The 72,089-nt window shown below is 44.1% G+C and overlaps 1 pseudogene; it reads left to right on the forward strand.

Annotated features, from left to right (window-relative positions):
* The first annotated feature begins 34,677 nt into the window (after positions 1-34,677).
* Positions 34,678-49,108, forward strand: LOC147723930 (G-patch domain and KOW motifs-containing protein-like; annotated as a pseudogene).
* The last annotated feature ends 22,981 nt before the right edge of the window (positions 49,109-72,089 follow it).

A 72,089-nucleotide genomic window follows, 5' to 3' on the forward strand; every position in this document is an offset into this window, starting at 1 on the left:
GCCCCTATCCCTCTCTCTTGTCCTACACAGTTTACTGTGCTTCCACTGCCCCTGCTGCCTTCCCAGCCTGACCAGCTTGCTGCCCCTCTCCATCCCCCCTTGCCTTCTGTTGTTTATATGTGTGCCCTTGCCTCTCACTTCTTTCATCCACGGTCTGCTGTGCTGCCCCTGCTGCCTGCCTTCTCTGGTCAGCTTCCTGCTCCCTTCCCCCTCTGCCCTCCACTGTCTGTGTGCATGCTCCTGTTCCCTGAATTCTGCATTTTGCAGTCTGTTGTGCTACCACTGCCCCTGCCACCAGCTTCTCCTCATTTTAGCCTTCTAGAACACTAACCATATCTGCTCTGACATAAAGAACCTCCTCATTTTGTTCATTACTAAAGGAAATGTTTTAAGTTGTACAGCTTTGATTCCACCTAGAAGGTGTCAGGTGTGTCACATATTTGTGTTCAGTACAAATTTCAGCACTCTGGGGCATATTTACCAGGGAAGTAGCTTAACGTCTCACTCTGCCACTTCAGAAACTCAGGGCTGCTCCATATTTACAAGATTACAGTGCAGCCCTGCGTTTCCCCCTGTGATGGCACTACTCTTAGCAGCCTGCACCAACACATGCACTTTTGCACCATAGTGCAAGGGTGTCTGTGTTTAGGGGAAGATTATGTGCAGGAAGGTCCCCCTTCCTGCACATAAACATTATTTAAATGCCGTTTTTTAACGACTATGTGTGCTGCTTAATGCAGCACACATAGAAGTTTCAAAATGGCATTTAAAAAAAAAATATTGTTTATGTACAGGAAAGGGGACCTTCCTGTACATAAACAATCATTGGCCTTTTGCTGTTTTCCTGTGTGTTGCACAATACAGCACACATGAAAACAGCAAAAACATGGCAAAATAAATCTTTAATCCTCGTTGCGCCAGGGTAAGACCAGGTTTTCCCTGTCTTAATTCTGGCGCTGCCTCCAATTTACGCCTCCCTTGTAAACAGGGGGCAGCAGCGTCAGAATCAATGGGTGCTGCGGGGAACACCCACAGCAACACCCATTGCCCTCCCCTTTCACGTTAAGCATAGCGTGAAAGGAGGCCTTATTTACAAGGCAGTGTTTAGCCACATTAAGTGGCTTAATTCTGCCTTGTAAATAGCGCGAAGCCCCCATCGCCACAGGAATGTCATAAAAAGTGACGTTCCCATAGCGATAGGGGCTTGTACATATGCCTCGCTAATTGTTTATCAGAGTACTGAAGGAAACTGCAGTAGGACAAAGAGGAGTTAAATGACAGACTGCTGTTGGTGTTGAAAGTACGTTTTGGTCTGCATGTCAGATGTATGTCAGATGTATGTAAAAAAAATTGGAGAGCTCATAAAAAAGTGTGATCATTTTAGCTTGCTTTTGCACTAAAATCATAATATCTATGTCAAAATTAATCTCCTCATTTGATTCATTTCTATCGGAAATGTTTTACATTTTACAGCTTTGATTCCATCGAAATGGCTTCAGGTGTGGCACCTTTTGTAATAAATACCCATGTTACTGTACTAATTGTTTATTAGAACACTGTGGGAAGAAGCTGCAATAGCACAGTGGGACGTTAAATGACAGACTGCTGCTGATGTTACAATTACATGTTTTGATTTGCGTGTCATAATGTTTAATTGACATAGATGAGAAATATATTGGCGAACTCACAGGCAATGTGTTCTCATTTTATCTTTCTAGAGCACTCACCATAATATCGATGACAAAACGAAACCCGTAATTTTCTTTATTTGTAAAAGAAATATTTTACATTTAACAGCTTTGAATCCATCAAGATGTTTTCCGGCATATAATATATTTGCCATGGTAAAGAATGTTAGAGCTCTGGATGTTTATTAGAACATGGTGGGAAGATTAGATAAGATTAGATTAGAGTATTTATAAAGCGCATGGCTGCCTCAGCAAAAAGGCGTCCCAGTGCTGAAGTAGAACAGAGTGGAGAACTTAAGCAGGGATTCGATCTGAGAGAAGAGCCAGGTTGTCACATGCCGTCTAAAGGTCATATAATCAGTATTGGCGCGAATGTGGAGAGGAAGGGTATTCCAGAGGGCAGAAGCCAGTTGTCTAAAAGAGCGGCCGCCAGATCTCGCTTTACGTATACGCGGAGTACGTGCAAGACACTGGTTTGCTGAGCGCAGCACGTGTGATGGAGTGTACAGGTTGCACATCATTAAAAAACTCTGCGGCTATTCCAGTCAGTATCTTTTGCGTGGTACAAAGCGTCTTGAAAGTAACCTGCTGCTCAATGGGCAGCCCGTGAAGACGGTAGAGAAGGTTAGAGGCGTGGCTGAATTTTGGCAGGGCAAAGATGGCGCGTGCTGCCGCATTCTGGACCCGTTGCAATCTCTTATTCACAGATTTATTAGATCCGAGAAGAAGTACATTGCAGTAGTCCAGGCGAGCCAGGATAGAAGCTTGAACAATCAACTGGCGTGTTTGGGCATCAAAAAGTCCTAAAATCGGTCTCAGGCCACGGAGTATCCCAAAACATATCCCGGCCACTGTTTTAGCATGTATTTCGAAATTCAGATCTTTATCCAATATAAAGCCCAAGTTTTTTTTCCATGGATTTGGGGTCAGGAGAGTTAGCCAATGCTGAAGGCCACCATTCATTTGACCAGAGATGGGAATCTTTGCCCACCAGGAGGATTTCTGATTTGGTGGAGTTGAATTGCAAACAATTGTTTATCATCCATTCCGCTATGGCGTAGATATCCTCTTTGAATTTTTGTTTATTTTGAGTGGGATTATTAGCTAAGGTGATTTCCAGTTGGGTGTCATCGGCGTATGACACCAGGGACATTCCTCTTGCCTTAGCCATCCTGGCCAGGGGGCTCATATAAATGTTAAAGAGCGTAGGGCTCAGTGTGGAGCCCTAAGGAACCCCACAACGAAGCGGATGGACCTGAGAGGCAAAAAGGGGAGCTGTCACTTGGAACGTCCGCTCAGACAGGAAGGAAGAGAAACAAGCTAGAGCAGTATTTCCAATTCCTATCTCCTCCAGCCGGTGGAGCAGGATTTCATGTCAGACTGTATCAAATGCCGCGCTTAGATCCAGCAGCACCAAAGCTGACATGCTGCCGGCATCTAGTGCAGATTTGAGATGTTCAACCACCACTAACAGGGCCGACCCGGTGCTATAACGAGGTCAGAAACCATTCTGTGAGCTGTCAAGAATGTTATTGATTTCTAAGAATTGCGTAAGCGTGGAGTTCACATGGGCTTCCAGAATATTAGACAGAAACGGGAGCAGTGAAATTGGGCATTAGTTTTCTGATTTGGAGCAATCAAGAGTGGCTTTTTTAAGCAAATGTACTACTTTAGCATGCTTCCATGTCTTGGGCACTGTCGCGGTGGAGAGGGATAGATTAAGTAATTCCAAACATGCGGGTAGGAGATCAGATTGAATTTTCCTGAAAACTTCTGGTTTTAGGGGATCGGCAGGTTATCCAGATTTAATTTTGGCCACTAATCTCTCTAGTTCCTTAAAGGGCATGGGGGGGAGTGATGCAAGAGGGGTTGCTTCTGGGACCGATTCACGTCCCTACTGGAGGCACTGGGAGAAGTGATATGCCCACATTTTAGATAGATGTCTTCGACCTTCTTCAAAAAGGTCGCCAGCTCCTCACAATGAAGATTAGAGGAGATAGTATTGCCAGATTTAGCTGGTGAAGTAGTCAGGTCCTTTAGTAACGAGAATATAATTTGACTGCGATTAGTACTAGTGGGGATCAAACTGGAATAGTGTACTGCTCTGGTTTTACGCACCAGCTTATGGTATGTATTAATAGCTGTTCTGTATAATATTTGAGCCTGGAGCTCATATGATTTTCTCCAGGATCTTTCCAGAGTTTTTAATTTCTTTTTGGCCAGTGTGAGTTCTTCATTAAACACGCATTGGCCCGAGTGCTTTTGGAGTGAGTACGTTTAGTAGGAATGCATGTGTCTAGGGCTTGGATAATCCATTTTTGAAAGAGCGCATCAGCCTCTTCCACATTGTTTGATTGTAGCAGAGTATTTGAGCTTAGGAAATCTTTGGTCCAGAACATAGGGAGCGGAGTTAACACTTCCAATGTCTCTTAATTCAAGAATACTGGATCTAGGAGATGTCCTCCTCTTTGTGTCGCACCAGGGGTCAATTGAGTCAGCTGACAAGCTGCCAAGTCCCCAATGAAGCTGAAAATCTGCAGGAGATCACTGGGGTATCAACTGACAGTCTGTTCTGCTGCTGCTGTTGGAAGCACATGATTTAATCAGAATATTAGACTTTGTTCTCACATGGCTGAGCAAGATAGTGTGAATTTCCTTGAAACAACCACAATTCATGCAATTAGTATGGTACCACCAACAAAATGTTTATATTGTTATTAAAGTCTGTTATCACCCTATATGAGGGGTTTTTCATGACCCTCAAAACACTACAATGCATTTTAATAAGGACCATGCCCATGAGCCCTGCAAAGGCTACCACAACATAATGTAAATGTTGTGGCTAGCCAATCAGGTAGTGTCTCAAAGAGTGTGCTCACCTTGCTACCTTACATGTTTTTTAATCATTTTCAGAACTTAGGCACCATGTCCTTGAGAATTCACTAGTCACATTTAAAGTGATCAAGCAGAGCATATCTGGAAAGCAACAGTCAAGATATATCTCACTTTATAACCCCTTCATGACCACCCAAGCACCTCTTCAAATGCATATTTTTCAAAATCTGTTTTACTGATGTATAACAAGTATCTATCCAACCCACTCTAAATAAAGCCTTTAGTTCTGTAGTTTTAAAACCAAATGAGGTTCAAGAAATGCTAAGACTACACCATTTCTTGTGTTTTTAATAGGGAGCTTATTCGCAAATGGGAATATTTATGAGTGACTTGTAACTTCTTTTACATAGGCCAAGTCCACATTGAACGGTAATTGAATAATGTAAGCCTATTTAAATTGTTGCTGCTGAAAAGAGCTTTGCATTGTCTATGAGATTTTCTTTTAACTGTAGATGCCACACATCTAGTCCATGGATGATACCCATGTCTAGCTAACCATGAAGGAGGAGGGGATGTTAGAGTTGAAAGAAATTGTGTGCATTTCATTCAATAACAAAACTACAATTAAGCCAACTGGCCTATTGTCTTGCTGAATATTTATGTAAAGTAACTTACAAAGATACTTGTGAACCAAGTAGGCTTCCTCCTAAGAAATATCATTCACCTGAGCAATCTGGTTGTCATCAAACTCACAATAACATGATATGACTGATCTACCTGGTCAAAGAGGTGAAAAATAAAACTGTGCTGGCTGTGCTGGTAGGGTCGGATGCCGAGATGGCCTTTGATCAAGTTGATTGGTATTTTCGTCTTTATAAAGCGCTTTAGTAATGGGGGTGGTCTTGGTTAAGGTTTGTCTTCATGGCATTGGCAGGCATCCCAGGCTGGGTCCAGAATGGACTTGAATGCTAGAGCATCGAGCTCCTTCAAGCTTGCTAGGGGAACGAGGCCAGGATGTCCCTTCCCCTATTTATTCACCCTTAGTATTGCAGGCTTTGTGGATGGTATGAGGAATGACCAAAACATTGTGGGTATCTCTTTTGGCCCATATATACAGAAGATATTCATTTTTGTGTGATAATGTTATGTTCATCTTGCTGTCTTCAGAATCTTCTCTTCCCAACTGATGAATAAACCGACAGCATTTGTGAGATTAAAGGGGTTCAAGAGGAATTTAGCTAAATCAGAAATGATCAATTTAACACTATCTAAGGCAAAATGGAAGTGTTAATACTATAAGCTACATTCTGGTGGGCTATGTGGTCCTTTAGATATCTTGGTGTTATCCTTTACAGAGCAGTGGTGGATGTTTACTAAGTAAATGATCGCAACATTTTGTGAAATCTTTACAATGACTTTCTTTCCAGTGTGGGCAGGATCTTTGTAGATAAGAGTAATGCATTGCTCATAGTTCTTTATTTAATCATGGCACTCTCCATAATAATGAATTTGGACTTCTTTGAAGACTAGAAAAACTGTCACTAAACTTTATCTGTTGGAGAGGGTGCCCACATATTGTCCATATAATTCTCTGTCACTCAAGAAACAAAGGAGGGCTTGGCATTCAAGACTTCACATTGTTTCAGGCCTTGGCATTGGCATCCAAGACTTCACATTGTTGAGGCCCATGTATAAATTTGTAATAGGCTGGTCTCTTTGTGCAGTGGATAGGATTTGGGCTCACATCGAGCATGCTCTCACTAGAGGTTCGATCTGAGACTCGGCATGGAAGCTAAGGAAGGAAAGACACAAACATGTGCCTAAGTACCCCAGAAATGCTGTACTCACAATATGTAGACACATAGCATTCACTACTTCATAAATATCAATTAATTTTAATTCCTTCTTTACATCAGCTCTTAACTTCTGTCATTTGACAAGCAGGAGGTTGTAAAATGCATCACCAGAGGGGGAGGTCACCGCGCTGAATCAACGCTATACATTGGCAGAAGGGTATTGAGGGTCAGTTATTCTGTTAATCACTCATTCAAAGTTTACAGTATGCAAAGTTGTAAACATTTTATTGTGTAGCAAGATGGCAAATTATCATGTTTTATTTGTATTGTAACAGTTTACCCTGATGAAGGGCAATTAAAGATGCCCGAAATGCATTGGAAATAAGATTGTTTGCTGCAATTCATGAATTAAATGTCCTGACGCATAGTAGTAAGAGGCCTGGATGGCACAACTATTTTGTGTGAAGCTTATGGATATTTCGGCGACTTTATCATGATTAATTAAGTCAAGTTGGAAAATAAGTGAACATTTCAGAAATAAAACGAACCAAATATTGAAAAGTTTGTAACACATTTCTTAAAGCAGTGTGAATGGGTTGCAGTATATTCATGCTGTATGTTGTTGATTCTAAACTTAATCCTCGCAATGAGGCAAGGCGCAGGCCCAGACTGCACGCAAAAAAGAATTACAATGATAACCAAGAGGAAATTGATTTCCAGGTGTGCAACAGTGTTTTTCATGTACATTTATAATGCATCACCACACCAGATCTATTTGCTGTGAACAATATCAAATGGTTTTAAAGACGTACAACAGCTTTTCACCTTAGATGAAACTGACAGATGTCACTACAACCCTCTCAGCCAATGGGAGATGCATCCAGAAGTGAATGCAGCGGTCATAAAGGATCATATCCTGGAGAAGTGTGGCTCACTGGTTAGAGGAGGCAGACCTGGAAGCAGAGGTCAGCCCGGGACCAGGGTTCAATTCCCGGCTCGGCGGGGTCTTGAGTCCTAAAATGTCCATGGACTCGACAATTCTCGCTCCGGTGCCTACTCGATTCATGGGTTCACACTCTGCGACTCTGGGCAACAGCTTGCTTAATCTCCACAACGGCCCCTCGCGGCGGGATGCCTGGCTTTCACCTTGCAGATACCCTGTCAGGGGTATCTCACAGGGGAATACGAGGACGGGTTGCCTTTGCAAGCGCTTAGAAACTGCTTGGTGATTTGCGCTATATAAATTTCTGTACATTTATCACCGCTGGATCCAGGGGTATGATCTCTAATATCTCTAAAATACTAGTGGATGTATTTTCAAACCCACACACTGGGCATATATGGAAAGATGGGAATGCAGGATAACCAGTGAGCACTACTTTGATGGGGTCTGGAGAAGGGATCATCTAAGATCAAAGGGAAAGTTGCCCACTATCTTCACTTAGTGAAACTACACAAATTATTCATCTTCCAAACCAGTCTGTTGGAGAGGATGTCGAGTGTTGGAGATTATTAACATATATGGTGGGACTGCAGCTTAATGAAACCCTTTTGGGAATAAAACCTTGCATCCATAAGGGAATCCAAGGGTAAAATGACATATTACTTGTACTATTGTAACATCCCCTTGGATAGTACATCAACCTCAAACATCAAAGAAACTAAAGTTGAATTGTCCATTAGCAACGCTATCGCTAACCTCTCAATGGAAAAAAAAGATAATCCCATCACAGAACTGTGGCATATATGCCTTTTGAGCCTTTTGAACTCCATCAATCCTGAAACGCTATCCTAAAGTCCACATACTCTATGCAATGAGATTGAGACTCTGCGGAGTCCATTGTTGTCAAATCTATTGACTGGCTTCCCTGCAATTTTGCGTCCACCAAGACTGAAAGCAACACATTTGTTAGGCGGGTAACTGGACCAAGTGAGGTAGGGAACATTGAGCTTGTAGGACCTTTTTGTATGATCTGTTTCGAGACTTTTTGACAGTTTGTAAGGGGGAGGGAGGCTTGGAGGCATTTAGATGTCATAAGAAATGCGGTATGACTTCCTCTATAATTATGCGGTTCTGTAATTTAGCATGTACTGTTTGCAAAACCACAGGAGCACTCTTCAATTTGCCCAAAAAGAAAATATTTTGTCAAAAGTATTTATTTTTATAAAGTAAGCTTTTTAACTAAAATATTTACCTGTATCTTTAAGTACACAGTGACAGCAGACAACAATAACGCTCTTGCTATGATATTACGTATTTACAATTGTATCTTATTATGTAACGATTATATAATTATTGTGGATAATTTTCAGTAAGCTCAATTCAGAACAAAAAAGTTAACCAAAACCTTCCAGTTCAAAACATATTTACCACTCAGTATCACATTGTTAGTAGTCCCAGTATTCAGAAACAAGAGGTCCAGTTGTTAGGCGACGAACAGCCATAGGTTTATAGATTATCACTGAGTAATCGGTCTTCTAAGGGGTCTCAATGAAAATTGAATACATTTATTTTTAGTAGTATCTACTAAAATGGTAAAAGTCAGTGCCCATATTGGCGGCAGCCATGTCTACACACTTCAGCTCAAAGCTAGGATACCCTTGCTGGTGATAGTGCACACTACAAGTACACATGACATAACATAGCATAACATATTATAACATGACAAAGCCTAAATGGGTCTACAGGCGCACTGCGGCTGAATTTGTTAATCTATCAGGATTGGGTCTGCTGCATTAGTTGTTCTCCACAAATTAATACATTCCTTGAAACAACAGGCCAATCTCAATTCAACTAAAGGGTCACAAAATGAGTCCCTTGTTGTTGACATATGTGCCGCAACCCTCAGCAATGGAAAAACACAATTTTGAATAGAAAGTCTAGAATGCTAGTAGGGTAGTCTTGAATACAGACTGTTCCATGTCCAGAATGATTGCATTTTTCGAATGTTCCTAGAGCAATCTAGTAAATACTAAAGAATGAAATGGGAGTTTATAAAATGAGATACCTTATTGACACGCATGACTGGAATGGCAGGATTTAAGAGGTGAATTCACCCAGGTTGGTAAAAAACCTTGGATCCGATTCACAAAGAAATGCAAGGCCTTGACCTCTGATTATAAGTACAGTGCAATTCGATTCACGCCTGTCGGGTATTCATTTCTCTCAGGTATCCACAAAGGCATACATGACAACTGTAAATAGATGTATTACTTTTTAATGGTATGCAGAAAAGGTGTACAACTATGCTGTACTTAATACCAGGCAAGGAGTGCAGAGAGAACTGATCAGAATCTGGGTTGCCTTGAGAATTAGAGAGTACTTATACCAACTATGTTTATTGGCATTCACAAGCTCCTCCTCAATCCTTTGATAACCACGATAAGGTAGACGATTTAGCACAGAAAACACTGGAATAACTTCCTGTGGAGTGTGGAAAGGAAAACGAAAATCCCCAAACATGTATGGGGTTGTGGAAGAGTTGATTTCAATATGGGGAAAATGTTTTCCCCATGAAGGATTTTTTTTGCATGTGCACAGTGGACTGCCTTTCCTCAATACAGATTTATATTTTGCATACACCTCTAAATTTGAGAATTATTAAGTGTCACATGACACGCCCAGTTAGTATGTCTGGAGAGCCATGACTTAAATAGCAAATCAAATCAAATCAAATCAAAGATGCTTTATTCGAGTTTTTCTCATAAAAGCGCATACAATCACAAATATAAAAACATCATTAAAAAAGCACCACTGGATTTAGAAAACATTAATTCATAATAAAAAAATTGCTGGTAAAATATTCAAGTAAAATAAAATACAGACAAACCTTGAGTACAATAAAAAACAATCAGCTACTTAAAACCCTCTGTCTGATAGTCCATGCCCATCCAAGATATTTGGCGGTTGCTATAACTAGAGGCAAATAAGTGCTAGTACAAATTATTCTTAAAGCTACAGCGCTACTGGTGGTACCTAGGTTTTTGCACACTGGTGTTAACCAAATGCGCCTGGGTTCTACATAGGTTGTACAAGCAAATAAGAAATGACCAATTGTTTACTTATGTGCTCCACAGGCTGGACAGTTGCTATTAGATAACCCCCCCCACCTGCCTGTTAGAGACCTAAGTGGGAGAGCGCCTGCTCTAATTTGAAAAAGGAGCTTCCTGTCCCTAGGGGTGGTTATAGCATCCCGATAGAGTTCTAAACTGGGATACAGTTTAGCTTCTAAAAAACCTCCAGCCATAGAACCAGCATTGGTATCTCTCCAATTCCGAGTAGCCACGTTTTCCCAATAGATTTCCTTTAGAGCTTTTTTACTTAAATTGGTTTCCAAGCATACTACTGGGAATGTATGTGAGTTTGCAAAGCTCATAACAGTGAATACAAGTGTAACAGTACATATACAGGAGTAGATTTGCGACAATTGTGTACCCTGCCCAGAACTCCCCTACTTAATGGTGATTTGTAAGTCACAAATGGTTGAAGAGACAGGCAAATGAACAAAACATAAGATGATATTAACTGTAACTTGGATACATCCTCAAGGCATTTCCGGAGGAATGCATGAATCCAATATTAAAGAGGAAAGACATACACGGAGGGAATGTACATGGGCAATATTAGTGTAAAGAGGCAGGCAGGGTAATGTACAGAGATAATATCAAAGGGGAGAGTCATATATAGAGGAATTGAAGATGCTAATATCAAAGTGGAGAGTCATTAAGAGGAATACAAGAAGACAATATCAAATTGGATAGGAATAGCGAGGAATGATGAAAGCTAATGTATATGTGGAGAGGCATAAAGAGGAGTAAAGCAGCATAACCAGGAATGACAGCAAACAAAATCAAAGCCGAAGGGCATAAAGAGCAAAAAAGGAAAACAAGGGCAAGAAAAAGGGGGTGAACTGAAAGGAAAATAGTATGCGCTAAGTATTACATATTTACATTTGTTTTTAGAATGTGAAATATTGTACAAACAACCTAATAGCAGCTATCCCTTTCTTTTAAATTCAACATGTCTGTCTCAATACCTCTGCATATTTTCAGTTAACTAGCAACAATCAGTGGAATTTTAATTATCAATAGAGTAGGCTATATTTCTTAGAACAACAAGGTGATAATTAAACAGATTAATTCATTTGAAAGCTAATTATGGAGAATGCATTGTTTTAATGGTCAAAGCAAATGAGCCTTAATGGAGTGCAAGATTGAACAGAAAGTTGAGTCTTCCTTGAAACAAAATATAACTCAACTAAAATACGGCTCATGTTTTAGATGGTTCCCTCGTGCCTGTTTACATGTGAACACTACAATTATATCACGATTTTGCAAGAGAAGACGGTGGAGTAGTGTAATTTTGGCTCTACCCTTTTATGTCACAAATATGCCATATACACATGTATGAAGTACTATATGTATATAACTGTGTGATTTAGCATCATTAACGTAAAGTGGTGCAGTTGAGCGAAATACTGAAGGAGCATTCGCTGTAAAATACAGACATTTACATGAGTGTGCATACTAATGTTTTCTTATAGTGAAACCAATTGCAGTTAGCACATATATATGCATTTATATAGTTTGGATAATTTTGTTGACAGCACAGGTATGCAGATGTATCTATATTTTATAGTATCATGCATTATTTTAACTGTATATGTATCCATAACCCTGCATTTAAACGTGCATTGAAATATTTGTTATGTTAAGTTGACCAAAGGCCTTAAGCATTTGGACTTTAATGTTTAACCTTTAACGTGAACGTTTGGTTGGTTAAAATGGTTTTGCAGGTGCATTAATATTATCTCATAGTAAAGGAAAGGCTCAGTATGTATAAGGAAAAGTTGGGCTTGGGAAGACAACTTTTGGCAAATATGAGCGGCGCTAATGAACAGAAGGAGGACCCGATGCATGGAGACCATGGTGTGAGTGGGAACCCAAAGAATCCCTAGCAATTTTCTGGCACCAGCCCCAGTCGCAGCCGGCATGAGGGGTAAAGGTTGCAAACCACGACCCTTACATAGCTGAATCCAAGTTTATCAAGGTCAGCTCGGTCCTCTGGTGTGTCACGAGCAAGAATTCCGGCATGTACAGCAGGGTGGAGGGTCTTCACACGTCCCCCTAACATCTCAGGAAAGCCAGTCAATTCAGATACATCCCTGACGGAAAGGCCAGCATCCCGGAGAGCTTTGGCAGTCCCTCCAGAGGCTACCAACGACAGACCAACAGCACTAAGACGCCTGGCAAACTCCACAAGACCAGTCTTATCAGAGACACTAAATAAAGCCAGCTCAGTAGCTGCCATGGCTCGCGCTATATCACACAACCCGGGACCACAGAAAGAAGACCGGACAAAAAAAGAAGGCCGGCATGACTCGTGAGTTGGGGGGCTGCACGGGTGGGGGTCCCACAGGGAAAGTGGGGGTGTAATTGTAAATGAAAAAACATTAGGTTAACTTACCTTCATCCCACTTTGCGTCGTACTGCGTGTCTCTGCTCCACACAGGAAGCAGCTAGCCCCCTTCCCTCCCCTAAGCTAATCGCAATGCTGCAATGGCAGCATTGTGACTGGCTGGGACTCTGACCTCACAGGCGTCTATGGGGAGGCCATTTTCTCCATGTAGGGTGATTGCAGCCTACATGGAGAAAATGGCAGAGTGCGCATGACTGGTTTGGTCGGCCCCAGAGGGCCGACCAAACAGTCAGGGCCTGCAACATTGGGCTTGGCACTCCTCCCCTGCCCTGTGGCTAGACCGCCCACCCGCCTGCCTCCAACCCAGCCCTTCTGCTTTCTCGCAGTGCGAGTAGCAGAAACATAACATGGTATTTATACCATTTTATGTTCCTGCTTTTCGCACTGCGAGAAAGCAGTGGGGTGACGCCCCTGACCTGCCCACGGGGAAGCACTGCCTGGCCCTGGGAGGCTGGAAGTGCTTGCTTGCTGCTTCTGTTGCTGGGGACGATATTACAGCACCGCTGAAATACTGGCGCACAGTACAAATCTGGGCCTCACTACTGCGAAACCGCTCCCCACCCTTCCAGCCTCCCGGGGAAATGCCTGATGTCCGGTATTGCAGTTTGGCCCTGATGGAGACAGGAGGAATCCAAGGACGTTCTGATGTCCGGACAGAGCAAAGGGACTGTTGGATCAAACAGCCAGGTTTTACTGTGAGAAGTCGGAAAAGTACTGAGACACATGATGTGGGATTCTCAGATGTTCTGTGTGATTTAGTGGTCACATTTTTTACTTTTAGGCAGATTACCTTTAGACTCGGCGGACAGACCTCTTTGCGATATTTCTGTGGCATGGCATTATGCTATGCAATACTCTTAATTTGGAGACTTCTACAGACAGCTCTACAATACTGACACCTTCCTACTTGACTGGATCTTATTTTGGGTTTTCCCAATTATTGCTACTTTAGGTTTAATTTAAGTAATCTAGATTTACTCGTGTATAGGCAAGAAGACCGAAAATCATATACTAAAAATCAAATTATTTTCCTTAAATGTTGCATTGCCGTTACTAAATTCCTTGTATGATTTATGCTACTAAGGTGGAATTTTGTCATACGATTTAGATTGCCAGTAGTAATTTTGTATCTTTACATGTTCTTGAGATTTGTATACATCCGTTTGACTTTGAACTTGTAAGAAACCTGCATTTAATCCCAGTCATTGTTTGGGCCTTGACTGTGTAGCCAAATGGTTTACACTGTATTTTGAACTTTTGGATGATGCTAACTCCTCTTTATTTCACAGGCACATAAAGATGTTCATCACAATCTGGATATTCTGCTCAGTACTCTGGCAAAAGAAAAAAAACTATCAAATTAAAATGAAATTGAACTAACTCCATGAAAGATAGATGGGTAAATCTCTTCAATTACAAGCAAAGCATGCCGTGAAAAAGTAGAAGTATATTCTAATTGTATGAAAGTTAGGGTTGTGCTAATTATACTAGAAAGAGGACTCTGAAATGTACATTTGTTGAAACCATGAAAGTTCAAAAGTTGCGAAGCTCCAACAATTTCAAAAATAAGGGACAGCATCAGCCAAGCAGGGATCTTGTAGAGTTTGGTGTTTTGGAGAAGAATGACTGCCATTTCCATCTTCCACTTGAAGCATGGGAATTAACAGATGAAGATTCCAGATGGCAGGAGAATAATTGAGCAGCAACTGCTGATATCCAAATCAAGCAACAACAACCCAAAGACATTTCCAGCAGATGTGAGACACTCTAAGAGCCCTGTTTAACAAGTAGTTGTAACGCTTTTGCACCATGCAAAATGTTACATGCATGGCACTACCCCTAAATGCGAATTATCAACCTACACCTGGCTTTCTAAATCAGGAGTAACTAAACGCAGCACAAATCACTGCATTGCATTACCCTGACTCAGAGAGTTGTTCCATGGGCTTTGCTTGGGTGTTTCCTTCGCAACTCACATGGATTTTGATGCATTCCCAGATTTGCCATTAGTTGTAGACCTGGGAATGCACGAAAATACTACGCCTTCCCAGGGGAGGGGTAACAAGGAGAAATAGATAGCGGAAAATGTCTCACAGGATTGATAATGTGCAGGAAGGTTCCCCTTCGCATACAAAAACAATCCTGTTTGCGATACTTTACTTTCACCCTTGCACAATGGTACAAGGGTGCAGGCATTGGTGTTAGGCAGCCCATTGTCTGCCAGCACTGAGAAAAGGCAGGAATGCACCATATTGTGACAATTACAGCAAATTGCTGCACTGCATTACATATAGATAAATATGGCCGTAAGTGTTAAAGTATGAATCCTGTTGTACTTTTGAGTACATTTGATCTTGAAGGAAACACAAAACTGCAACAGGAAGCCCTTCCCAGCCACCTTATAGTGATCAGATGGCTCAAAAAGCAAATGCTTGCTATAACTTTCACAATTTGAAACGTGGGCTGGAGCTTTTGTAAAGAAAAGCCTATGCAGGAACATGATTTTCATACTGAAAAGATGTTTGAATGCAATTTATCTACATCAGTGGTTTAAACGTGTCTTGCTGTCACAGAATGTATTCCATTAATTATTTCTGCTTCCAAGACGGCAAAAGATGTGAATATTGAGGGTAATTGCTGACAGAGAGAAACAAGCCTGCCTATCAACTGATGTCGTCATTCACTTTTCATCAACTGTGTACCTCACAACCAGCTCTCTCTTTGAGGCTATGTTTGAACATCACACCCTAACCCAGACACAATTGCAGTCTTATGCTTAGAGCACAACACACTGTTGCCATTACGTCATGTGCCCTGGAGAGCATACCACCACAGTGTCAGGAGAAAGTAATAACCTCTGTGATAGAAACATCACACGGTCACTGGCCTTTTGAAGCAATAGTGGTTGTTCCCACTGATAATCAGCAGCCACCTCTGGTCCCATTTTACTGAACCTCCAACTGCACCTAAGTTAAGTTTTTTGACAAATCTGACCCCACTGCTGCAGGAATCTAGCTACTTGATTACTTACTCATCCATACTTGCAAAGGCTCTGCCCACATCGCACATTACCTGAGTCTGCATCATTCCTTACTGCCATCGTCTTCAGCCCTGCCTGATACATTTGTGCAGGCTAGCCAGCATATACGGCAAAGTTCTAGAAATACAACCTCCTCGGAAAGACAAAGGCTTAGCCAACCTCCCAACTCTAGTCTGGAAATCAGGTGGACCGAATTCTACGAACCTCCCACTCATAACTTGAGGATGATGCATATAGGGCAACCATCAGTCCTGTGAGACTACAGGATTATTTATTTTACTGAGTTATGAAGCCTCTTTTCCCAATAAATAAACTTTTGCAAGGAATCCACACTCAGGGTTATATGTATTATGATTTAGCACAATCTTTAAAAAAATCACTTGAAAGTAGCTGCTGCTCATTCCTTGCGCCAAGGGGACGTTTCATAGGTGGTGCATGGGCGTTCCCATGCAACCACCCAAGGTTTCTGATGCAAAAAACCTAATTACTTTAAAAAGTAGACAGGGTTTTGCACCAGAAAATAGCGCCCAATTCAACCAGGCCCTATTGTGGAGAAATGCTGACATTTTTCCTTTCTTTTCTGACTTTGCATGTGTGCTGCACTGTACAGGACACATAGAAAATGGAAAAGATTTAAAGCTAGCCTAAGCATAGCATTTTGTACTGGAAGGGTATCCTTCCAGTACAAAACCTATGCTAGAGTCATGACCACACCCCTTTACTATAGTGCAAAGGTGTGTGTGTGGCACACTGCAGCATGTCTGTGCCGGCGCTAGGGAGAGGGGATGAGAGTGCAATATTTCTGTAAATATGGCACTCTTCTGTTTTGCCTTCTCACTCAGCACAGTGCAGCATTTGTGGCTGCTGCACTGCACTGCTTGATAAATGTAGTAAATCTGGGCCTCAGTATTTAAAATGCATTAATAAAAATTAATGCCAAAATTTAGTGCAGATTAATTGAATAGAAGCTAATGCAGAGGTCTTCACACTTTTTTGCTCTTAATCCCCACTAAGCAAAATGTTTTGATGTCGAGCCCGCTTTCAAAACTTTATGGCACGGGTCGGGAGCAGGAGAGACATGCCTATGTGCAGGGGGCGGGGCTTCTGAGATGATTTCAGGAGTACTTTTTTCTAGCTCATTAACCACACTAAATATGAGACTTTTTAAAACAGCAAAAGCATCAAACAAAAACATGTATTGTCTCAAAAATACTGCTCCGATATTCTGAGACCCACATACTCTTGGACACCAATGCAACTACACCAGCTGCATTAATGATAACAGCAGTCCTCTTGAACTGTTTTATTGTTCTTCCCTCTTTCTTAATTGTTATTTGACGATTTTTAGGCTTTGATTTTGTATTCTAAGTTGCTGTTTTTCCCTTCCTCCCTCCTCTTTCTTTCTCCACCCCCTCTATGAAAATACCCACAAATGCTTTGTTTATTGGAACAGTATTTTTCCCTCTTTTGGGGTTGGTTTTTCAATTGGTCTTTTTTGTCAGATGCCTTATGTTTCTTCGGTTTCATTTACCTATGTAATGATGTTTTACGTTGTATATTTTCATTCAATAAAGCTTTCTAAACGTAAAAGAAATAACAGCAGTCCTGAGTAGCAGGCTATCTCCTCTGCATATTTCACCTCTTGCCCACCATACCTGACCATCAGGCCGATTTTGAATCAGGCTCCCTTTCCATTTCAGAAAAAAAGGGCTCCCAAATTATATCTCCCTTTTATCTGCAAAGGCGCCCTCAATCCTAATGTTAGAAAGGAAAATAAGCTCCCCTACCCCCATTTTAGAGGTTGACAGTCATAATTGTGATGCAATGGACCCCTCAATCCACTGGGCCCCAAGCCTATGGCATCTTCTTAATTAATGATAACCAGCAGTGGCCACTTACACGCCTGGCAGCAGTACCTGCTGCACAAATGAATAGCCCTTTTTAAAGATAACAAGGGGAAAAATATGCCTCTTATATTACTTCATTTGCTACTAAATCCATCATGTGCTGCATAGTAATGCATATCCAATTCTTCATTGCAGTAAACAAGTACTTACAGACATTTGATTCTGAAGGACAAAATTATGGTATTTTCAATAATTCTGCTTTATTGTGCGGAAAAGGAAGACAAATGTGTCTTGCTGCACACTTATATTTTTAAGTGAACCTAGTTCCATGTATGTTGCTGTTTATTTTGCTGCCAATTCACTTCTTTGGTGGTCTTCTGCCATGTTTTTTAAAAACATTTTGAATGTGGATTTAGCAGCCAGTTAGTCTCTCAAACCTACTTTGGGACAGAATCACCACAGACACTTGTTGCTGTTGTCATAAGGCTATTTGCACTAGGTGTACATAAAACAACCATCTGCTTATTGCTGCACAGACTAACATGTACCTACAGCACTCTAACAAATATTGACCTACCCCTCTGCTGCTAAACAATTCCCACCCCCTTTAACAATTTTCTATTTACCTTCAACGTGATAACTTATTTTAGTTGACAAGCCCTTTTGCCCTTTCTCTTGACTCCAATCTTTCTTTTCACCGAACCGGCCTGTCTGCCCCTGGACCAAGCCTGCCTTCCGTTCATTACCCATTTTCCTCTCACTTTTCATTATTTTTTTCCTTTTCTTCTAAACTTATCCTTAGTGCCCTGTAGAAAATTTGAAATATTGATGTACATAAGCAACGTTCATTTCCCTTTTCCCACTCCTCTCCCTGCGCGCACCATGAATACCGTAAAGCATTGACTGCATCACTCTGCCAGCAAAGGCCTGTACCCATGTGTACATGACAGCCATTTTAGGCACCCTGGCCTTTTGCCCGCCTAAGATTAGAATCACCAGCTTCCCTTCTGCGCGTATTCGAAACCCTCCCCTCTCTCTCACATGCATAAACCATGAAACCCTCTCCCTCTGCGCGACCCTGCCCTGAAAGGCAGCCCTTCTGCTTGACCCACGCAAACCCCCATTTCCTCTTGAAGAAGCATCCTTCGCCTCAGCTGACATAGCCCTCCCCAGCTGCACCTGACTGCCCCCGCTCTCTCATGCATGAGTCATAAGATCTCTCTTACTCTGTGCGACTCTGTCCCTGTGCACACCCTGGCTCCCCCTTCCCCTTCTCCCTCACACGGGCAAGTCATAAACCTTCTTCTTCTGCAAGACCCTGTCCTTGGGAATCACGGCCGCGCCTGACCAGCACCTCCTTTCCTTTCATGAATAACCCCTCTGTTAGTAAACCCTCCCTCCGCGATTGACTGTCCACACATGTCTGAGGTCATCGCCTAAGCCAGGAGATAATGTTTACTACTTATTGTATGGAGTCACTCCTCTTCAAAGGACCCACTATTGATCCTGGCCACCCCACCCCCTGGGCTATGATCAGGCGCACACATCCTAAACAGCTGACGGAACTCTCAGCTGCTTGATTGCCCTCCCCTCTTATCAGCAGGTCAAGGGCCCCTATTGTGAACACATGTGGGGTAGGATTGACACAAGGATTATGGGGATGTCTTTTCCTTGTATCACAATGTCGTAATTGTAATGCCAAGTGTTTTGTAAAGTATAAAAGACGGAGTCTCAGCTCACTTGTTAGAGCACCTCCCGAAAGACACTGTGTTTCGTGTCCGAAATGACAGGCTCTCCTCATGAGAAATAAAACTCTGTTCTTGTGATTCCTGCTCCCAGCGCCCGTCTCTTTATTTGGCAACTATTCAGAATGGGAACTAAGATGCGGCTTGCGCCAGCAGCCTGGGCATCGATACCAATATGGGCTCCTGTTCCACAATTGGCGTCCCAACGCGGGGTCCATCAGTGACATAAGGTTCAGTAAGAGAGATCCAGACGAAGAAGTGAACTTCTAAATGATCGGAGTATACCTGCCTTGAGAGGGCCCTCGTCCGGCTGCCGATCGAAAGAACTTCACCGATTCTGAACGGACCTCTCTCGAGTGACCTATTGTCCTGACTGGAATCCCACAGGAATGCTACACGGAGTAAGAGAACGATCGGGCGCTGGAGGAGGGACACGAAGAACTATCCGCATGGTCCGGTCCGGGTAAGATTAAGTAGGGTGTTTTTACGCCTGATTGGTAGGGTGGTTCTATCCACCTGATTGATTGATTGATTGTATTGGAATCGGTATTTGTATACTGATATTGTTTAGTTATTGGTTCATTTAGCTTTGGATGCTACTTGAAATATTGGTTCTCTTCTCGAGAACGAGACATTCTCTGTTTGCAAACGGCGGTGAATAGGAACGTTCGTCCCTCTTTGCAGATAGAGAAGGGTAGGTAATGCAGACTTTTGTCCCCGTTGTAATCCGTCATGCCTACTTTTCTCCCCACTGATTGTTTGGAATCGATTAATAATCGATTGTTGCTCTTTGAGATCTTCCCTGTCTACAAACAGAGACGAATAGAAATATTCTGTCTTCCTTTATGGATAGCGAAGGGCAGGTAATGCAGACGTTTGTCCCCGTTGTAATCCGTCATGCCTGTTTTTCTCCCCACTGATTGATTGGTTGCCTGGACATTGTTGTTCCAGGAATTGTTTCGTTTGAGGTATTTTCTATTTGCAAACAACGTGGAATAGAAATATTCTATCTAGTCTTTGCAAGTAGTAAAGGGTAGGTTATGCCCCTTTGTGAATTCGTCAGTCCTACCCACTCCCCACTGGTTATTTGGGGGGTAGCTCGCATGGTCCGCCCAGGAGACTACCCTTATGGAGGACATATGCTCCCCGCTCATGGGCCATTTAGTGGAAGTAGACCATCTGGTCCGTCCAGGAGGCTACCCTAGTAAGTGGAAGTACATCGCTTGGTCCGTCCAGGATGATACCCTAATGAAGGAATATATGTTCCCCTTTTGATCGATAATCTCGTTCCACCCCGGACCATTTATTGGAGGGAACTCGTCTGGTCCGTCCAGAAGTACCCCCAGTGAAAAGGACACATAAAAATATGAAGTGATCACCGTTCCCTACTAACAGAAAACTTTAGCTCGAAACACGCTAAGGAAGAGAAGGAAAAATAAAAAGAAATCAGGCTAAGTCAGTAACCCCCTGATGAGCTTTTGACTTCACTAAAAATAAGAAACATAAGAAACAGTTCGTAATAAGAAATATAAAATGGCGAAAATTTGACAGCAAGACAGCCACGAGGTAGCTAGGTTACGCTGCCTACTCCTGCTCCAAACATGTCTGCCTCATTGCCCACCACGCCCAAATAACGGTCACATGAAATAGATACAAATCAATAGGTACCTACCCCCATTCCGGAAGCTCCCGAAGTGCAACAGGTCCGCGGTTACGCCCACCCGGAAGGCGAGGCCTCGATGCATGCAGGGCCCGCCTGGCCGCAGTTGGAAGGGGAGGCTGTTGGGCGGACGGCCCAAAGAATAGTGATGACCTCTCCTTCTCCCCTCTTCTGCTGCCCTGCAGGCCACGGGGGGGCTGTCTTGCCTCAGCCACCGACCACCCCCCCACCCCTCTCTTGCCTGATCTGGCCATCGACGAGGACCGGAGCCAAGGCGAGGTCGGACAACCCTGAGAGTTGCAGATAGTCCCGCCACATGACCACGCCCGAAGATTACAGGTAGTCCCGCCACATGTCAACACCTGAGAGTGACAGGTAGTCCAGCCACACGACAACGCCTGGACAATTGTAGGTAGTCCCGCCACATGTCAGCGCCTGGACAATTGCAAGTAGTCCCGCCACATGTCAGAAGGGGGGGGAATGTCTTGCCTCAGCCACCGACCCCCCCCCCATCTTCAATGGCTGGCACGGCCAATACCGAAGCGCTGGAGCCAAAGAACGGCGCGGGGTCGCTGGAAGGGGGAGGCGGCGCGAACGACCCTCCCCCACCTCCCTCCAGGTGGAGGCTTCCAGCGACACCCCAAAGCTCCTGCTTAAAGAGGGTCCATATGAAAAAGCGGTCCTTTGCCCGGGACGGGCGCACGTCCCATGCCTTCTCTCCTCAACTTTGAAGATTCTATGAGAGCACCCCGATCCCTCCGCATGGGCGCCCCCGTCCCCCTCACTGGGAACCGCGACATCGGCGCACTCCTGCCAGCGCCAGCCTCAGTTTGGAAATGGCTAAAATACAGCCAAAGCACAGACTTGTTCAGTTCCGGAGGAACACCAGAATGACCCGGTAGGAAAAATTGTTACCGCCCTCCCCACTCTTTGACTGATGGTCCATATTGCTAAACTGTTAACCCATTGCGAAAAACTTTTGAAACCACCAACGGAAGGTTCTGGTCCTACTACGAGTCAGTGGAGGCAATCTGACTATGCAGGGACTTGCCTGACCTCGCCCAAAATGGCGCCGACACAAAATGAGACTTTTTAAATAAACCTTGTTGCACCCTGATTGCGCAGCTTTTTGCCCCGAGATATGTATGCAGTTTTTGGATAATGAAAGTAGATATGAAGGATATTGAGTATGTGCTCGGAAAAGAAAGCGATATAAGATGGATATTGATCATGTGTTTGGACAATGAACTGACTTAGGGTGGGTACTGATTATGATTTGGAAAATGAATTGGTGTAATTTAGATAGTGAATGAGCATTGGATAATGAATTTATGAATTAATTAAAACTGAATTATTGACATGCATCATGCTTGCTCTGTAGGGAAGTTTGATACGATTTTATTGCACTGCTGCACTTTATGCAATGAACTGCCACCAACTTCGTTCTTCTTATGTACAGTTCCAATCTGCTCCGTGGCCGGTCCACTGGGTTGTAGGCCTGTATTTATACATCAACACTTTTTATTAAAAGTATTTTGAAAAAGAAAGCATAGTTGTAGCAGTTGCATTAATGAGTTTTGGATGTTCCGCTACGATGAGCGAAGAATAAGTATGATGAAAGCTGAAGGTTAAAAAGGACCAGATATTTAGCAACTGCATTATGTGTCACAGGCAGCTGGAAAAATGTTTTAGACGCACTTAAATCGACACCACAGAAATGCCACCTGACCGCTACCCTTGCACCCAACAAAAGGGGTTGCGACCAAGTAACTCATGTAGATACGCAGATCATAAATGGTTATATATCTGACATTACTGGTACCTCTGGGCTTAAAACGCCGAGATGGTAAAGAAATGCAGTACGTGGAGATAGGTCGAGTATGTGGTAGGTAAAAACATTTTCGGATTTATGCGCGCTGATGTGTTTTGAATGCTGCACCCCCCCCCTTCTTTCTCCTCCCTTCTGCAGGTCACGTCAGAACGTCGGCTAAAGTATGGGAGAACGATGATCGAATAACCGACGAAAAAGGAAGGAGGGAATATGTGCATAGTCCTTAGGACGATAAGTTTTTCTAAAGACGTAGACTTAAACATGACTGTTCCTCCTTAGAACGTAACGACTGGGAGGATGGACTGACATAGAAACTTGACGGGTACTGTAATGACGGAAATTGACTCGACATTAGCACGCTAGATAACGCGATTATGACGTTTAATTAGATAGGGAAAGGACTAGGGAAAGTCCTGAGGTAAGGGTACCCAGGCACCACCCGTCTGGGAAGTTAGAAATGTTGCTGATGTTCAAAATGCACTGCCCCCCTTTCTCACACTCTTATAGATATAACCAAGCTGTCCGACTGTTCTCCCGATCAATGCTTGCCGTTGCCTCAGCCTGAAGAACTTCCCACCGAAGGAAGAAACTGAAAATGGTTTAAGATCCAACCATGGGTAAATAGCGCGACCAGGTTAATTTCTGATCGACTAACCGAGGTGTAAGTATTGGCAATTGAGAACGCTCGCAGAGATAACAAGCGAGAAGGAAAAGGAGGGAAGGGTAGAAAGAGCTAAGCACGTAGATAAATAGGATAGTAAAGATACGTAGGATATAATATGGATTTTGTTGGCCAACTATTGTTTTCTGTTTTGTCATGAATGTCTTATATATATGTAATACGTGTACTGTCTTCCTCTGTCTGAGTTCGTGTGTGTGTGTGCTGTAGGGGTTTATGTTCGCCCTTTGTTTGCGTCTCTCCGTTACCTGACCCCCTGCTGTTCTGTGTTGTGAACGCACTAAATGACCTATTTTTGTACACATCTCTCTGTCTTTCTCTATCTCTATCCCACCATTTTCCTCTCTATACCTCTCTCTCTCTCTCTCTCTCTCTCTATCTCTCTAACTCTCTCTATCTCTCTCTCTCTCTCTCTACATGTCATACGTGTACCAAATGGCTCGTTTAGATTGCGGACGACTCCCACTCTCTGAGAGTCTCCCTATTTCCATCTTCCTTTTTATGGTAAAATCGTGCCTCGCTGGCACTAGTCTGATTGGATACTTATTGAACGCGAAGGTGTTCAGCGAAATTGACCGAAACCAAAATGATTGTATCTCGCCATATTACTACCTCTCCTTTCTGCAAAATGAATGAGCTCGAATTGGCTGAGAAGGAAAGGACAGGTAAGACGACTAAGGTCCCCCAATCTGGCCATTTATAGGGGAACTGTATGTCAATGGCACCTTATTTTTCTGTTCATCAGAGACGAACACCAACGTCTAGATTGACCCCCAATGCCCAGATTGCCTCACCACCCCTTTTTTTGCACCCAAGCGCGAGCGTCCGAAGCATCCCCGCCCCATTTGATAGACCCCAGCTGCTGTCCCGGATATAAACATGATGAAAATGATTAACTGTCGTCCCTCGAGAAAAACCTGTCTTACCTGACTCTTGATGATAGCGCCCCTGCCCTGTTTTGAAAAGGTTAGCCAGCCTTGAAGGGAAATGTTCCGAAATATTGAATTTGATGAAATGCACAGTTGATGGGAATCTTATTTTATCTCCATTTGAGTTATAAATGGGACGACGAATAAACTTGGCATGAACTCAGTAGGAATGCCGACATATGCACTGCTTGGTAATGGACCTCTGACTGTGACCGATGAGCGTATCTCCCAAGTGCGTAGGATTGAGGGAAGAATTCACATGCATAAATGTCTTCCCCTGACCAGTTCTCTAAAGCTTGTTTTGTACCTATTTCAAAGATATACGATCACCGGAGGAGAAGGGTCGGACGTGACACACAGCCTGGCCGCAGATCATGGGACACATGCGAACTCGACCAAAGGTGGAGCCCCAGCACGACAGGAATACGGGACGAGGCAGCACTCTCCAATGTGGTAAACGAAAGGATGAAAGGCTGCCCTGAAGCCCTCTGTCCGCCTACCCACACGTGCCTGAAAGCTTCCGTCCCCCTCTTCAAGCCCGGTTGATGGGCTTGCTTGCTTGTTATCATTTGCTCCCTTGGTCCCTTTGGTGTGTCCCAGGAAAATCTGCCCCCACTCCGCCCTCTCACTCCCATCGACTATCGAAACCACACACCCTCTTTTCCACATGACTTCTTGTCGAAAGGAAGAACAGCATCCAGGTGGAAATAGGGTACGCCGCAAGAATATGGGTGCCGAGCATAAGGCGCCACTAAAAGGATTGGTTAGGGAACAGGACTGTGGTCTAACAGCAGAGGACTGACTGCACCCTGCAACGCGTAAGGATAGACCCGAGCTGGACCTATAGCTCCACCGCCGGTGCTCAACAGCGCCAACGAAAGGACACGGACTAGAGCCTACCAGTGATGGCTCACTGCTAAAAAGACACTGTGACGAAGAGATCTTGTGTATTGAACTGAATTCCGCCCTCAACTACTTGGTCAAAATGTTCATTGGTCACATTTTTAAGTCAGAAACATTTATGCTATGTAGTGCTTTGAAATGATAGGAACTCGACAAATGCAATCTCCTATATGCTGCATTCTGCCAAACGCATCAACTGTCCATGATTATATGCCATATGTTAGTATTGATAAATGCTAATTCTTCGACCGCACCTGTTTATATGTACCTTCATCGATTACAAAAATGAACTTTGCTATGTAAAAAGGGGCGACTGTAGAAAATTAGAAATATTGATGTACATAAGCAACGTTCATTTCCCTTTTCCCACTCCTCTCCCTGCGCGCACCATGAATACCGTAAAGCATTGACTGCATCACTCTGCCAGCAAAGGCCTGTACCCATGTGTACATGACAGCCATTTTAGGCACCCTGGCCTTTTGCCCGCCTAAGATTAGAATCACCAGCTTCCCTTCTGCGCGTATTCGAAACCCTCCCCTCTCTCTCACATGCATAAACCATGAAACCCTCTCCCTCTGCGCGACCCTGCCCTGAAAGGCAGCCCTTCTGCTTGACCCACGCAAACCCCCATTTCCTCTTGAAGAAGCATCCTTCGCCTCAGCTGACATAGCCCTCCCCAGCTGCACCTGACTGCCCCCGCTCTCTCATGCATGAGTCATAAGATCTCTCTTACTCTGTGCGACTCTGTCCCTGTGCACACCCTGGCTCCCCCTTCCCCTTCTCCCTCACACGGGCAAGTCATAAACCTTCTTCTTCTGCAAGACCCTGTCCTTGGGAATCACGGCCGCGCCTGACCAGCACCTCCTTTCCTTTCATGAATAACCCCTCTGTTAGTAAACCCTCCCTCCGCGATTGACTGTCCACACATGTCTGAGGTCATCGCCTAAGCCAGGAGATAATGTTTACTACTTATTGTATGGAGTCACTCCTCTTCAAAGGACCCACTATTGATCCTGGCCACCCCACCCCCTGGGCTATGATCAGGCGCACACATCCTAAACAGCTGACGGAACTCTCAGCTGCTTGATTGCCCTCCCCTCTTATCAGCAGGTCAAGGGCCCCTATTGTGAACACATGTGGGGTAGGATTGACACAAGGATTATGGGGATGTCTTTTCCTTGTATCACAATGTCGTAATTGTAATGCCAAGTGTTTTGTAAAGTATAAAAGACGGAGTCTCAGCTCACTTGTTAGAGCACCTCCCGAAAGACACTGTGTTTCGTGTCCGAAATGACAGGCTCTCCTCATGAGAAATAAAACTCTGTTCTTGTGATTCCTGCTCCCAGCGCCCGTCTCTTTATTTGGCAACTATTCAGAATGGGAACTAAGAGGCGGCTTGCGCCAGCAGCCTGGGCATCGATAGCAATATGGGCTCCTGTTCCACAATTGGCGTCCCAACGCGGGGTCCATCAGTGACATAAGGTTCAGTAAGAGAGATCCAGACGAAGAAGTGAACTTCTAAATGATCGGAGTATACCTGCCTTGAGAGGGCCCTCGTCCGGCTGCCGATCGAAAAAACTTCACCGATTCTGAACGGACCTCTCTCGAGTGACCTATTGTCCTGACTGGAATCCCACAGGAATGCTACACGGAGTAAGAGAACGATCAGGCGCTGGAGGAGGGTCACGAAGAACTATCCGCATGGTCCGGTCCGGGTAAGATTAAGTAGGGTGTTTTTACGCCTGATTGGTAGGGTGGTTCTATCCACCTGATTGATTGATTGATTGTATTGGAATCGGTATTTGTATACTGATATTGTTTAGTTATTGGTTCATTTAGCTTTGGATGCTACTTGAAATATTGGTTCTCTTCTCGAGAACGAGACATTCTCTGTTTGCAAACGGCGGTGAATAGGAACGTTCGTCCCTCTTTGCAGATAGAGAAGGGTAGGTAATGCAGACTTTTGTCCCCGTTGTAATCCGTCATGCCTACTTTTCTCCCCACTGATTGTTTGGAATCGATTAATAATCGATTGTTGCTCTTTGAGATCTTCCCTGTCTACAAACAGAGACAAATAGAAATATTCTGTCTTCCTTTATGGATAGCGAAGGGCAGGTAATGCAGACGTTTGTCCCCGTTGTAATCCGTCATGCCTGTTTTTCTCCCCACTGATTGATTGGTTGCCTGGACATTGTTGTTCCAGGAATTGTTTCGTTTGAGGTATTTTCTATTTGCAAACAACGTGGAATAGAAATATTCTATCTAGTCTTTGCAAGTAGTAAAGGGTAGGTTATGCCCCTTTGTGAATTCGTCAGTCCTACCCACTCCCCACTGGTTATTTGGGGGGTAGCTCGCATGGTCCGCCCAGGAGACTACCCTTATGGAGGACATATGCTCCCCGCTCATGGGCCAATTAGTGGAAGTAGACCATCTGGTCCGTCCAGGAGGCTACCCTAGTAAGTGGAAGTACATCGCTTGGTCCATCCAGGATGATACCCTAATGAAGGAATATATGTTCCCCTTTTGATCGATAATCTCGTTCCACCCCGGACCATTTATTGGAGGGAACTCGTCTGGTCCGTCCAGAAGTACCCCCAGTGAAAAGGACACATAAAAATATGAAGTGATCACCGTTCCCTACTAACAGAAAACTTTAGCTCGAAACACGCTAAGGAAGAGAAGGAAAAATAAAAAGAAATCAGGCTAAGTCAGTAACCCCCTGATGAGCTTTTGACTTCACTAAAAATAAGAAACATAAGAAACAGTTCGTAATAAGAAATATAAAATGGCGAAAATTTGACAGCAAGACAGCCACGAGGTAGCTAGGTTACGCTGCCTACTCCTGCTCCAAACATGTCTGCCTCATTGCCCACCACGCCCAAATAACGGTCACATGAAATAGATACAAATCAATAGGTACCTACCCCCATTCCGGAAGCTCCCGAAGTGCAACAGGTCCGCGGTTACGCCCACCCGGAAGGCGAGGCCTCGATGCATGCAGGGCCCGCCTGGCCGCAGTTGGAAGGGGAGGCTGTTGGGCGGACGGCCCAAAGAATAGTGATGACCTCTCCTTCTCCCCTCTTCTGCTGCCCTGCAGGCCACGGGGGGGGGCTGTCTTGCCTCAGCCACCGACCACCCCCCCACCCCTCTCTTGCCTGATCTGGCCATCGACGAGGACCGGAGCCAAGGCGAGGTCGGACAACCCTGAGAGTTGCAGATAGTCCCGCCACATGACCACGCCCGAAGATTACAGGCAGTCCCGCCACATGTCAACACCTGAGAGTGACAGGTAGTCCAGCCACACGACAACGCCTGGACAATTGTAGGTAGTCCCGCCACATGTCAGCGCCTGGACAATTGCAAGTAGTCCCGCCACATGTCAGAAGGGGGGGGAATGTCTTGCCTCAGCCACCGACCCCCCCCCCATCTTCAATGGCTGGCACGGCCAATACCGAAGCGCTGGAGCCAAAGAACGGCGCGGGGTCGCTGGAAGGGGGAGGCGGCGCGAACGACCCTCCCCCACCTCCCTCCAGGTGGAGGCTTCCAGCGACACCCCAACGCTCCTGCTTAAAGAGGGTCCATATGAAAAAGCGGTCCTTTGCCCGGGACGGGCGCACGTCCCATGCCTTCTCTCCTCAACTTTGAAGATTCTATGAGAGCCGGGGGGCACCCCGATCCCTCCGCATGGGCGCCCCCGTCCCCCTCACTGGGAACCGCGACATCGGCGCACTCCTGCCAGCGCCAGCCTCAGTTTGGAAATGGCTAAAATACAGCCAAAGCACAGACTTGTTCAGTTCCGGAGGAACACCAGAATGACCCGGTAGGAAAAATTGTTACCGCCCTCCCCACTCTTTGACTGATGGTCCATATTGCTAAACTGTTAACCCATTGCGAAAAACTTTTGAAACCACCAACGGAAGGTTCTGGTCCTACTACGAGTCAGTGGAGGCAATCTGACTATGCAGGGACTTGCCTGACCTCGCCCAAAATGGCACCGACACAAAATGAGACTTTTTAAATAAACCTTGTTGCACCCTGATTGCGCAGCTTTTTGCCCCGAGATATGTATGCAGTTTTTGGATAATGAAAGTAGATATGAAGGATATTGAGTATGTGCTCGGAAAAGAAAGCGATATAAGATGGATATTGATCATGTGTTTGGACAATGAACTGACTTAGGGTGGGTACTGATTATGATTTGGAAAATGAATTGGTGTAATTTAGATAGTGAATGAGCATTGGATAAGGAATTTATGAATTAATTAAAACTGAATTATTGACATGCATCATGCTTGCTCTGTAGGGAAGTTTGATACGATTTTATTGCACTGCTGCACTTTATGCAATGAACTGCCACCAACTTCGTTCTTCTTATGTACAGTTCCAATCTGCTCCGTGGCCGGTCCACTGGGTTGTAGGCCTGTATTTATACATCAACACTTTTTATTAAAAGTATTTTGAAAAAGAAAGCATAGTTGTAGCAGTTGCATTAATGAGTTTTGGATGTTCCGCTACGATGAGCGAAGAATAAGTATGATGAAAGCTGAAGGTTAAAAAGGACCAGATATTTAGCAACTGCATTATGTGTCACAGGCAGCTGGAAAAATGTTTTAGACGCACTTAAATCGACACCACAGAAATGCCACCTGACCGCTACCCTTGCACCCAACAAAAGGGGTTGCGACCAAGTAACTCATGTAGATACGCAGATCATAAATGGTTATATATCTGACATTACTGGTACCTCTGGGCTTAAAACGCCGAGATGGTAAAGAAATGCAGTACGTGGAGATAGGTCGAGTATGTGGTAGGTAAAAACATTTTCGGATTTATGCGCGCTGATGTGTTTTGAATGCTGCACCCCCCCCTTCTTTCTCCTCCCTTCTGCAGGTCACGTCAGAACGTCGGCTAAAGTATGGGAGAACGATGATCGAATAACCGACGAAAAAGGAAGGAGGGAATATGTGCATAGTCCTTAGGACGATAAGTTTTTCTAAAGACGTAGACTTAAACATGACTGTTCCTCCTTAGAACGTAACGACTGGGAGGATGGACTGACATAGAAACTTGACGGGTACTGTAATGACGGAAATTGACTCGACATTAGCACGCTAGTTAACGCGATTATGACGTTTAATTAGATAGGGAAAGGACTAGGGAAAGTCCTGAGGTAAGGGTACCCAGGCACCACCCGTCTGGGAAGTTAGAAATGTTGCTGATGTTCAAAATGCACTGCCCCCCTTTCTCACACTCTTATAGATATAACCAAGCTGTCCGACTGTTCTCCCGATCAATGCTTGCCGTTGCCTCAGCCTGAAGAACTTCCCACCGAAGGAAGAAACTGAAAATGGTTTAAGATCCAACCATGGGTAAATAGCGCAACCAGGTTAATTTCTGATCGACTAACCGAGGTGTAAGTATTGGCAATTGAGAACGCTCGCAGAGATAACAAGCGAGAAGGAAAAGGAGGGAAGGGTAGAAAGAACTAAGCACGTAGATAAATAGGATAGTAAAGATACGTAGGATATAATATGGATTTTGTTGGCCAACTATTGTTTTCTGTTTTGTCATGAATGTCTTATATATATGTAATACGTGTACTGTCTTCCTCTGTCTGAGTTCGTGTGTGTGTGTGCTGTAGGGGTTTATGTTCGCCCTTTGTTTGCGTCTCTCCGTTACCTGACCCCCTGCTGTTCTGTGTTGTGAACGCACTAAATGACCTATTTTTGTACACATCTCTCTGTCTTTCTCTATCTCTATCCCACCATTTTCCTCTCTATACCTCTCTCTCTCTCTCTCTCTCTCTCTCTATCTCTCTAACTCTCTCTATCTCTCTCTCTCTCTCTCTACATGTCATACGTGTACCAAATGGCTCGTTTAGATTGCGGACGACTCCCACTCTCTGAGAGTCTCCCTATTTCCATCTTCCTTTTTATGGTAAAATCGTGCCTCGCTGGCACTAGTCTGATTGGATACTTATTGAACGCGAAGGTGTTCAGCGAAATTGACCGAAACCAAAATGATTGTATCTCGCGATATTACTACCTCTCCTTTCTGCAAAATGAATGAGCTCGAATTGGCTGAGAAGGAAAGGACAGGTAAGACGACTAAGGTCCCCCAATCTGGCCATTTATAGGGGAACTGTATGTCAATGGCACCTTATTTTTCTGTTCATCAGAGACGAACACCAACGTCTAGATTGACCCCCAATGCCCAGATTGCCTCACCACCCCTTTTTTTTGCACCTAAGCGCGAGCGTCCGAAGCATCCCCGCCCCATTTGATAGACCCCAGCTGCTGTCCCGGATATAAACATGATGACCATGAGTAACTGTCGTCCCTCGAGAAAAACCTGTCTTACCTGACTCTTGATGATAGCGCCCCTGCCCTGTATTGAAAAGGTTAGCCAGCCTTGAAGGGAAATGTTCCGAAATATTGAATTTGATGAAATGCACAGTTGATGGGAATCTTATTTTATCTCCATTTGAGTTATAAATGGGACGACGAATAAACTTGGCATGAACTCAGTAGGAATGCCGACATATGCACTGCTTGGTAATGGACCTCTGACTGTGACCGATGAGCGTATCTCCCAAGTGCGTAGGATTGAGGGAAGAATTCACATGCATAAATGTCTTCCCCTGACCAGTTCTCTAAAGCTTGTTTTGTACCTATTTCAAAGATATACGATCACCGGAGGAGAAGGGTCGGACGTGACACACAGCCTGGCCGCAGATCATGGGACACATGCGAACTCGACCAAAGGTGGAGCCCCAGCACGACAGGAATACGGGACGAGGCAGCACTCTCCAATGTGGTAAACGAAAGGATGAAAGGCTGCCCTGAAGCCCTCTGTCCGCCTACCCACACGTGCCTGAAAGCTTCCGTCCCCCTCTTCAAGCCCGGTTGATGGGCTTGCTTGCTTGTTATCATTTGCTCCCTTGGTCCCTTTGGTGTGTCCCAGGAAAATCTGCCCCCACTCCGCCCTCTCACTCCCATCGACTATCGAAACCACACACCCTCTTTTCCACATGACTTCTTGTCGAAAGGAAGAACAGCATCCAGGTGGAAATGGGGTACGCCGCAGGAATATGGGTGCCGAGCATAAGGCGCCACTAAAAGGATTGGTTAGGGAACAGGACTGTGGTCTAACAGCAGAGGACTGACTGCACCCTGCAACGCGTAAGGATAGACCCGAGCTGGACCTATAGCTCCACCGCCGGTGCTCAACAGCGCCAACGAAAGGACACGGACTAGAGCCTACCAGTGATGGCTCACTGCTAAAAAGACACTGTGACGAAGAGATCTTGTGTATTGAACTGAATTCCGCCCTCAACTACTTGGTCAAAATGTTCATTGGTCACATTTTTAAGTCAGAAACATTTATGCTATGTAGTGCTTTGAAATGATAGGAACTCGACAAATGCAATCTCCTATATGCTGCATTCTGCCAAACGCATCAACTGTCCATGATTATATGCCATATGTTAGTATTGATAAATGCTAATTCTTCGACCGCACCTGTTTATATGTACCTTCATCGATTACAAAAATGAACTTTGCTATGTAAAAAGGGGCGACTGTAGAAAATTAGAAATATTGATGTACATAAGCAACGTTCATTTCCCTTTTCCCACTCCTCTCCCTGCGCGCACCATGAATACCGTAAAGCATTGACTGCATCACTCTGCCAGCAAAGGCCTGTACCCATGTGTACATGACAGCCATTTTAGGCACCCTGGCCTTTTGCCCGCCTAAGATTAGAATCACCAGCTTCCCTTCTGCGCGTATTCGAAACCCTCCCCTCTCTCTCACATGCATAAACCATGAAACCCTCTCCCTCTGCGCGACCCTGCCCTGAAAGGCAGCCCTTCTGCTTGACCCACGCAAACCCCCATTTCCTCTTGAAGAAGCATCCTTCGCCTCAGCTGACATAGCCCTCCCCAGCTGCACCTGACTGCCCCCGCTCTCTCATGCATGAGTCATAAGATCTCTCTTACTCTGTGCGACTCTGTCCCTGTGCACACCCTGGCTCCCCCTTCCCCTTCTCCCTCACACGGGCAAGTCATAAACCTTCTTCTTCTGCAAGACCCTGTCCTTGGGAATCACGGCCGCGCCTGACCAGCACCTCCTTTCCTTTCATGAATAACCCCTCTGTTAGTAAACCCTCCCTCCGCGATTGACTGTCCACACATGTCTGAGGTCATCGCCTAAGCCAGGAGATAATGTTTACTACTTATTGTATGGAGTCACTCCTCTTCAAAGGACCCACTATTGATCCTGGCCACCCCACCCCCTGGGCTATGATCAGGCGCACACATCCTAAACAGCTGACGGAACTCTCAGCTGCTTGATTGCCCTCCCCTCTTATCAGCAGGTCAAGGGCCCCTATTGTGAACACATGTGGGGTAGGATTGACACAAGGATTATGGGGATGTCTTTTCCTTGTATCACAATGTCGTAATTGTAATGCCAAGTGTTTTGTAAAGTATAAAAGACGGAGTCTCAGCTCACTTGTTAGAGCACCTCCCGAAAGACACTGTGTTTCGTGTCCGAAATGACAGGCTCTCCTCATGAGAAATAAAACTCTGTTCTTGTGATTCCTGCTCCCAGCGCCCGTCTCTTTATTTGGCAACTATTCAGAATGGGAACTAAGAGGCGGCTTGCGCCAGCAGCCTGGGCATCGATAGCAATATGGGCTCCTGTTCCACAGCCCTTCGATGAGCTTGATCCTTGTGATAAATACTTCTTCCTCTGACTGCATCTCTTTCCCAGTGCCTACCTGGTGCTGAAGCCTATTGTCCCTGTAACAGGGTGGGTTAGAAGGCTCAATACTTCCCTAGAGCAACTGAACTGATGCAAAGTCAGAGCTGTGAAGCAATTACCACTCCCAAATCTCCCTGGGTAAAGAGAGCAGTACCTTAAAATGCACCCGGGGCACTGCAAGTTCCTCAGAGTGTGGTGTGTGTGTGTAAACTTCATAGGAAATAACACAATTCAATTTACCAATACTGTGTGGTTCTGTATTTCCCGCATATCTGATAATCATGATTCAAGCAGAAAAAAGCAGCTGCCACCAGAATCGGGACTACCAAAATTTCTGTTATTAAACACTAACTATTTATGTTTTTGAATCTCTGTACGTACATCCAATTGTTAACTCAATGATATTCAGTGGGGTTTAAAGCAATTATATTGGTACTCTTGCTGTTAGCAGCTTATCAGTTAAATACATTCTTGAGTCAATATGGCAGAGGAGAGAGCACTGGGGGCTCCTCCTGCTCCGCTGTCCTTTGGCTTCACCCGTACTGCTCCCTGGAAGAAGCCCTTGGGAGCAGAGGGAGGAGAGCAGGCCGAGGAAAAGGAGTGAGTGCGGGGCATGGAGGACAGCAGGGTGGTGAGTGTGAACCCGGTTGAGGCCCCAAAGGAGCTAATCATTCCACTGATCCAGAAGAACTGCTGGAGTAAAGCCGAGCATCCCCCGCAACCACGGGCAGAAGGAGAGCAGGACAAGAGACCCAAAGATAGGGTCCTCTCGCAGGCGGTGAAGGAGTTATCAGAAGAGTCCAAAAGGTCTCAAGACATTTGGGAGAATGGAGAGAAGGTTGATTTGAACATGACAATTCCGCTTCTGATGCAGAATAGAGTCCCTGATGGTTTTGAGGATGGGGACAAAGCGGATGTGAGCCTGTGCCCGGAATCGGCCACAGATGTGGATTACGATGTAGTTCCCGTTGAGGCCTATGGAATGGCTATGTTGCGTGGGATGGGCTGGAAGAAGGATGAAGGCATTGGACGAACCGTCAAACAAGATGTGAAGCCTCTGGAGCAACAGCTGAGGCCAAAGGGACTTGGTCTGGCAGCAGATAGATCTGCAGTGAAAGTATTGAAGCCCAGCAGACCACAGAGGCCCCCCAAGCCTGGTGAAGAGCGAGAGGAGGAGGATGTGGGTGGACTTGTGACTGGGTCTCTTGTGCAGATTGAGACTGTAGCGCATAAGGAGCTGTACAGCAAGTTGGAGGGCGTGGACTCCGACAATGCTCGAGTCATGGTGAAGCTTGCTATTGGGGGGAATGTTGCGACAGTCACTCAGTATTCCCTTTGATTGGTTGGCAAGAAAGAATATGAAAATAACAGCAAAGACTTAAGTCATTTAAGCAAAGCCCATAAGGATGAAGAGAAGAGCAAAGAGTAGGAACGAAGCAGATCAGGACAGGCTGTGCAGGCTGACAGGATGGACCAGAAAGTTCAGTACAGAGCGATAAGAAGCGGAAACTCCACCGGGAGTCTGACAGAAGTCCCCTGTGGTGAAGCACGTTAAGAACAGTGACCACGTCAGCAACTCTTTCTCCTCCCGATCCGCCCACTGGTTGCAGAGGGACCTCAGGGTGCGCTTCATTGACAAGCAGTACAAAGGCGGCAAATACTATACCTCCAAGGTAATGCATGGTAATACTGGGACTGTAGTGTACTGTATGCGTACACCCAGGCATGGCGGGATCGTGAGAAATAACACTCCAAAGTGTTCTGTGCTAATACCCAGGTAAAATATATCAATAATACTGCCAGTGGACTGCACTTACACCCGGGTACTGTGTCAATAGTTCCTCTAGTGGACTGTGCGCTTATACCCAAGTATAAGTCCTCCTGGACATGTACTCTAAACCTTCCCTCGATCGTAGAGACCCTGCTATTTTACCGATGTCCAGTGGAGCTACCTGTTAGCTAAATAGGAGATGGGTTGTGGATTCCCCCTCAGCCGTCACATACCCAGCCGGATTTTGGGCAGACTTTCTTTCGTCTCTCTGTTGTTTCCCACTCATACCCTTTCACCCCACCCCCTTCCCCCTCTACGCTCCCTTCTTCTCGCCCTCTTCCCCTTTAATGATTTTCTGTTGAGACCTAGCCATTTGACCGATGCCCAGTGGAGCTACGTGATAGCTGAAGAGGAGATGGGCTGCGGATTCACCCTCTGCCGTCACCTACCCAGCCTGACCTTGGACAAACTTTCCCTTCGTCTCTCCGCTGTATCTATACACTACCCCTTTTGCCGTCACCCCATTTCCATTCCTCACCCCATCTTCTATGCTCCTAAAAAGTTTTCTCTGGTATCTTTTGTAACTATTTTCCCCTTGTCTCTTTGTCCTGTCTTCCTCCTACCCCTTTACCCTATCCCTTCTCCTTTCTGATCCATTCACCTTGTCCCCTATGTTCTTTAAATGCTTTTCTTGATACTTATGTAACTTTTAACTGATGTAATTTGCAACATTATTGTCCCTCATGTAAAGCGTTTGATTCCATCGGGTCTAGCCAGCACTATATAATAACTCATTAATTACATTTGTTCCCATTTAGTACTCTTCCTCACTTTGTCTACCTACCTAGCTCCTATCCACTCTCCCCTGAATCTCTCACCTTGCCAGCTAGTCTGCCTAGCCCCCTGTCCTTTGTGCCCTTTGACTAAGCACTCCTTCTCCCCTTGTTGGGGAAAGATCCAATATTTATACTCTGGAGTCTCAGCGTACCCACTGAGAGAGCCCACTGTGCCAAGGGAGCCACTCACAGCTGAGGTATGGTATGGCACCCCTTGCCAAATCACTCCCTCTCCCTTTTTTGGGGAAGGATCCAGTATGTAGGCCTTGGAGTCTCAGAGACCCCTCTGAGAGAGTCCACTGCGTAAAGGGAGCCTCCCGCAACAGAGGTCATCCTTCAGAGAACGACTGGACAACAACACTCACATCAGCAAGGAACTTTACAACGTCGTGAAAGAGCTCTCCAACCCGAAAGCCAGCAACAACGACATCACGCCTTCTGAAGACCTCTGCAACTCTCTGGCCACCTTTTTTCACCGTAAGATCGTCGACATACACAACAGCTTCGGCGCTCAGAACACGTACCCCAGCACCAAACCTACATCCACCACCACCACCATGTGCGCCTGGACTCAGGTCAGCACAGAAGATACCACCCACACGATGAACACCATCCACTCGGGCTCCCCAGCCGATCCCTGCCCACACCACATCTTCAACAAAGCCGACTCCATCATCGCACCCAAACTTCGGGGCATCATCAACAACTCGTTCATATCCGCCACCTTCCCGGAGAGCTGGAAGCAGGCAGAGATCAGCGCCCTCCTGAAGAAACCCTCCGCAGACCCCTCAGACCTCAAGAACTTCCGCCCCATCTCGCTCCTCCCCTTCCCTGCAAAAGTCATAGAGAAAACCGTCAACAAACAGCTGACAGCCTTCCTGGAGACAAACGGCTCCTTCGACCCATCGCAGTCCGGATTCCGAGCGAACCACAGCACCGAGACCGCCCTCATCGGGGCCACCAACGACATCCGGACCCTGCTGGACAACGAAAAAACCGCCGCCCTCATCCTGCTCAACCTTTCGGCTGCGTTCGACACGGTCTGCCAACGCACCCTGAAAATCTGCCTCCGCCATGCCGGGATCCAAGGAATGGCCCTGGAATGGATCACCTCCTTCCTCTCCAACAGAACCCAAAGAGTCCGTCTCCCGCCCTTCCCCGCTGAAGCCACCAAGATCATCTGCGGCGTACCTCAAGGGTCCTCAGTCCGCCCCACCCTCTTCAACGTCTACATGAGCCCCCTCGCAGCCATCGCACGCAAGCACAACCTCAACATCATCTCCTAAGCCGACGATAGCCAACTGATCCTCTCCCTTGCCAACGACCCCACTTCCGCCAGAGCCAGCTTCCAGGACGGAATGAAAGACATCGCAGACTGGAGGAAGCTCAGCCGCCTGGAACTGAACTCAGACAAGACGGAAGTCCTCATCTTCGGCCCTTCCATCTCCGCCTGGGACGACTCCTGGTGGGCCCCTGCTCTGCGCCCCCCACCCAAGCCCACGGACCACGCACGCAATCTGGGCTTCATCCTTGACTCCTCCCTCACGATGGCCAAGCAAGTTAACTCCGTTACCTCCTCCTGCTTCAACACTCTCCGCATGCTCCGTAAGATCTTCCGCTGGATCCCCACTGGAACCAGTAAAACGGTCACCCAGGCCTTGGTCACCAGCCGTCTGGACCACGGAACGCCCTCTGCACTGGGACCACCGCCAAACTACAGAAAAGACTCCAGCGCATCCAGAACGCCTCAGCACGACTCGTCTTGGACATCCCCCGACACAGCCACATATCCGCCCCCCTGAGGGACCTGCACTGGCTCCTCGTTAGCAAAAGGATCACGTTCAGACTCCTCACCAACGCACACAAGGCTCTCCACGACTTGGGCCCCGAATACCTCAACAACTGCCTCACGTTCTACACGCCAACCCGCCAGCTCCGCTCTGCCAGCCTCGTCCTTGCCACCGTCTCACGGATCCGCAGAACCACCACCGGAGGAAGATCCATCACCTACCTGGCGGCCAAGACCTGGAAAACCCTCCCCACCAACCTACGACTCACCCAGGACCATCTCTCATTCAGGAAGCAACTCAAGACTTGGCTTTTCGAGCAGTAGCAGCCCCCCCACTCCCCCACCCCCAGTGCCTTGAGACCCTAGCGGGTGAGTAGCGCGCTTTACACATACTCTTGATTGATTGATTGAGTGATATCACTTACCCTGGGATCACAGCTTACTGGACTTTGTACGTTGCTATGACTCGTCTACCGGTTTGTGTCCCCATCCCCCTTCTCCTCCTTTTTCCCTGTGATGTCCTTCACCCTCCCCTCCTCTTTCTCGCCTTTATTACCTGTCTACTTCCCCAGCTCCTTCCCCTCTCCTAAATCTTCCCCTTGCTTGCTTTTCCCCTTTCGTATTTGTGCTTATTGTTTATCTTGACCTTACAAGGAACTATGTTGTCATGCTCTAATAACTGTGTAACCTTTGTAACGATGTAACCTGTAACTATGATCTGATGTTCATGTAAAGCGCTCTGATACCTCCGGGTCTAGCCAGCGCTATATAAAACCTTTAAAATTAAATCCTCAAATTGGTCAGGAATTGAAATGGGCAAAAATAAAAACTACAGGACTTATTTACAAGTCCTTTGCGTCACCAGTGGGTCACTTTCATGATGCACAGGAAGTGCAACCTGCAGCCCCATATTTACAAGGACACATAAAGCCTCCTTATGTGGTTTTTCATGTCCATGTAAATATGACCCCTTTCCACACTACACTTTGAATGAAAGGGCCGTCCCATGGGTGTTGCTGTGGGTGTTCCCACGCAACATTTATGGCTTCTTCCAAATTGCCAGATTTATAGTATATCGTAATCCTGTAAATGCTTCAGAATGCTATGCCTCCCCAGAGGAGGTGTAGAGAGGTGCATTGAGAAGAAGCATTTAAATGTATCCTTGTTCTTTTCCTCTGCAGCACACATGCAACAAGAAAATCACCTCTTGTGATTGTTTATGTATTGGAAGGGAACAACGAGACAATCACCACTTGTGATTGTTTATGTACTAGAAGGCACACCTTCCTGCACATAAACAATCCTTCCCCTCAATGTAGGCACCCTTGCACTATGGTGCAAGGGTGCCTGCATCACCACATGGCAGCAAATTGTGCACCAGTGCAGAGGAGAGCAAAGTTTGAAGACCTCAATGTTAATGTAAAAATAAATGCAATGTAAATAAAATAAGTGATTAAGAAAAATATAAAAAAAACATTTGCAACTTTTTTGACAGTGGTTAATTGTCATTCATTAAATCAAACCATTGCATAATAATGTCAATGTTTGATAACAGACCCAAATCCACCCCTTTTGTACCCCTAACTAAACTTTCATAGCACTAAAGTGCCATCTGAGTTTCCTTTGGGTCCTCTATTTCTCATACAGCTACAATGCTTTGAGAAGGTCACAGTCTGTGTCTATTTTGGCTGAGAAATATGCAGTTATATCTGATATCCAAGATGATGTGGCCTTCACTGAAGATGTTTGCATTATACAGCTTACTCAAGGCTCCTAAAGGAAAGCTGAAGTGACTCTATCTAAAGATGTGTATGTGCCAAACGTGAATACCCTTTTCTGATTATTATGAAAAGGCTAGACACTTGTCATCAATGATGTGAAATGCACAAATTAGCATATATATTCTGGTGCACATTTACTAAAATCTGCTATACATATTATATTACATTACTACATATATAGGAGCAATTGATGTCCTGGCAACCTAAAATACAGCAAAATTTTTATGATTTTCCATGTATAATTAATACCACACGAAGCACCTGTTTGTTAATGGGAAATGTGCACGAGAATACATAAATATATGAACTGCAAATATTTGCACTTAAGCAAAAAACACGAATCACATCCCATGTCTACCAGTAACCTGAAACGGTGTTCCTTCTGAGGTCCTTTTCAAGGGATTGTTGACAACGTCATCACCATGTCCAAGGTGATTTGGACAATCTTGGAAAACTTCTGCCTACTTCAGAATTATTACAATTTCCTAAATAGAATAGTGCTATATTTTTATGTGAAGATGCTCTGCAGTTGTACATATACTACTAGTAGAATACCTTGGGAAATGGCAAACAATTGTAAATTTACACAAAAGTGCAAGTTTACTTTTGTGAACAGGCCTTGAATGCCTACTTTTATTAAGGAATAGTTCAAATTTAACATGATAAATTACAACAATATTCATGTTGCATGAATTGAGTCGTGTGGCCCAGATCAGAGTTAATAACTAGTCGTATCTAACAGAACCACTATCAGGTGCACAACTAGAAACTACTTTAAGTAGTAACAAATTTGGGGCCTCACCTTGAAGACACATGTTTTGCATGTTAGACCACGAGTATCAAAACAAAAACTTTGCCAGTGACATTCACTAGCAAGCCAGTCACTCACTCGAAGCAGTATTTTACATTTAGTAAAGTGCTTGTACAACTATTATAAACTTCAGAGCGCTATTAATGTAATCGCATTCATTTTATTGCGTGTGCTCCTACTCATTGCATGCATGCTCGTGGTTAGAATGAGAAGTACATTTTAGGAGGGCACAACATTCAATCTGTCTAATGTCAAATATGAGGTTGGCAGACAGTCCTAAAACCAAAGCACACACTAACACTTCATTGTATTCTGGGACTTGTAGTCCTGTATTCATAATGGCGAACACAGGACTGCAAGAATAAAAATCAACAGCTATATGAGTGAGAAAAACGTCCTCACTAAACACCCACTGAACTCAGCTCCCTGTGGTTTATGATTCTACTGTACTAATTGTATAAGTAAAGTTTTTTTATGACTAGAATATCAGAACACTGATAGGTTCTATTATTTACCAACTCAACAGTATACATTGCATTGGCATAAAAAACATGAAAGGCTATGGGTCAGATTTACAAAATGTAACACATCGCTGCCGCAATGCAGCATCAGAAATCTTGCGTCACCGCTGCGATAATGCAAGTCAACGTGGATGTGCCAAATCAACAAGGTGACCGATGAGGCGCAACCCGGTAACCTGCATCAGAACATTTGACGTAGGTGTTGCAAAACTGCCGCAAGTCAACCTGACGCAACTGCAGAAAAAGTCTTGTAAGGCTGATTTGCAACAAGCAATGCCATTCCGACAACCCTGCGACAGCGTACACTGCGGGAAGCGACAAAAGGCACCCGGGACACTACGCAAATCCCCAAAAAGACATTTGTGGACCACAGAGGACCCAACAATGGAAAAGGAAGGTAACCCCAGTAGCCAGGACCCTCAGGCAAACAATGGTAGCAGAAGCCCTGATGCACAGGCTGAGCGAGCGGGAAAAAAGAAATAGGAAGGCCTATTTCATGTAGCGCAGAAAATGAAATACTGGTGACGGAGGTCACCATTACCAGCACCAGCTGTTTATCAGTTCTAAGCTGACTCTTGCTGAAAAAGAGATGATATGGCAGCGAATTGTCCAGAAGATCAACAGCGTAGGCCATTCCAAGAGGACAGTCAATGATTGGAAAAAAAAGGTGGCATGACTGTAAGCGCAGGAAAAAAGAAAAGCTTGCGGCGAACCCTGAGGCAGCCTCACAAACTGGAGGAGGCAGCCTAGCAGACCGGGAGATCCTGGATGACCTAGAGGAGCGGGTGGCAGCTGTCATCCCAGAAGAAATTTTAATGTCAATACCCATGCAGGCCACCTGAGAAACTGAAGAGCAGACAACAGGTAAGTCACAATAAGTGCACAGATGTCAGTAATGGGTCATGGTGGTGATTTCAGCTAGAAATGTCTCTGTGCCACAGTCTGATGTGTCCATCTTGTTGTAGTTATACTTGTCCACAATCACAACTATTCTCAATGCAAGTTAATCACATATGACAATCACAAATTAAAAATGTGAAAACAGCACTGCACTGTTCTTCCCTGCTGGATCAGACATACTGGACATCATTTAGGTAGGCCCTTGACCCACCGGTACCTCACTTTTGTGAATGTCCAAAGTGAAGACCTGTTGGTGCAAGGACTACATAAAAGACGTTCACAAGGTCACGCATATGCCTACGTGAGTAACTTAGGTAATCCGGTGCAATGTGATGCTATATCTTATCTTGTTTTTCTTGAGGTGTGCCAGTGTGTTTAGGCAGTTAGAGATCAATGGTTGGAGGACATGTGCAGCGGGGTCATTGTATGTAAGAGTTGGCGGAGTGGTGGGGCCAAGGGACTCAATGATAACTGATTAGATGTCCTTGATCCCTTTGTGATGTGGATCAATGATGGTGGTGGTTTATGGTCGACACAGTGAATATGTGACATTTACAATGATGGCTGGCCCAGGTGATTCTGGCGGTGTGGCTATAGTTGAATCTATCTAACGGTGAAGTAGATGAGTTTGTCTGTGTCTCATGCAATGTGGCTTGGTGTGGCCAATTGCTGCTTCATTTTGACGCAGCAAGTTTACCCAGGAGGCAGTGGTGTTCTGATCACTGGGGTTGTCCAGGTGGAACGAGAGTTCTCAAGTAGGAATGTTGTTGGATAGGAGAGCTTGGTGTGCAATGATGGTTACAATTGCATTGGTGAATGGGTGTTCATGGACCGGTGGTCCTGCAAATGAAGGTATCAAAGTGAATGTTGTTGTGCTTGGTCCGGCTTTTTAAGTTGTGCAGTACCATGGTCACCGCTGGGTCATTAGAGTGCATGGTTAGTTGGAGTAGTTTCCTTTCTTGTACCTCCTCCTCGATGGACATGGTGGGCCTTGGGGTAATTAGGTAGCCATCACTGATGGTGATGGTGATTTCTGGTCCAGAACTGAGGTTGGTGCATGTGTTTGTGAAGTAGGTGACATATGAAGAGTTTGCAGCACGGTGGTGCAACATTTCTGTAGTGTGCATGTGGAGGATGGAGTTGAGCTGGTTGAGTGGAGTGTTTTTTGACTGGGTGGTACAAGGCACTGGTGTGTTGATCTGGCAGAAGGTTTGTTTTGAGATTCAACTGGCGCAGGGTGAAAAATAGGCCTGCAGTCTTGCAAGATGGCAGGTGGCGTTGAATCCAGGGTAGATGACGAGGAAGGTGCTTGTGTTGCAGCGGAGGAGTGTAGGAGAGGAATGGTTTTAGCTGGTGAGTGTGGTCCAAGGGCAAATGGATGTAGACATCTCATCCATTGCTTGCCTTTGTCATGGGAAATGTACATTACAACACAGTTTTCACATTGGAATACCAATTCCAAGAAACCTCCGGCATGCAGTTGCCTTCACTTTGCATGTCATATCAACGTATTATGTTGCAAGTAGTGGCGTTTCATCAGTTCCAGCTTAGGTAATGTGTTCTGGTGTTATAAAAAAATGTAAGGGAGTTTCTTTGTGATAAAATTTCAAATATAGGTAGTCTTGTGGACAAATAATTGAAATATAGTGTCATTTTTGTTTTGTTAAAATCAAAACTGGATTACTTTTGAGGAAAACATGTAAATTAGTGTGTTTTCTGGGGTCAAGCATTGCAATTTTGGTGTCTATTGGGTTCAAAAGATGAAAATATGGTGTTATCTGGTGAAAAATATTGAAATTAGTGTGTTGTTGGGGCAAAATGTAAAAATAGGGTGTCTTTTGGGGCAAAATATGAAAATATGATGTGTTTTGGGTGCAAAATATGAAAATGGGGTATCTTCTGAGGGCAAACTATGGAATTAGGGTGTCTTTTGGGTGCAAAATATGAAAATAGGGTGTATTCTGGTATCAAAATATGAAAATGAGGTGTCTTTCGGGGGCAAAATATGAAAATGGGGTGTCTTTTTGGGGTGAAAAATGGAAAAAGGGTGTCTTTGGGGTCCAGAAATGGAATTAGGGTGTTGTCTGCCCCAAATGTGACATTTAAGGTGGGTTTGGGGGTCTGAGATGAATCTCAGATATCTGGGCTTGTTATGTGCTACAAGTGTTCCTTTTAGGGTTGCACTCACTGTAGTGGGAACTGAAATTGACAAGGATACTCTATCCAGCTCTTTCTCCACTGTTGTAATATGAGACCTATTGGTATGCATTGTATTGGAATGCAATGTCATGGTATGCCTTGCAAGCAAAGATATTCTTCGGTTTACCACTGTTCTACCTGCTGCGCATGATCTTTGTACTGGGGTGAATGTAAGACATTGTTCTGCATTCTGTCCATCAACTGTGTTTTTTGCGCATGGCTGCACAGCATATGTCTTTCAGAAATGATGTAGTGGGCAATGGACAGCTTGGAGGTGGTAAAAATCTGAAAAGACACTGGAGGTAGCATGGATGTGGGGGGTGTGAGTGGGGTTTGCCATCACATTACAAATGCCGCAAATATATGAGCCTCCCACTCAACCACACACTAAATAACTTAGGCCAGAATGGGCTCTATTGGCCATCCCTCAGTGATATAGGATACAAATAATTGGTCTACAAAAGGAAAGTACTTTACTTTCTTCTTAATAAAAGTATTTTTATTTTATTTCTTTTATCTCTTTTTTTCATTTGTTTTTGAAATCACATTTCATAAATAGCGAAACAGTAATTTTTCCTTTTACAATCTATACATACATAAAATCAAAAAGGCAGTGCGATACCTATATTCAATTACCTGATCAAAGATAAATGATACAATAAATATTAGCAAAACAGCCAAACAATGCACAAATGTCCTCTACCAAAATCACATTCGTACCAACCTCACATACAATCAAAACATACCAACCAAACTCATTCACACATCACAATACAATCAACAATTTCCAACTACAAAATGGCTTGCAAATCAAAACACATGGTGAGTAAATCTTCCTAAATGTCCATTTTTGTGTAGCTTGCTGGAACCAACCAGGCCAACGCACATTTCAGTGGTGAACTGATTTGAACCACCTTCTTCAGGACTGGTGGGAAGGTATCCCTTGGTTTTTGTCCTGCTTGTTTTCATATGTACATGTGGGCCCTCAGATGTTCATATTTTTCTCTGCTTTCCCTTCTGGCAAAGGCTGGCTTTTATTAATTGTCCTATTTAGAAGAGAATAAGATACTGGCCCCTTGCAGTCAGGTTTTCGTGCATCTCACAGCACGGAAGCCGCCTTGCTCGAAGTTACGGATACCATTAGGACGTCGCTTGACAGGGACTCTCCAGCTATGTTGGTGCTGCTTGACCTGTCGGCAGCTTTCGACACCATCTCACACAGTATTCTGCTGAACAAGCTGCGAGAGATTAGTGTTGGAGGCTTAGCCCTTAAATGGTTTCAGAGCTATCTCTCCGATAGAACTCAATCTGTCCAGTTAGGGTGCCATGTGTCACCTCCAGCTGCAGTGGACAACGGGGTGCCGCAGGGCTCTATATTGAGTCTCACATTATTTAATCTATATGTTGCCCCACTGGCCTCAATCATCGGGAACTGTGGGTTTGAAACTATTTCTTACGCTGATGACACGCAGCTGATCGTACACATAGAGAGAGAGCCGGCCGAAACGAAAGCAAAGTTTCTGAGGTGTATGATTAATATAGCAGTTTGGATGAAGAGAAACTTTCTACAACTAAATTCCGCTAAAACCGAGATACTCTTGTTTGGCAAGGCTGCGGATCTGTGGTCCCCACACTGGTGGCCATCAGAGCTAGGAGAGGCCCCCTCCCCGAAAAGCTGGGCGAAGAACCTTGGGATAAAGATAGATAATAAGCTCTCAATGGAGGAACAGGTAAAGACCCTTGCAGCCTCCTGCTTTGGGAGAATGCGGATGTTGAGAAAGATTTTCCCATGGATCCCGCTTAGCACTAGAAAGACTCTTATCCAGGTGCTGTTAATCAGCTGCCTTGATTATGGAAATTCTTTATTGGTAGGAATCAGGGAGGATCTTTTATCCAAAATACAGGTCTTGCAAAATACATCGGCCCGCCTTGCACTCGATAAGCCAGCCTGAATCCCTCTGTGCCTCTTTTACGCCAACTACATTGGCTTCCAGTCAAGAAACGGGGCCCCTTTAAGATGTTGTGTTTGGGCTTCAGGGATCTGCGCGGTCTGGGTCCGGCTTATCTGACCAACAATCTAAAATGGTATCAACCTACACGGCAGCTCAGATCTAGTAATCGGAAGCTGCTGTGCTGCCTCAGATTCTTTTCCTATCTGGCCCCCAAACTTTGGAATGGCCTCCCGGATCAAATCCAGGAATATCCAAACCTGTCCCAATTTAAAAAAACAGCTCAAAACATGGCTCTTTTAAACCGCTCCTCACAGACCGCCTGTCTTTTTCTCGAGCGCCGAAAGATCCCCTTGGGGATGATTTGTGCGCGATAAAATTGACCTAATAAAAAAAAAAGGAAACATAGCATTAGTACTAAGAAAAATTACCTGCATGGTATTTGTTTCACCATCTAGCACTGCTCAAATTCATGGGCCCAATGCTCCAGCACCATAGTGGATTATTCACTACTGGGGTCCATCACCCACAAGTGCTACCCCTGCACACCACCATATCCTGGGCATCCTCCACTACACATCACACTTTCCACTCACTTGGACATTGACACAGTGGTGTTAACTGATACACCCTCACAAAGTTTGTGACTCAGGTAGCATGATCCTCAGCCAGGTGGGCTTACACAAGCCTGAGTAATCACACGATGAAGATGGTGCAACACGCATCCCTTAGGTGTGTAGTTTCAGTGCTTGTGCACATAAGTTTGCATCATCTCAGGGTCCGCACACTCCACAGCGTATGGCCAGTGACCCAGCCTCTGGCCTCTGATGCAGATATGCGTTGGCCACATTTGCCATTATCCTTTGTGCAGCCCAGTGTGCTATTGGGGTATGGTATGCAATGTGTACCTCCCTACGTAATTACTCAGGAGGACATGTACAATTCACAAATGCCAGGGAGACCAGGGTGTATTCGTACACAAGTCTGCAACATGCCTCCATGCGACATGGCTGACTACACCACCAGGTAAGAGTGATCACCAATGTCTCAATGCCTTATACCACAGACCTCCAACTACACTGCACCTCCACATCCCAGATCAGCTCACAAATGGCAGGGCACCAATGGCACCCTGAGCCGGTAACTCATTGGTGCTTAGATGGGTTTGTATGCTATTGTGTAATAGGAGTGCCCAATGAGAAGTGATGCACACTGGTATTGCTCAGCAAAGCGCTTGCACTCAGTAGTATAGCCCAGATTTTCTCATTTTCCTGGGTCTCTGGATGGTCATCATGGCTGTTGGGGGGCTTGGGGGAGTTGTTGATTTGTGATGTATTGGGGCCAGGCTAATCCATTCTGCATGATAAATAATGTTAGTTACCTAGTTCTCATTGTAGGTGGAATCATAGGCTTGTTTTCAATGTTGATGCCATAATAAATAGGGCTGACTAATTTGATTTCCTTTACTGCTATGTGCCTTTTGTCAGTCATTGCTTGCTAACGGTGGAATTAATAACGTACTTGGGGCCATAATGTCTCCAAAATGTGTATGACCACATATCTTTAGGTTGGCAGTATGTTGTGCTTGAAAGGAGGCCAACACACTGGTATCACACACAAATTCACAATTGCCCTTCCAGTGTTGGACGAAAAGTGCACCTGCCACTAAGAGCAACATTTCAGTGCAGTGTATGTACACAGGGTAGTAACAATGAATACCAATGACCAGCACCACTACTGAAACAATAAGTGGTGCAATGTCCATACAAGTGGGTATGAGTCTTGAGCATCAGTTTGCATCAGGACATAGATCATTTGAATGTGACACAGAGATCAGCTTTTATAAGCCACATGTGATGCCTCTTACGAAACCTCAGTACAATTGAACCTGCAAACACAACTAACAGATTTGTACCTTATTTTTCAGAGGATGCACCTTCAACATCACAACTGGTGGATGACACCAATCTTGTTGAGGAAATGGACGACACCCTGTCCTCCATTGACAGTGACACACTGGAGAGCCTCATTACCACTATACAGTCTCCTACACCATCTCCAGAGCATGACAACAGTGTGGTAGCTGCTCCAGCTGAACCCCAACCACCACCACCACCAGAATCTGCCACTACAATTATAAGCACGGACTGGGAGAACACAAAGGTAGAGTTCCAAAGAACAGCTGTAGCTCTACAACGGGAACTAATTAGAGAGGTTCATGTGGCTGTAGAGAGTATGGGTGGCATCCTGCAAGCAATACTGCGAAGCCTGAATCCTGATTTGGCAAACATTGGTACAGAACTTGCCAGCAACACCCAAACACTAGGAATTGCTCAATCTCAATATAAAACATAATGAGTCAGAGGCATGTACGAATGCCACCACAAAGTGCCACCAGGGGTGTTGCTCAGCACCTCTAAAACATCTATGAGAGAATTAGAGACATGCAGCAATGGCAAGACATGTACATGGCAACTATGACTGCCTTTCATGGGGAATTGCTGATTGTAGTTAAAAACCAGCAAGTGATGTTGAATGCCCTAATGGCAAACTTCATGGCACCACAATACGTGTTCCCTCATACCTCCTCTGCTACTGCTGATGGTAGCAGTGGGACAATATGCCCTGCAGCTACAGAACCAACAAATGCCCAATCTGACAACTTGGAGGAGAAGGACGAGTCATTTACACAGTTCAGGAGGAAGACTGGTCACTAAAATGACATAAAGTCACAGGTGTCATATGACAACAGCAACAATTAGACTTTGATGAGAAAAGTGTCGGACAGACAAGATAATTATAATACTGGTGCCACACATCTTTTTTTTCCTCACTCACTGAAGTAAAATACATTGTGACAACAACAATGTATCCATCACAGAGTTACATTACAAATAACATCTCTTAGTTTCAACACTCTCAAACATGTCAACGAGTGCTGCTTCACTACTTATGTGTCAAGAACAATGTGCCCTTGTGTCAGGTCTGTACCATTCCACAATATAACTGGGTATAATGTTTCTTGTAAAATCCAGACACATGTAAAAGAGTGTGTAAGTACTTTATCAATGGCTGTTAGTATGACTATGCAAATGTGAAAATACAAGTTGCCATATGGGGGGAAATAAGGTGCAGATGTTCATGAATGTGCCACAGCGCAGCACAACAAGCCCTTTGACTGTGCCACACTGTGTAACGTTCTGAGTACAGGAATGCTACACATATCCAATCAAATGTGGCATTCCTCTGCCCTGCCCGGCGCTGGTGCTGAAGCAGCTGCCATGGGCCTGTACATGCAAACTTGCTGCAGGGGGCAAGGATGCCTGTGTTATGATGAGATTATTTGTTGTTCATGATGGGGCACCTCCCCACACAACAACGGTCACAACAGGTTTTTTCCTATATTATTGCATGCTCTAGACTGCAGAACACCTTCAAACTTTCAGAAACGTGGAGAAAGGTAAAGCTTGCTCCTCAGTGCGCCTCTCTCTGCCACCCCTAGTGTGGCGTAGCATACTGATGCATAGCCAGGTTTATGACTCCTCGTAAAGCTGGAAAGGTGTCTGCTTCCAGGGGTGTGAGGTGTGAACACCCACAGCAACCCAAATGGAACGCCCTATTCACAAATAAAGCTGTATGTCAAGTGGATGTAGTGTTGTAGTCACAAAGACATGAAAGTCCACTCAAGGTGCCTTGTTAAGTCCTTGTAAATACGGGGCAGAGAAAAGCGCTGCCATGCGTCACAAAAAGTCATGTACTGGCAGCGCAAGTGGATTTAAAATCTGCACATCCAACATTGATGATGTTGTGTCAAAGTATATAACTGGTACAGCCTAAGAAATTAAACATACCAGCAAAAAAGATGTGGTGAAGGTTTGACCAGGGTACTTCATACACCAGCCTTGCCACTCAACCCCGCCTGTATACAGACATTGGGTTGTCCAGATATATTAATTAGCCACTCGTAAAACAATTACTACTTGTCCATTAACAGGTGCTTACATTCTGAGCATCTGTGTATGAGAAAACTCATATTTCACTTACATATAACAACATCATACATATCTGACACAGATTTGTGATAGATACACATACAGAGGTTGTCCAAATACTCATGATTTGAATCCGACTCCTATGTATGAGACGACCCAAGAGTGGGTACCCCAAAAAGCTGAAGCACAGTTGTTGCATGAACATGTACATATATTCATACATAGACCACCAACCTGCTAGAGTGAATAAATATGGTGCAGTCAAACAGTAATCTGTGTTCACAGTCCATGTGCCCACTTAGTCACACATGACCATCAAAGAATATAGTCAAAGCTTGTGAAATAACAATTTTATAACAATACAATTGGGAACTAAAATCTACATTAATCTGAAACACCCTTCCTGAAATATCTTCAAAACTAATGTAAAATATTAAAACCTATCTAAACTAACTATGCCTAACCTACCTAACTTAACTTAATTATCCTAAGCTAAATAAGATTCATGCGGGACCACTAAACATCATAGCCCACCTCCCTTAATACATCAATGCATAATAGACATATACATACTTACCTATACATATACTAACTAGAAATGTAGTAAAACACAAAAGGTTTTTTTGGGATTTTTTTTAACATGTAAACACACACTACATGACCCACCCACCATTAAATATTATAAAAATACTCTATGATAAAAAAGTAAAAAGGTATTAATAATAAACACCTAACTAACTAACCTAACTAAACTAACTATGGGTACCTATATTAATAATCCTAACTGTACAATAAAAGGAATCTTAATTATAAAAATAAAACACAATATATATATATCACACTATCTACATTCAGCCCTCAAATTAGGCTGATGAGATTGTCCAGGGACTGCAGCAATCTGTCCATTTTCTGGGACAATAGTCCACATCATGGCTTGCCATGCCATGTCCAACCGACTGTCCAGACGTGGAGGGGGGGGGGGGGGGTTCAATAGCTGGGTTGGGGCTTTGGATGTTCCAGGATGCTGGGTGGAAATCTTGCAGTTCTTGGCTGGGGCGTTGGTGTACCATGCATTGGCTGCCTTTTGCTTGTCGTACAGCCGGGAGGTACATCTGAGCCCCTTCGCTACCTCACATATATGTGCATATCGGGTCTTCTATATGCGGAAAATCCATTCCTCTTCTGCACTCATATTATCTGTACCAAAAGATGGGCACATGTGTCAGTCAATCAGTACATGACAGACAAATGTTTTTAGGAAATGCATGCTATCATGTGTGAGGATTACAACATTAGGGCCAATCATCTGGTCACTGTGGGGCCTACACATCCCAAAACAATACTACTCATTTTGTTCATCACATACTGTGCAATCTGCTGAATGTCATGATTGTAAATACATCATTTTCTCACTTAAAAACTTATCAATTTATGAAGAGCCAGATAAATGACTAACCAGTTAACAGACATCATTGAATTTGATAATTTCCTCATAAAACATCACATTATCTGGCTCCCCGTGTATAAATCATGGAGTCATGTGATGCTTAATCTGCAACGGCAGCTGAGATCAGACAGTGTCACAGTGTGTCATGAATGAAGACCATCTTCTCTAGACATATATACCACTTGACCGTTCATTTCACATTTCCATAGAGTAATACACAGTAGTAGCAATTTGCTTTTTTGGAAACAGAGATGTGCTTGCTGTCTCAACACCAATGAGCCTCAGAATTGATGACACTACTCATGTTGATTAGCATGCAGCATGCCATGTAGTACTAGCAGGGTGAACTGCACCTCAGCTTATTTTTCAAGCATACATGCACCTAGCTTCAAAATGTTTTTGTGTACATTGTCCAATCTATGATACACAAAGCATTCTTACTGTTTGATCACAGATATTTAGTCCTCATGATAAAGGACCTCAAACTAAACACTGCGGGAGACCCTTACTAGCGTCATAAACTTCTGATACAAGGCAGACTTGCTGGGCGCTTGACTTCTTGAGGTGAACATCGTCATCTGGGCACCTGGTCCCCCCCTCCCCCGCCTACCAATCGCGGCCGCCGAGAGGGGGGACTACATCCCCCACAATCCCTCAGAGCCCCGCCCACCAACGCCATAGGACGCGCCCGGAGGTGCACAAAAGCAGCAGCGTTCCGCTGAGGGAGCGGGAGCCTCAAACTAAACACTGCGGGAGACCCTTACTAGCATCATAAACCTCTGATACAAGGCAGACTTGCTGGGCGCTCGATTTCTGGAGGTGAACATCGTCATCTGAGCACCTGGTCCCCCCCGCCGCCGCCTACCAATCGTGGCCGCCGAGCGGGGGGACTACATCCCCCACAATCCCTCAGAGCCCTGCCCACCTATGCCATAGGACGCGCCCGGAGGTGCACAAGAGCAACAGCGCTCCTCCCGTGCCGCTGGACGCACGCAGGAGCAGCCCGGGTGGAGCCCGGGTCAAGGGCGGGCCGTTTTGTGGCCGTTCGGAGGCCGATGGAGGCTGGGCTGGGTCACCCCCCTTGGCTCCATCGTAAGAACTTTCCTGGATCATCTAGCTGTATTAAGTAAGGACTATTGTTTGATACTATTATACACTTTGTGACTTTGGATTGGAGGTTTTGGCCACTGTGGTTCTCACACATGAAATTGCATTGCCTATATATTAACTGTCAAAATGCCTGCTCCACCTAATAAGAAGCAGAAAGAATCTAAGTCCTCTTTACATAGTTTAACAGCGATAGATCGTATGCTTCAAAAGACTATAGGGGTGGTGGTAAATGCCATTGAGCATACTGAGAGACGTCTTTCACTTCCGGTCGGGTACCTACCCCTTTTGTCAACAGTGGACACTTCACCAATCATTAATAATACTTTGCATAATAATACTCTGGACTCTTTTCTTGCTCCATCCTTTGTATCTCTCCCAGTTGCACATCATGCCATCAGTACGTATAACGGACATACTATTATAGACAATGTTACTCAGGAACCACAGCCTCTGCCTTTGTCTATTGTATTAGCTGTGACTCCCCCTATGCACGCCAAACGCTCTTCTCTGGGAACGATTAAACTTGCCAGTAGTCAACTTGAGTTGGATAAAGGGGGGGAAAATGAAGGAGACATCAGTATTCCGCTTCAGTTAAGGGACCAAGACAAGTCAACCGATCTCAATAGAGATGTCTTAAATGCAGATTCGCTATTAGAAATCTCATCTGCTGAGGAGAGATCCTCCTCTGACTTAGTAGCAGATAACCCTCTAAAAATGAAGCTGGCACCCATAAACCTGCCAAAAAAGAGGAAACGTAGGGGTGGCATTCAACAAGGTAGAATTGCCAAATCACTAAAACTAGCTCACAATCCATCGAGGACAGAGGGAGCGGCTTGTGTCCCAACAAATACTAACAAGATTGAGCCCCAACTTAAGGACCCCCAAGTTGCAAAAGATTTACTGGGAAATATAGAGCATCTAGTCAAGTCCCTAATACTCCCATTAATACATAGGGTAAAAATTATATCAGAAAAAATGGGGGAGATATAAACCTCAATACAGAGGAATGCTGAACAGACCAGGGAACTTATAAGAAATACTTACAAAAGCCATAAATGTGAATTGGCTTTATCAGTGCTCCCAAAGGGTGACAAGAATAGTAAGGAAGCACAACCACCATCAGTAAAGGGAACCAAGGTTAGTAATAACACAACAAAAGAACAAACAAATGCTGGAAGCGGAAAAGGGGGAGGACAGGTACAGGCACAAAAACCGAGCAATAATCAAACCAACACAACCAGGCCACAAGAAAATAAGAGTAAATCTTATAATAATCCACCAAGTGTATTCTAGAGGAATGTAGATCTTCCACCTCAGGCAGCGCCCTTTGTAGTAATCATGACGGGGGTACCTGAACTAGAAGAAGGTAAAAGAGAAAACTTCCAAACCCTGAAGAACAAGGTGATAAATTGGTTGGCAAACAATAGACCATTGCCACCAAATTTAAATGGGGAAATATCTAATGTTAGAAGAGCTGGATGGTTGGGCCACAGACCCAAGGATCAAAAAGGGGATGTGATCATTATAAACTTCAGAGATCATAGAGTCTCTAAATACATCGGAGAATGGTTTGATGGGTGAGACAGGGAGGGAATTACAACTCGAGACCTGACCTAATTTTATCCCCAATCCCAGTTGAAAAGACCACTATGCCCTACACCAACTCGAGGCTGCGATTTTTTCACCTGTGGCTTTAATGTTCCCACATTTAATCGCTACTCCATGTTCGAAGGGATGGAAGGAATTGACTGACTGTGTGGTTGGACCTTGAGGGATACTCCAGCTAATTCACCCTGTTGTAATATCAAAAGTTCGGGAGAAGATGCTAGGGTGGTTAATGATGAGGCAACCCTGTTACCCAGGGAGGAAAGTCTTGGGATAGTGCTGATAGCAGATAAGCCCCCAACTAAAGATAAAGGAGAAAAAGTCTTAGATGCAATCATTAACAAGGTAAACCCAAATACAGGAATAATTAGGTTAATTTCTTGGAACATAGCAGGGCTCTTGAAAAATAGGTCTAAACCAGAATGGAATGAATTTATAGATGGATTTGACATTTGTATGTTCCAAGAAACATGGAGTATAACTCCCCAGTATAAATGTGGTTACACAACTTACTTTATCCCAGCTATTAGTTCAGGGCGGGGACGGCCTTCTGGGGGCTTACATATTTGGATTAAAATAGTGCTCAACTTGGCTATCACCCCCCACCCATGGTTATCACATGATATACTGTATATTTCTGCCAAGGACCATAAATCCTTTGAGTTGTTTAATGTATATGCACGTGGGACTCTGGGGGCCAAACGTCACCCACCATTGCTCTGCTTGAGGGGGTGTTGGCAGGTATCCGTCCACTATCTAGTGTTGTAATCGGGGGAGATTTTAATTGTACCTCTGAACGCTTGGCCACAGATGACATCATGTGTATGAATGAGGATGATTGTACAAAGTCTATCCCGCTGTTGACCCTAGCACCAATAAAAAAGTGGACCCCAAGAGTGATCCAACTAAATGCCTCAACAGAAGAATATAATCTACGTGCCCTGAATGGGAGAACATTATCTGACCCCAATGGGGCAATGACTTATAACAAACTCAGTTGTCCCTCCGGTATTGATTATATCTTGCTCAATACTAGTTCCTGGAGCAGATTAGTGGATATGGAAGTTGTACAGTCACAGGACAGCGACCATAATCCACTATGTATGGAAATAAAATGGGGGAGGGAGAGGGAACTAGTAGAGATACTAATTTTGATTACAAAAGAACTAATCCCATCCGATAGTAACTGCAAGCTTAAGTGGAACAAAATATTGGGTCAAGAAGACAGTCTGCTTTCTATTAGAGGACTGGTGGAATTACAAACTAGGGAATTGGTCTCTGAAACCATGGTTGCCTATAATGACAATAATAATTTTAGCCTTGAAGATTCTTAAAATACCTTAGTAAGGAAAATTGGATCCTTCTTTGTAGTAAAAGGTAGTGGAGGTTTAACAAGGAAACACCTCCCTCAAGCCAGCACCCCCTGGTATACGGCGCAAAGTAGGGAGAAGAGAAGGGAAATAGGAATTGCGATTAAGGGGAAAGATAATGCAGCTGTACGGCTGGCTAGAAGGGAACATAATACCTGTATACAAAAAGCCAAGAGGGATTGGGAGGAAGAGTACTGGCAGGAACTCAAGGTGGCAGCAAGCTCTAAATATACAATACTATTCTGGAATATGATAAATAAGTTAGATAGAAAAGGAGTAGACCCCCTTGCCAATCAAATAACTGAACAACAATGGCATACACACTTTTCTAATCTGTATTATTGTTAGGAAGAAGTGGCTCCATTTTGGTGTGGACAAACTTATCCCAGTAACAATGGGACTATATCCACTGAGCCCTTCACAGCCACGGAAGTAGTTGTAGCTATAAGGAATATAACTGTAGGAAAGTCAAAGAAGGACGCAAAATGAAGTTGAAGTCAGAGACGGAGTTTATTAGGTGCTCACGTCTTAAGGATCAGGCTAGTAATGCCAGCCCAACAGATGTGTTACAACGATGACATTCTAGATGTTTCAAAAGATAACAAGAAGGTAAGAGAACACGAGCTTGTCACGAGCAGCCAGACATGCCTGAACGCTCGTGACAGCTCGAGTCAACAAGAATACATTTCCAACACACCTTCCCCCCTTAAAAGAGAAAAAAAAACCAAAAAAAAAAAAACAAGATCAATTCATCACAAAATCATTAAACCTGGCAGGTAAGCGATGTGAGCGTACGGCTCTGGTGTTGTCAGAATCACACACAGCTTGAGGGCATTCGCCATTATCACTCATGTGAGGGCATTCCCCATTATCACTCATTCTTCCAACATCATAAAAAACACTGCTGTCCGAATCTTCCATCAATTGAAAAGGACCATTGAACAAGGAAACCCTGCTCAAGTTCCAGACAGAACCACCATCAAGCCTGACCGCATTTCTAAAAATTTCAACAACCTTCTTGGGATTTGACCAAACAGGAAAACCTTTACTCACACCCTCTTTCTTTTTAATGCGAACGAGGTCGCCCACCTTGATAGAACGACTAGACGTAGAACCAATCCTTTTGGCCATATCGCGTTTCATCCTTTCCTTATATGACTGAACCCTGTGTAGGACAGCTTCAAAATCAACTTTAGAACAATTTTCAAAACCAGCTACATTTTTTTTTAGCCACCAAGGGACTAGCTTGGTGCTGGGCTTCCGCCCTCTCAGAAGCTCAAAAGGGGTGACCAAGGTCACAGAATTGGGAGAAGTTCTATAAGCCAATAACATGGATTGCAAAGCATTCCTCCAGTTTAGATTACCTTTAATAGAAAGCTGTATGGCTTCTTTGACCACACGGTTGAAGCGTTCAACCTGACCATTCGCTTCAGGATGGAAAACTGCAATCTTCCTATGGACAATACCACATTTAGCAAAGAAAAGCTCTATCTCCTTACTCACAAACTGTGGCCCATTGTCAGTCACAATTTCCTGGGGAATCCCTTCCCTACAAAAGGTCTCATCTAAGAACTCTATAACTTGATTCGAAGTAACTTCCCTAACCATTTTGACCTCAGGCCATTTAGAAAAATAGTCTATGAGTACAATGCCGAAAGCCTCCTGCTTTGGTAAACAACTTAAAGGCCCAATGATGTCTAACCCCAATTTCCGCCAGGGACCTAAGGGTAAATCAATGGGACATGGCTCAGGACGTAAAGCAACTGCAGATTTATCACTGTTTGAACATTGGGTACACTTCCGCACAAAATGTTCTACGCACGAGTCAATACCTGGCCACCAAAAAGACTCCTTCAAACGCCTCCTGGTAAAAGAAATCCCCAGATGTCCTTCATGCGCAATTTCAAGTAGGGAATTCCTAAGTTGAAAGGGTGGAACAATCTTGTCGCCACGAAGAATCAAGCCATTTTCGACAGCAAGTTCCTCCTGGACCTTAAAAAACCCCATCATGTTACCAGATAACTTCCTCTGTTCAGGAAAACCCTGTATGAGGTACTTCTTTACACAGCTTAACTCCAAATCTTTATCCATCTCTTCCATCCAAACATCCTCTTGTAAAGAAAAACGTTCGCTGCACACAGAATTGACATCTTTAAAATTGAAAGCAACCTCACACTCCTCTTCATGCACAACTCTCGAAACATCAGATTCAGAAATCAATCTGGACATGCAATCCGCATGAACATTCGCCTTTCCTTGAACATATTCGATTGTATATTGAAAAGACTGCAACCTAGAAGCTAATCTAGCAAGGCGTGCTGACATAGTCCTTCCTCCACCCGGAGCCATGAGGTACACCAAAGGCTTGTGATCGGTTTTTATCAAAAATTTAGTCCCCCACAAAAAAGGTCTGAAATGTTCAGCACCCCAAACACATGCCAGTAACTCCCTTTCTATAACGGAGTAATTCTTTTCAGCATCACGTAAAGCCCTAGATGCATAGGCCACAACCCATTCTTTCTCACAATCTTTCTGCAAAAGAACTCCACCTAAGCCAGAGGAGCTGGCGTCTACCATGATGATGCATTTCACGCCAATGACAAAAGGTTTTAAACAGGGAGCATTCACAATAAACAATTTTAAAGATTCAAAGGCTTGTGTCATTACATCAGTCCACACAAACTTTGCGTTTTTCTTCAAAAGACATCTGAACGGATCAACTTTCACTGAAAAATTTGGGATGAACTTCGCGTAAAATTCAATAAGGCCTAAAAAAGCCACCAGTTGCTCTTTTGACGTAGGCACGGGAGCATCCACAATGCACTTAACATGATTCTTCTTTGGTTTGATTCCCATTCCACTAATGGTGTGTCCAAGATATTCTACCTCCTTTTGCCTAAATTTGCACTTATCAAGACGAAGTGTAAGACCCTTCTGTGCTAAAGCAGCAATCACACACCTTAGATTATTGTCATGCTCATAGTCATCCTTCCCATGCACTAAAATGTCGTCCTGGAATGCTATGGCACCACTCAAACCTTCCAGGGTATCTCTCATTAACCTCTGGAACACAGAGGCAGCACTAGCCAGTCCAAAGGGCATACGACAAAACCTATATAACCCTTCAGGTGTGATAAAGGCAGTAATATTTTTGGACTCTTCAGCAAGTACAACTTGGTGGTAAGCACTGGCTAGATCAACACATGAAAAAACTTGTGCACCAGCCAATGTTGACACCATCTCATGGAGGTTTGGTAAAGGGTGCGAATCAACCCAAATGGCGTTATTGACACTGCGAAGATCAATGCATAGTCTAAGTTCACCATTGGATTTAATCGAAATAACGATCGGAGAAACCCAAGGTGACGACTCGATAGGTTCAATGATCTTCTTCTCACACAAATCTTTTAGCATATCCTTAAGTTTGACTCTATAGGATAAGGGAACATTCCTTACTCTATGTCTTACAGGAATGGAATTCTCATTCAATCTGATGACATGTTCAAAACCCTTGTACCGACCCAAGGTACCACTAAACACCGTAGGAAAAGATTGGCGTAAATCCTCAACAAGTAAGGAACTGTCCCCAGAAACACTAGATACACTCACAGGTTGCACCACATACACGGGAGGATCAGCCCTGGGATCAATTTTCATCCCCAATTGGTATTGGTGTGGCCAACTCAAAAGTGACAGACCAGATCTTGACACATAAATCTTCCCTGAAATGTGGTTCCCAGAAAATTGTATATCTGCTATGAAATAGCCAATTAAGTCAATTCTGTGACCCGTATAACCACCAGGGGAAACATCAGAGTCAATTAGACTCTTATTCGGAAATTTATCTTTAAAGACGTTTAAGGAAATTAAAGTGTACCAAGCACATGAGTCTACAAAAATTTCTAAACTCACATTATCAATGGTTATAATACAAGATGGAAATTTTTTGCAATCACCATCTTCAGAAACATTGATAACGGTGTTAACTTGAAAAGTTCCTTCATCATCTGATTGAAACTCTTCACAGCATTCATGTACACAATTCGTCTTCCCTGGTGTGGATTTACAATACTTGGTAAAATGACCTTTTTTATAGCACTTTGAACAAGTTTTGCCTAGTGCTGGACAATTCTTATTATCTGCTAAATGTCCATCACTTCCACACCTAAAACACAATAGTTTAGAGGTTCTCTTGTCATATTTCTGATTCCTATATTTGTTATCGGTCTTAGAAGAAAACTCATTTCTCTGCGAAAAACTCTTCTTAAACTTATCTCTGTCTTTAGATACACTGAAAACATCACTCTTGTCATTACCCCTGATTTCTTTAACAAACTTTTCTGAATGTTCTATGGACTTAGCAATGTCTATGGCATTATTGAGAGACATATCAGAGGTTGTCCAAAGACGTTCTTGCACTTTTTTGTTATTAGTTCTCATCAAAATCTGGTCCCTTAAAACTTGCTCATAAGAGATATGTTCGAAATCACATGTCACAGCCAATGATCTTAAGGCTGATACAAAATCCTCAACAGGTTCATCAGAACGTTGTTTCCGAGAGTAAAATATAAACCTCTCCATGACCACGTTCTTCTTTTTCCCATATCTCAAACATAACTGTTGTGAAGCATATTCATACACATCTATGTCTCCAGGGTTCACTAAAACAGGTAAAGTTTTAAATTCCTTCAAAGCAATGCCGCCTAAACAATGTTTTAACAAGGACAATTTCCTTTCTGGTTCACACTCCCCTTCTTCTAATACGTCAACATAAGCCAAAAAGACAGGTTCCCAAATCTCCCAAGCCATGGGTGGCTCTCCAGGTGCTGACAAAAATGAGGGAGGTGGTACAATACCAGACATGTTACCTTAAGTATTTATACACTATGAATGCACATATAACTATTATCAAACTATGTATGAGCACTTAAGAAAAACAAATGCATTGTAATTCATAAATAAGTGTAAAATGCAATTAAATAGTGACCAAAATCATGCAATACAGTTAAAGGAGAAAAGAGAGAAAAAAAAAAAAAATAACTAAAGTTATTTTGAGTTTGCTTATAGTTATCTTTAGTTGAGTTTTCAGTAGTTGTTCGATAGTAGGATGGCAGAATCTCCAAAGTACTTTAAAAGAAGAAACGATCGATTTCGTATACTGGTTCTTGTTTGCGCGAAGGAAAACCGGCAATGAGTTGCCTAGCAACGTTGTGTGGTGATCGTCGTGCGCGATGATGCAAAACGTCACGTTGGTCGTCGTGCGCGATGATGCAAGACGTCACGTTGGCTTGAAATCACGCGATGCTTGAAATTGTCACGTTGGCCTGAGGTCGCGCGATGCTTGAACGTAGGATTGCGCAATTTCGAATGGAGCGCACTGACCTCTGCAGCAAGAATTCAAAGGATGCCAGTCGAAGTGAACAAAGTAAGAAATGACGAATTTTAAAATTCTTTAAACGGGTGATGGTCCTTCAGCTTCCTTCTAAAGCGCAACAATCCAATGGTCCTTCCGCTTCCCTTAAACAGCCATAATCCAACGCTGTTCTGGTAGCGCCGGGAATTTCCCCAAAAAAAAATATTCGGAATAGCAATAAAAAAAAATAATCCAAAGGTCTTAGACGCAGGTGATGAAGCTCCCATCCTCGTCGCCAGTGTAGGAAAGTCAAAGAAGGACGCAAAATGAAGTTGAAGTCAGAGACGGAGTTTATTAGGTGCTCACGTCTTAAGGATCAGGCTAGTAATGCCAGCCCAACAGATGTGTTACAACGATGACATTCTAGATGTTTCAAAAGATAACAAGAAGGTAAGAGAACACAAGCTTGTCACGAGCAGCCAGACATGCCTGAACGCTCGTGACAGCTCGAGTCAACAAGAATACATTTCCAACAATAACCGCTGCAAAAGCGGCTGGCCAGGATGGGATACCAGGTGATTTGTACTTACATGAACCCAAGCTGTGGTCTAACTTTATTGCACCGTTGATAAACTTAATCCTTGGTGGGCACCCTGTCCCCGACTCCTGGAAGGGAGCAGAAGTTGTCACAATCCACAAGAAAGGTGATAAGGAGGACCCCGCCATCTACAGGCCAATTAGTTTAATCGATGCTATGCAGAAAGTAGTTGGCCGGGTGATCGTGATTAGAATAGACCGATGGATAGAGGATGGGAACATACTCTCCCACTTCCAGGTAGGATTTCGCAAAAATGTGGGGACAATGGATCAGGTCTTTAGGTTTTGGGCAATCTATTGGAAAACGGTCACTGTTATGAAGGGGAAACTCTACCTGGCCTTTGTAGACCTTAAAAGTGCGTTTGACCTAGTACCTCGCGAAAAACTCTGGAGGGTCTTATTGGACATGAGTTTCCCACGCTATCTTCTGGAACTGATAGTTAAGCTGCATGAGGATAGTTATGCTAGGATTAGGTGGGGGAGCCAGGGGCAGCTAATAGGGAGGGTGTCCATGAATAGGGGTGTACGACAGGGCTGTGTGATGGCCCCGACACTGTTCTCTCTCTTTGTTAATGGGGTTGTAGACCAATTGAGCGAGGACAGTGCCGATGCCCCGGTCCTGGCCGGGGAGAAAACACCTACCCTCCTCTTCCCGGACGATACCCTATTGCTTGCTAAAACTCCAACGGGCCTGCAAAAATTATTGGATAAATTCAGCCTGTTTTGCCATGAACGTGGACTCACCATCAACACGACTAAAACAAAGTTGATGGTGTTGCCCCCCCATAAAAAGGGACGGAAACCCCAGATTACCCTAAATGGATCTCCTCTCGAGGTGGTGGAGGAATTTGACTATTTGGGAATCAGGATTAATAGTAAAATGAGGTGGGATTCCCATATAGCCAAGATGTTGCTAAACCTCAAGAGAGTCTTGGGTGCCATCTTAAGGAGCCAGCGATTGTCAGTTAGTAGACCTATTGCCCCGGCTCTTGCTGTGTATGAAGGAAGGGCACTGCCTTCTGCTAAATATGGGGCAGAATTATGGGGTGGAGAAAATGTCCAGGTCTTGGTCAGAGCAGAGAATAAATTCATAAGGGAGTTAGTTGCCTTACCGGCCTCAACCACGCTGAAACCACAGAAAAATGATGTAAACCACCCGTATATTAATCCTACAACTAACTACACCTATAAAACACCCCAAAATTCATCTTTTTATGACACACACAAGACTGACAAGTGACAAAAGACAGACCAAGAAAAGTTCAAACTACACAGAGGACTGACAAAATACACTCCAAAAGACAACTCTCAAGCTCAACAATCTACATCAGCCTCCTCTACCAAGCACACACCTAGAGATAGTGATAGAAAGTGAAAGTAACTCTGTACTTCCTGGTTTAGCACATTCTAAAATCATCATTTCCTGCTTAGATGCAATACATTTTGAGGAATTGCGTCATATTTCAGACGATGCGTTGTGTTTTTGGCTTAATTGCAGTTAATTATCTTCGTGATAAGAAAAAAAAATGAAATGCGATATGCATAGCACATAAATATCTGTGGGGCATCGGTCCCAAAATACAAAAATATCTGTTGTCATTTTTTCGCCCACCACGTATCCTTGAGATCTTCCAATCAACTCCAAACCACAGTCCCTAAGATCAGGAGGACGAGAACGGGCGGCCGCCTGCTCACTTGGAATGCTTCCACTCTTTGGAACTCCCTCCCCATCACAATTCGGGCAGTGACCCACCACCTTGAATTCAGGAAGAAGCTTAAAACCTGGTTCGTCCGGCACTTGTAGTGAGATTGGATACGTACAGTTGTGGCTCAGAGTGCTGGGACGCCTTCGGGTAGCTATGCGCTATATCAAGAATACATAATAATAATAAATAATAATGTAACATTACTGTGCTCCCTGAGTGCCAGAGCTTGTCACAGCCAAAGGGCTTGCACTGGCATGCAGCGGCAGTTTCATGTTAATCTGCACATATATATTTATATCATTTGACCTGTAAAGCAAATGGAAACAAAGTTAATGCTCCTTCTTACATTTTTTATTGTGAATATAGTGCACATTGTTACAAACTTACATTTGCTACATCATGAGAAGAATTGCATGACAATGTGTGTGCAACGTCTTATTCCAGGTGCAGTGTGGCATATATCTCGTCCTTCTGCTTCAGCTTCATCATCACCATCATCCATTTGTTCAGGGGGCTGTTCTTCTTCATCCCAGGGCACATTTGTTTTGACACATATGTTATTGAGTATTGCACATAACATTATCATCTTGCACACAGTTTCTAGAGAATAGAGTAGCCTTCGGTCTCATAAATCTAAGCAGCGGAACATGGACTTGAGCATTCCAAAGCTTCTTTCTATGATGTTTCGAGTTCTGCAATGAGCATGGTTGTATGCCTTTTTTGGTTTAGTCTGTGAAATTCCAAATGGTGTCATCAACTACATCTGTAGACCATATCCTTGACCAACTGTAATTGGTAAGTAACTAAAAAGTGTTAATTTTGGGTGACATAAGTATACATGATATGTGTTGTACGTTAAGTTTGTGAAGATTGTACTAGTGAATTACGTTGGTGTCAATTACATGTTGTGTTTGAAGTTGCTGCTCAGCTTTTCGTAGCCCTGGCATTGACATTACATCACTTTTTGTGACGCACAGGCAGCGCATTGAACTACCCCATGTTTAAAAAGACAGGAAAAGCCACCCTGCTTCGCTTTTCCTGTCCTTGTTAATACAGTTCCTTCACACGCAGCACTGATGATGGTGCTTACACGGGTGTTGCTGTGGGTGTTCTCACACACCACATATGGAAAAAACCTATCAAGATTTAGGAGGAATCGTAAATCTTGAAATGTGTCTGAATGCTACACCACCGTATGGCGCAACAAGGAGAAATGTTTTAATTTCTCCTTGTTCTTTCTCTTTCAATGCATGCTGAATTCTACAGCACACATTGGAAGAAGAAAATGCCTGTAGTGATTGTTTTGGGGAGGAAGGTGCCCTTTTGTGCACAAAACAAATCTCCCCGTGACACAGGCATTCTTGCACCATGGTGTGAGTGTGCCTGCACCAAATCATGGAAGCTGTTTTTGCACAAGCTCAGGGGAGAGTACAGGCATCCAACATATCATTGTAAATATGGTGCATTCCTGTGCTTTAAAAGTGCAACAGCGTGGAACAGCCTAATGGCCTATGTTGCTGCGCTGCAGCTCTTCCTTGTGAATCTTCGCCATAAAGTTTAGGTTGGTTGCATACTTTCAAACATTGTGCATTGCACATCTGGGCATATTTCAATATGTGAGTATGACTAAACTTTATTCTGTGCAAAAGAGAGTTAGTTGCCTGGCATGGTGGTCCTACAGATTTTGATGATATTATGGTTTTACGTCTTTGGCCCTGCATTGTCACTCATTAGGCTTGACATTCCCCTGAACAGGTACGTTTGTCACATGTTGCACCAATACATGCATCCTGTGTGTAACTGATATGTACACTTATATACACATACATGCCTATGCACATTATATTTGGATTTTTTTGCTATTTCCATGCATTCCTTACAATTCAATGCACCTTATGTATGATATTTGCATTCCTAGTTGGTGTCCCTTGGAACTTTACGTTATACTGCTATGTGTGTATGCAGCTTTGGACGGGAAACATCCTTCACAACGCGGGCATTGTGTCACAATGCCTTTACATTGCGGGCATTACAACGCAAGTCGGTACAACGACTTGCGCTGGATGGTGCTCTAAACAAACAAATAGTATGACTTACTATTCCAACACCTTCCACACTGTAGGTAGCCTGGAGCTGGAATAGTAAATCATACTATTACTAATCATACTAATAGTAGCCATACTATTACTAAGTCCAGCGCCCTCCAGTTGTAACGACTTGAGTTGTAACAAACGTGATGTAAAGTACTGCGTTGTAAATGTATGCCTAGTAACGTCATACATTCCTTTGGACTGTATGTTATGCAGTTAGAGTGTATATGTGGTTCTGCATTTTCACATTGACTTCTTGCATCATTCTGACCTAAGGACATGTAATGTGACAGAGTGCCAGCTATTGTTGCAGAGTATATTTGTATGTAAATTAATTTATGCTTACCTATAAAGAGCCCATTCCCATATTGTCCATTTTGGAAATGGTTATCGATGATGCTGTTTCTGAATATATATGAATCATACGCACTCCCAGGATATTTGGCAAGTACATTGATGTATAGTCCCAGATGGTCCACAATGGCCTGGACATTGATGGAGTGTGTATGCTTTCGGTTGCGGTATAAGTGTGAAGTTGCTACAGGTGGTACAAGCTGAACATGTGTGCAGTCCATTGTACCAAGCACATGTGGGAAGCCAACAATGGCATAGAATCCTTGTTTAATGTCCATCTGCTGCTGATGTGTGTTTGGGAAATGAATGTGCTTTAGTGTGAGTTTAATGATGACATCCAAGACAGAAGGGAGGAAGGTAGAGAAAGATGCCTGTGAGACCCCTGCCACTTGTGCTGCTGTTGTTTGAAAAGATCCGGAGGCCAACATGTGTAAAACCGCCAGTAGCTTTGACAGCGGTGGGATGTTGGTGACCTTTCATGTGGAGTCTGTAGATGTGGTGTGTTCTGCTGCAGCAGGGTCACAATAGACGCTTTTCTTAGGCGATACATTTTAATGACTTTTTTGACTTGGAGTCCAATGAGGGTGGTCCTTGGATAGTAGATGTGCTCCCTTCTCCTGCGCTGCCTTTGTGGTAATGGTGGAGGGTGAGGTTGTAGGATTTGTTGTGGGGGTGGTTGTCGTCTTCTTGGTACAACTCCCAGCTGCAGGATTAGGAGGTCTATGTTGTTTGTTCTGCTTCAAAACTGCTCTGCTGCATATTTTTTCACTTTATGTGGTACTTGCGTCATTTCCTGCCCGTGCGTTTATGAGGCATAGGCTTGCAAGCACATTTTCCCATTGCGTGACACATTTTTTAAATGTGTCGACACAGGGGATTGATGTAAATATATCTGCATCAGAAATGCGTTTTGTTTTTTTGTGGGAACGCCTACCTTGCATATTTTAATACTTATGCGATGTAGACGAATCTTGCGCAGCTCCATTCCTTCGCATCTCTGTTTACGTTGCGCATCTCCATAGATGCGTCATCTTGTAAATTTTGCGTAAAAGAAAACCCACCAATGCGTCATGAAAAGTGACACATCTGTGGCGCAAGGGGCTTTTAATTCTGCCCCTATAAATTAAGTATACCCTGCAATTCTGTACTGAACCCTGATTTGTGCAGTTGCATTAGTGTTGTGTGCACCCCTACAGTATAAAGTAAAGTTGAGTTTGCATTAAAATGATGTGCCAATAGCTGCGGTCTTCCATGTATTGTTTGTGTTGTTATACCCTACCGCCCAGTGCCAAGTACCAGTGCATTATTAACACATACATTGCATGAGAACAAGCTCTATTTGAAAGCAAACATCTTTGATGTATTTCACATATAACCATTAGCTTTGGGCATAGTTCAACTTAGGGGTCCTTTAACACAACTACATGGTAGTGCAAATGTGCTATGCCAACATCACTGGTGATGTTGTGTACTTAAAATTAGTAAACAAAACACAAAAACTCCTTCCATGACTCAGAATTTTAAGCTACCCTGGAAGTCCCAAATAGGGTTCATTGAAAGTTTGATTCTAATTAGGGCTGTAGGAGGCTGGATGCATTTTGCAAATGTCCCCCTATCCGCACTAATTACAAGAATGTTTATTGCTCTGGCAGGCCCAGAGTGAGGACCCTGGGCCCCCCTACCCGGGTGAATATTGCCCAAGGGAACCCTTCCCCTAGAAAATGCCCACAACGTTTGGGACCGTAGGAGAACCTCAAGTCCCCTGCGGTCTCTGCTGGCTCCTGCCTCCTGCGGTAGCCAGCATTGCTTTTGGCATTGCAGCTCCCTCTGGCACTCATCTCCCTCTGCCCAAAAGCAATTCTGCTTCACTTCATAGAAGCGAGAGCAATGCTCCCACCATGCCATAGCAAACTGCAATATCCCAGGGTGGGCACCCCGGGACATTGCTGGACCCAGCCCTGGCGGGGAGGGTGGCAGTCCTTAGGGCATTTACGGCTCCATGAGGGGGGCCCACCTCCAACAATATTTAAGCCCTGGGGAGGTGGTGGTTCCTGGGGCTGTGTGAGGGGCTTGAGCCCTCCCACACTTTATTTTGAAATGTAGCACTGGGGAGGTGGTAGTCCCCAGGGCTTAGGTGGGGCACGGTTTTCCCCCTAACATTGAATATTCAAAGCTCCAGGGAGCTCCCACCAAGCAAAGGAAAACAGCTACATCCCAAGGGTGGGTAACTAGTGAGGTAGCAGTAGCCAGCCCTGGGGGGTGGCAATCCCCAGGGCCATCCATAGCTTCATGAGGGGGTATGTGCAGTCTGTACAGTCCACCACCAATGTTTATTTCAACCCTAGGGCAGTTGTGATCCCTGGGGTTGGGGCTCTGCAATCAACCCCTTCATTACATTTTTTGAGCCCCGGGGAGGTAACTGTCCACACGGCTGTGGGGGGCATTTTAGCCTCCCTGCATTTATTTTGCATTGTTTGCCCCAGGAAGGTGGTCGTCCCTGGGGCATGAGCAGCCCTAGTGGCTCAGCCCCCATATCTATTTTGTATAGTGCCCAAGGGAGGTGGCAATCACCAGGGTGTTGCTGGGGCAGACCCAGCAATACATAGTTCAAAGGTCCCTGGGAAGGTGGCAGTCCACGGTTTTCATAAGCCCTGGAAGGAGCATGAGTCCCCCTTCTTTATGTAATTACTTATTAACCCGGGACCTGGCCCACCCAGGGAGTATACAATAAAGAGTGGGAGCCTGTGCTTCTTTTCCTTAATTTTTCATCTGGAGTCATAGAGCCAGCACAGCTTGCACCGAAATTTTTTACCAAAATATTTTTATGCACTGCAGGATCACTGCAGGACCCCCCTAGCCCCCAAGAGGCCTAAGGGATCAGGGTACTCCTACCATGCCCCCTTCTCTTTCATTTTAAGTTCATTTATGGGACTCGGTTCAAGCTGAGTCCCCAGATGCCTGCTAAAACTTCCTGGAGGAAGTGTTGGCAGCCAATCACAATTTAGCATGGAGACCGTCAGATTCCTGGAGGATCTGCGTCCCCATATATACAAATTTGGGTTTCCCGTAATATTTGAAAAACTACTGAACAGGTTTACACCAAATCAGAAAAAGGCACTTCTCTGGAAAAATATCTCCCTTTCTGCCAAATTCAGTGTAATTCTGTTCAGTAGTTCAAGATGTAGTCTTGTCTAAAGCTCACATGGGAATTAACATGGGAAAACATGTTTTTAGACCCCCCCCCCATTTTTCTTGAAACACCCAATTGACAGATCACCCTGAAACTTTTGAGACAGCAACTGAAGTGAGCTTCATACTAGTTTTGTGAGGATTTGGCAAATAACGCCAAAGTTATTGGCAAATCAAAAAACTCTTCCTATGAAAACTAGACCCTAACAATAACTACCTACTGGCGACTGCCAGTAGGATAATATACCTAGTGGCGGTCGGCACAAGGTATTTCTAGCTAGGTCTTCTTTTCCATAGAAAGAGAGTTTTCGGGTTTGATAATAACTTGATGAATCCTAACGACACATCCTAAAACCAATATTAATCTATCTCAAAATTAGGGTGATCCGGCAGGTGGGGGGGCCAAAATAAAGGTGATCCCAAAACACAAAATCCCCCTGCATTTTCCTTAAACGTCTTTAAGACAGGTTACAGCAATAACTACTGAACAAAATTACACCAAATTTTGCAGAAAACTTGGTTTTGGTCCCCTGAGCTTTCTTTTTGTGTTTTGGTGTAAATCTGTTCATTAGTTTTTGAGATATTAAGCATAAAAAATAAATGTGTATTTTGGCAGGTGGGCTCGGCAGAGTCTCACGGGTGCCTCACGAGAGCACAAATTAAAAAATGAAGGCCTGTGATAGGTCGAGTTGTTCTGATTGGTCGCAAACTTTGTTTTTCCTATGAGCTTTCATGCTCTCATGGGAGCAAGAGCCTCTTCTGAGTCCAGCAAGCACTCTGATTGTCAAGCTGTTGGAATTTTAGAAATGAAATGGTTGGCATTACTGTTTATTGTGAAAAGTTGGAGGTGTTGTGAAAATGAAGAAAAAAAGCTATATAAGGGGCAGTAGTAAGGCATGACATCCCCCTACATTTAGAGAGGTTTCTAAAGGATAACTACTGTGAAGAAAATAAATGTATATTGTTATTAAGTAAATCTTATGATCTCACAGGACTCATGCAGAATTGAGAATAGTAAAAATGAGTAGATGAGTTTTTAATATACTCTACTAGTAGGAATCCATATTGTGGTCATTGGTATTGAGAAGTAGTGTGTAAGTGATATGTACTGTATGAGTAGAAGTTTGATTCTTTTTCAAAAACAAAATTACGATCTCGCCAGACTCCAGCAGGATGGTGAAAAGTCAGACGGATTCGGTATTGTTTAAATACAATCTGGTATACACACTTGTTACTGTCGGAAGGAGCCTTACTGGAGGTGGCGATTATACAATTCTACTATTTATGCCCATTGGCTTCCAAAGGGTTGCGAGTAGAATTAAGGATCTTCCAACATCCTACTATGCACACCTATTATTTGAGAGAGCGGTCTGAAAGGGAAGCCAGTCCATCCACATCGCCTACTGGGCACACCGGTCATCTGTGAGAGAGGTCTAACAGGTGATGGCAGTCCCTCCGTACATATTACTATGCACATTCATCTTATGAGAGAAAGGTCTGATAGGAGAGGGCAATTCATCCACACACCTACTATGCATACCTTTCATCTGCAAGAGAGGTCTGAAAGAAGAGGCCAGTCCCTCCCAACACACTACTACACATATCCCTGATTTTCGAGAGAGAGACGTGAAAGGAGAGGCCAGTCCCTCCCCACTTACTACTATACACACTCATCATTTGAGACCAGTTGTTCCCCATATACACTACTAGGTATACCCATCATCTGAAAGAACATCCGAAAGAAGAGGCCATTCCATTTATACACCCTACTACGAACACCTGTCATCTGAGAGAGAGGTCTCAAAAGAGAGGCAAGTTCATCCTCAGACCGTACTATGCACATGCATCATCTGAGAGAGAAGTTTAAAAGGAGAGTCTAGTTCCTCCCCACTCACTATTATACATGCCCATCATCTGAGAGAGAGGACTCAAAAAAAGGACAGTCTATCCACACACCCTACTATGTACACTTGTGATTTGGAAAAGAGGTGGTGTTGCATTTACATATGGTAAATAAATATTTCATTAATTAAAAACAAAAACTAGCAATTCACAGAAAAATGGAACGGTTAAGCTAATGTTATAGTTAGGTGTGATAAAAAAATATGTTTTCATTGAAATAAAAGTTTGAAATTTACTGCAAAAAACAAAGGTTAAAGGAATGTTAAAGTTAGGCAGTGATAACATTAACATTTTGAACTTAAAAACATACAGAAATTCACCAGTTATAGTTAGCAGCTCTAACTATAACTTGCACCCTCGCCATGCAATGCTTATGACCTCACTCATGACATGTACTATTATAACATTTTAAAAACAAATGAAAACTAAAACAAATACTATAAAAAATGTAAATGATAAACAAATTTGAATAACACATTTAATTAACCATTATTAAGAAATGTATTGGATTCTAATAGATATACTATTCCCACACCAGATTATGTAACAGTCGAGAAATTGTAGGATGTCCGAGGGGTTAAATATATCATTACCACTCCAAACATCACAACAGAAGTGAAA

This window comes from Lissotriton vulgaris, chromosome 4_1 (assembly GCF_964263255.1).
Source record: "Lissotriton vulgaris chromosome 4_1, aLisVul1.2, whole genome shotgun sequence".
NCBI classification, from domain to species: domain Eukaryota; kingdom Metazoa; phylum Chordata; class Amphibia; order Caudata; family Salamandridae; genus Lissotriton; species Lissotriton vulgaris.